We start from the raw sequence: 71,648 nt of genomic DNA on the forward strand, positions 1-71,648 counted from the left end.
ATTTACTTATTTTTCCAACGTTTTACCCTGACAATTCAAAATGAGTGTCAGGCTTGTGTGTGTACGTGTGTATATATTTATGTGTGTGTGTGTGTGTGTGTATATATATATTTTTTTCCTTTCTCAGTTTTAGCCAGCTGCAGTTTTTATTTCTGCTCTTAACTACGTACTGAGGTTGCTTTTAGAAGTGATTGCATCGAGACAACCTGATCTGCGACACACATCTTGGGTAACTCCTTGATGAGAAAAGACTGAATCTCATGCTCTACCACAGCCAGTTATGTATTTCTGTTGGTTTCTGATCAAGCAAATGTGTGAAATTCAAAACAGGAGTGCTGACAGCTATTGTGCCGATTGGGGAATAGTGAGATACACAGGCTCTGAAAATAACAATATCACGTCTTTCTGCACTTGTTGAGGTGGAGGCTGCCAATTGATGGCCTGCAGCTCAGACGCAGCCTGTTCCTGAATGCTTCTGTTCTGTTACATCATAGAAAAACGTTTCTTGTCCACTGCAGCAGTCAATAAGTTGGGTGTCCTGCCTGAGCTGGATGAAGGTAAAGTCCATTTTCTATGCTATCACTGTGTGGTACGTTGTAAATGAAACAGGGATGTGGAGGGATTGGAGGAGTATAAAGGAAAGACCTGGCACAACTCCAGCTCTGGCTCTGTTGTTGATCCTGGGAGGATCCAGGAGATTCACCTTACCCAAAGGCCAAGTGCACTCTAATGAGGAGAACACATTTTTTTTTTTTTTTCTGTGTAAATTCACCAAGATTTTTCTGATTGGCTAAAATGAGGTGAAATCCTTTCTCCTTTTAAGGCATTGAACATACGAAAGCTCGTAAGGAATTTGAAGGGACTGGCTGCATCAGCTTCCAGGCTGAGCTGCACCACTGGAACTGGAGCTCGCTGGTGAGCACTGGTGGTAGGGCTGGGAGGTCTGGGTAGAAGTACATGCCCAAGCACTGCAGTGGCAGCCACCAGTGCCACCACTGCCAGCCATCCTCATGCCCCAAAATGTGAGCAGCTGAAGCACGTACTACAGAGCTGTCAGGAGCAAACTTTGTAAACTGCATTGTCATGGAGACAGTATGGATCAGCTGAAGGAGCATATGGTTCTTTACTCCTTCGAGCTATCACTGGAAGGAGTAGACTGAGGAATATATTTAGTGTTTTCTTTTCAGCAGATGACTAAAGATAAGGAAATAAAATTAGTTTGAGAAAATCCTCCTCCTTCTCTATGGGAAGTTGGCTGCTGTTCACTCTGCGTTAGAAAAATATTACAGAGATCTCTTGTTTTACAGCTGATCACTGATAGGCATTTTGGAAAGGTCAGATCTGAGAGCCGCTCTTCACAGACGCATGAAGGAAAACACGAGTGCTTTTTTTCTTTGAAATTATATGGATTTGCTGCTCTTAAAAGCAGGGTCGGTGTGTGATCTTTAAAGCCAATTCTTCCTTAAGACTCTGGGGATCTCAGCTGTACCCTCTTGGCTAGGATCACACAGCAGCTCTGGGGCATGCTGGGGGCTCTCCTCGTGGGGTTTGCAATGCCTTTGGTAGGCTGTGGTGGAAATAAGGAAGCCCTTTGTCTCACAATTGGAAAGAGATGCACTCAGATAAAAAAAGACCGTGAAATTGTCGATGATATCACTATTTTTCAAGAAAGGTTTGTTTTAGGAAGGGGAAAAGACATTTTTGTTTAAGAAACAAACAAAAGCATCATGTAAAAATAATCGACCAGCTTTATGAACTCATTCATAAGCAACTGGACCACTGTAGTTCGTATAAGTTAGACAACAGATATAACTATCTAATTACACTCCTTCAGCAGTCAGTCTTCAAATGGGAACAGAACGAATATAATTCACTCACTAATTAACATTTTGAGTGAACAATGGATTATTCTCTGCCTTTATTTCTGCTCAGAAGGGATGGCCTGACTGCAGCATCCCAACTGGAATTACTTGAGGCAAGATGTTTCCATTGCCAGGCTGAACCCTGTGGCTCATATGGAAGAAGGTGATAGGAAATTCCTTCCAGCTGGTTGTGGTCTACTTGGGAGCAGTTATATTCTTTCCCCATTGTGTAAAAATTAGCATAGTATCTGAAGAATTTCAGGGCTTACCCAGCGATATCTCTCTAGGTAGGAGAAACAAGGCATAAATGGAGAGATGCTGGCTGGTGCAGCTCTCACTGCAGCCCCTAGCTCTTTGGTGGCAGAACTGCCTTGTTTTGTTTTTTTTTTTAAACCAGCAGATGGAAGGGAAAGGGGGGCGTACAGATAGCTGAAAAGCTGCAAACAGCCCCTTCCTGACAGGAAACTCTTTCTATTGTTTCTGCTCTCTCATGGGCAGGTATGGGACCTGGGATCGGGGGAGAGGATATCATGCAGACCTGCTTCTTGCTCTCCTCCCCAGATCTGGGGTGCTGGGCAAGAACTTGTCTGCCTGAGCAGAAGGAGAAGGGGGGTTAGAAACATCAAAATCAGAATGACGCAAGAATAACTTTGGCTGTGATTCAGCACATGCAAATTTGACTTTACTGGGACTAGGTGTTTTGGTGGACTGTGACCTTCTTACATGTTCTTCCACAAAAATGTATCCATTTTGCACTTGGTCTTTTTTGATCACAAAACTATCTATTTTGGTGTAAATGGTGCTACAGACCAGAGTGCTAAATAGGATGCGGATAAGACTGTGAAGCTGAGCAACCAAAAGAGGGGAGGTGCTTGAATTGACGCTGCCAAATGCTTGAAGTTCGGCCAAGTTTTCTGTATCTCAAAACCAGTACTCGTAATGGTTCTTACTGCTCCACAATGGGTGATGTTATATACCAAACAGAAGGCGTGTATTATACAATGGAACTTGATGGTTTTAACCACGTGTATAATTAGCGATAGCAACTTGGTAATGGTAACACTGAGAAATACTTTTGCCATCTCTTCTTTACATTAAATTGAATCTTTCCCAAGGAGGAAAATCTAGGAGGCACTAGTCAGTCACTGACTCACTCTCAGCTGCCTCTTTGCTAAACCCTGAATGTATGCCATAGTAAGTTATTTGTCACAGTGACTCAGCATTGTAGGCTCCTTTTTAATTTCTCTCTCTCACCACAGAGCCAAGAAAATCTCCCACCTCCCCATGCCGTATGCTACTGAGATTGCAGTTTGTATCATCGGCCAAAGGATAAAAAATTTAAATTTGTGCTAGGAGCCTTATAAGGGCATTAACACTTGCGTTTGGGTTGGACGTCACTATGGCAAGCAAAGGAGAGGTGCCAATAATAGATCCCCGGTGTTTGTACATCGCACAGTGACTATTTGTGCCATCCGTGGGAAACGGAGTGATATGCCAGACGGAGAAGTGTTTCATTTAGCCCCAGTCATGGGGGCCGGTCCCGCACACAGCTTCGCTCAGTCGTGTGTCCCCGCTCCTGCAGAGCTCAGCCAGCGTCTGCCATGAGGAAGAGGAGGAGGAAGGTGGTGAGACCGGCACTCGCAGGTCTGCCCCATACCTGGCCCTGCCGTCAGACAACTCCCTTCAGCCCCAAAAACTCAAACAGCAGTGACCCTGAGCCATGGCAATGTGAGCCTATGTTTCTGCCCTGGCCGCGTTAGGCTGTTGCAGTGTCTTGCCCATGGGGCTGGAGTGTGAAGGCAGTGCCCCTGCTGCTAGGGTCACAGGAAAGCAGGAGAGTGTGGCTGTGTCTCTGCCAAGTGCTTCCTCACGGCATCATTTTGTGTTTGCTCAGTTAATGACCTGCTTTCCTACAGCTCCTTCCCTCAGGCCACAGGTGTGACCAGTGGAAAATTTATACCTCAGGCAAGGAAGCCACGCACTGCCATGGTTACTAAGACACGGGGCTCAACTCAATGCAGCTTGCTCTGTATCTATCCACTGTGAGCGGCATGGGGATCAGAGCAACTAGTGAGGATTGAATGGGGGGGAGGGGAGATTCTCTATGCAAAGGTGCGCAAATACTCTGAGTGGGGAGCACATTTGACAAATTGTTTTGTATTTTAGTCCCAGCCAATACAAACTACTCAAAGCTCAGTCAGAGGATGCTTGAATGAAGTTAGAATCAAATCTATCCATCTCCTTGGTTGTCATGGTAAGAGTATAGCTCTCAATTAAAAATTAACGTAGCTAATGAAGGAAGGCCAAAACCATTTCTGCTTTGTGCCCTAGATGATGGGTGATGATTGAAAGGGGAAAAAAGATTAATCAAATTACAGTAATATTTGCATGCCTGCAAATGGAACCCCAAGTCGTACTGACTTCCTTCCCAGCTGTTTTATGATTAAGTTGTTCAGGTAAGAACACACCATGCTTCCTCAACCCTCAGTCCCTCTCTGTGCTGTGAGGGTTGCTGCCTGATGGGGAGAGCTGTGCAGGGCATTTGGGAGCCCCACATACAGGTGTGCTTGCCAGCACACAGCCAAGCACTTCGCTGTATGCCAGGCACCAGCTGCTGCTTCCTAGCCAGAGTTTTGCACAAATGACATTGCTGTGAGCTACGCTTGGCTTTGAGGCTCCATGCTGGCCAGACAGGTAGCAGGATGGCTGTGCTCCTCTCCCTGGCGGGTGGCATGGCTTTAGCTTCTGGAATCTTCAGGACTGCTTTCTGTGCTGGTGAGCACAGAGCGAGCTCTCACAGTTGACATGCAATCCATCAAGAAGCTTCCCAGATCACCCCCATGCCAGGGCGTAGCGACCAGGCAGCTCAACAGAGCTGTGCACGGACTGTTTTCTCCCTGAATCCTCCCTGCTCTTCCCTTCCTTGTTATTTGAGCGTTTATCTAGGAAATGCGAAGGTCAACTATATTGGCCTGTAGATGAAGGTGGTGTTTGCTTTGTGTCAGCTGGGAAACCGGGTGAGCTGCAGGCTGTCGGAGTTGCTTCACAGTCGGTGAATTCCCTGCTCCAGGCTCATCTGAAACACCGATTTTGAATTCCAGGGAAAGTGTTCTGAGGCCAGGAGAAGAGTAAATAACATGTCAGCCTTGAAAACCCCAGCTGCGCATGCCCACCTGAATGTCAATATGTGTGCGTGTATATATAGATGTGTATTTGTCACCACTGCATTTTTTCCATTGTATATGCAGTGCTCTACTGGTGTCTGTCCGTGATGCTGCATATTGCAAGTGTCTGGCTATGCTGTGTGCTGGCTCTGGAGTTAAGAGGCGAAGCAAAACATCTGAAGTATGTTACTGAAATAGTGACCAAAGCTGAAAAAAATGTCTGACTCCCAGGTTATTGAAATGTTAGAAATGCTCTTTTGTCAGGTCTTGGAACATGTTGTTTCCTGAAGCTGCTTATTCACAGCCCTCCAGTGTTGAAACACTGGCAGGGGGGTCTCCATCAACAGAGCTGCTGGATTCTTTGTGTCCTGGCAGAGCTTCCCTCCGGCCCACCATGTCACCAGCAGTGTGCCCCAACAGCATCAAGCGCTCCTTCCTCTCTTTGCAGTGCTCAGTCATCCTTTCGTCTTCTGTGACCTTTCAGCTGGAGACATGTAGAGTGCAGGAACTAGCTGAGTACGCAGTCATCTTGTGCATACAGAAGTAACGCTACAGGAATTTGTTCTCCAAAGAAAATGATAAACTTCTCTAGAAAAAGATGATGATAGTCTTCACACTCCTGTTGAAACTTTAAGCGTTTTTTGGTAGACATCTCTGTTCTGTAAGTGGCAAAATATTTTTTTGCTTTTCTTCTCTGATCTCTGACTTATAGCCACATTGATGTTTTGGATGACAGGGCTCATCTGTTCTATCAGTGAGTGATCATCCTTCTGGTGATGCCCTAAGAACTGAGGCTCTGTGGTGCTCACGTGGTGGGTGGAAGTGACCTCCTGCAGAAGTGAAAGCAGAAGTGGGAGGCTTGCTGGAAATCCTTCTCCTGAGCACCCCTTGGATAAGAGGGTGGTGGAGGCCTAGTGGGCCACTGCTGCCTGGCATCGTGTCTCCTCCTCTGCAGACACAGTGTCTGGGATTTGCTTTGGTGGCATGAAGTGTCTCTTGCTCTGTACAATGCTCAGCTCAACAGATGATCTTGAAGTTAAATGTGTTTGTTTTTCATTACATTTTGTGATGATAAAACAAGCAACGGCTTGTGAACACAACCTAAAGTTTGGCTTTGCTCTCTGCAATAACTGCAGGCTGTCCAGTCAAGAAGCAAGGCTCTGAGCTCCTTCTTTTCTCCCATTAGATTATTTGGGCTGTTCTTGCATCTTTTACAACAGCTACAGATATGGATGCATTGACCAGCCTTAACCTTTGCTGGTGGGGCACTGTGGTGGCCACTTCAGCCTCTGTGTGGGCTTGTCCTTGGAGCAGGCCTGGCTGGCATGTTGTGGGCTGGAAAGGCCCATGGGGACATCCTTCCTGCTATTTCTAGGCAGAGCCAGGCCAGAGATGCTGCCAGCACTAATGCTTCACACCCAGCTTAAGCCTTGCGTTGATTGTGTGAACAAATTTTCAGCCTTTCCACTTTGAGGATTTAGAGACTGAGGCATGCAGACAAGGAAGCTCTTTCCCTGTGTGCACGATTGCAGAGCCTTTAATTTCTAGATGTGCTTTCTGGCTGCACATTCTCAAGGAATGCTCCTTTTGGTATGTTGGCTGCTCCCAGACAGGGCCCAGCTGCTGTGCGGCCGCTGGGGCAGCGCTGGGCTGTTCCACGCAGCATAATGTGAACGCAAGCAGAGGGTGGGACAAAGGGATGTAGCCAGGGCTGGAAAGTAGAGCAGTGAAGTGCTGTGGGCACCCCAGGATGCTGGCAGGCCAGGGGATGCTCCCTGGAGTACTGCTGTTTACAGCCTGCAGGCAGCACGGGCTGCACTTCTTAATGCCTGTGATAAAATGGGCATCAAGCCCTGCAAGAGGTGAGATTACCTTTGCTAGAGATGACCTTGTGGATGTCACCCTCCGTCATTGGAAAGCTTTCATGTCAGATTGATTTTTCTGTGCGTGAAGCAGGCTTGCTTTCTCATGCGGCAGTTTGTTCAGAGGGCCGTGGGCTGCCTGAACCTTCGCCACTAATGCTGTCTCCCTCTAATAAAGGCATTGATTTGTAGCATGGAGCTGGGATACCTGGGACAGCTGTCACTCTGCCCCAAAGTCATAAATCGTCGTGGCCTCCCTCATCTGCCAGTCCTCTGTGATTAAAGCGAGAGCTCCTCTGAGCAATGAATCACAGCAGCTCATAGGCATTCGCTTGCCACCTTACCGCTGCAGCCCACTCTGCGTGTTGTCCAGGCACTGTTTGCCTGACATAAACAATAGATAAGATGTCAAACATGCAGAATTGCTCTGGAAGGAAACAGCAATGATCTCCGCAGCTCCAGGTTTCTTTTTTCCTTTTAAGCTTGGAAATTAAATGTGGGGGTTCTCCAAAACCAACACAAACGCTTGGGTGGTTGGCACTTTCCTTTGTTTGTGCATATAGAACACGTTTCGGTGCAGCAGGGAGAGAGATGCTGTTAATATCTAGTACTAAGCATGCAAATTACTACTAGGTTTTGTGTAAGCAATTTAGAACCCCTTGGTTTTTTTCCACAGTGCTCCCTTCTATTCATCAGTTTCTTCCCTGTACCTCTCTGCTCACCTGCGTCTTCATTCATCATTCATTTACACAGCCATTCTGAGTATCAGAAACCAATTTCCTCCCTGAACCTGGTCCTGTACCAAAGCAATGCTACCCCGCGTGAAAGCGATGTTATGAAGGTATATGCTGTTCTGAGCAGAGGAGTGTGTCGCAGGAGGTGGATTAAGACTAAAAAGAAGACAGAACTCTGTGTTTCATGGAATAAGTCTTGTTTTGAGCTCAGCATCCCTCCACAACAGAAAAATAGATGCTTTCCATTTAGTTCTCCCACGCAGGTTTGCAAACTGTCGTCAAGCCACACGTCAAGGTAAAGGACACTGAAGTTTGACTCGTGCTTTTGTTCTCCTCTAGCTCCTGTGTCCCCAATGTCTGTCTCCGCTCAGACAAGCTAACAGGCCCCAGCCCACCCAACAAGCAGCTGGCGAGTAGCTCCCAGTGCCGCATGTGGCTCTGCCGCTGATTCACTGCCTTGACAGAGATCCAAGGGCCCCACTTCGCACTCCCTCCAGGGCGTGCGTGCGTCTGCATGCAAGCACGCCACAGGCAGCCCGTGCTCCAGCCCTATCTGCAGATAGCGAATGTAAATCACCCGCAGTGTTGCACAACCACTGCGTTATATCCGTGCAGATCGGTCAGTCTGCTCACCTGCACGAGTGCTTGCTCCCATGTCTCTGCCTGGTGCATCCTGTGCTGGTGTTAATGACTTCAGCCACCTGGCTCCTCCACAAGGTAAGGAGCTCCTGCAGCTCTTGATATCTTCTTGGAGGTAGGGTTGGGGGAACTGATGGATGTTGGGTTTGGAGTTGTCCTGGAACATCCAGGTTTGCATTGCATGCCCCCACACCTCGCTGGCTCCTGCATCCATGCGTAGGCTGTGTCTATGTAGGATGTGGAGGCAAGGTTTGCTATGGTGGCTCTTACACCACAGACTGCTCTGGGTTTACAGAAATAAGCATCCTTACTGCTTAGTACTTAACTGCTTCCAGGGGCAATGTGCAGTTCAATGGCCTGAGAAGTGAGAAGACCTTTGTAAATCTAGCCACAAATTACTTGTGAGAAATAACAATCATGCCTTGAAATTGTTGCTGTCAGCTTTAGTGTTCTGATGTTGGTTTGGTTCTGCTAGGGTTGAGGAAATATACTTCCCAGGAGCTTCATGTCCTGCTCTTGCAGCCTTGCTTACTCCCACAACACAGCAGGAGCCATACACAGGAAGGGATCTCACCCATAGAAGAGCGTGAGAGACTTGAAGTAGTTCTGGTGTCTTCCGCTCCATCTCACACTAGATAACTGCTCCATCCATGCTCTCCCTGTAGCAACCCTGCCATCACAGCGTGCAGGTTTCAGATAGCCCTTTGCAACTTACAGAGCTCTTGGAGCTGAGCAATAACATATCTGCAGTGTTGCTATCAGAAGCAGCTGAGGGAACTGGGATTGCTCAGTCTGGAGAAGAGAAGACTAAGGAGAACTATTGCTTTCTACAACTACCTGAAAGTAGGTAATAGTGAGATGAGGGTCAGTTTCTTCTCCGAGGTAACAGTGATAGAATGAGAGATAATGGCCTCAAGTTGCACCAGGGAAGGTTCAGGTTGGATATTCTCAGAAGGAGTGGTGAGGCATTGATACAGGCTGCCCAGGGTGGTGTGGAGTCCCTGGAGGTGTTCAGGAACCATGTAGATATGACACTGAGGGACATGATTAGTGGCCATGGTGGGGATGGGTTGGAGTTAGATTTGGGGATCTTAGTGGTCTTCTCCAATCTCAATGACTATGATTCTGTCAGCTGTTCTGTAACCTCTGATTCTTATCCTTTATATCATTGCTTTTCCATTCTGTTTTGTAGTCAGACTTAACATGTACATAAAAGTGTATGTGTGTACATAAATGAGTTATTCATGTACATGTCTGGAAAGGTTGGGAAGCAGCAGGACAGGATGCTGCCCAGCCTTCTGCTCTAGCACACAGTATTCCTGTTTTGTGCAGCCACAACCCCCAGAGTGGGAGCTCTCATGCCATTCCTGCAGGTGCTAACCCTGCCTCTCCTCTGCAGGGCAGCCTGGCATCCCTGGCACCAGCAAGGACACGCAGCAGTGACAGAAGCCATACCCTGCCTGCCTCCCCTCCTCTAAGCATGGCTGTGTCTCTGTAAGGTAAGTCTGGAAAGACTCGTGTCACCACTGCCTCAAGTGCTCTGGGAGGAGGAGTGGATTGCAAGGGCTGCCATCCAAGCACAAGGCTCTGATTTCAACCTCTTCCCACGAATTTTGCTCTGCGCTGTAGGCAGCACCTGGAGATGACTTCTCTCACCTGCAGTCTCCACACATCTGAGGTGTTCTGGTGGCCCCCATCTCTTTCCAGCTGCTGATATCCCCAATAGCATGGTATTTCCCACTGTCCCCAATGGGCCCCTTGCCACCCACCCTCCTCCCTTCTAGAGGAGCCTGGCCAGCAGCAATTAAGCAGCAAGCCAGGCCACAAAATGGTACAAAATGGTACCTGTTGGGATGGGGAGGGCTGGTGATATGGCTTAGCACATCAGGTTCATCTGCTGCACATGGGTGTCAGCACAGACCCCTCTGTGCTGCTGGGCTTGAGAGCAGCAGGCTACCTGCTGGCACTTCTGGGCCGTATGTATTTATAAATATAAGTGGAGGGAATAAATTCTACTAGTGACTTTGCACAGTAAAAACCTTTTATAAAGGATCAAGCAGAAAAGGTAGTATTTAATTAGCTCCATTGAATTATCAGTACAGAAAAGCGATGGCTGGAGTGGCTTGAGCTGTTGTAGGCTGGCTTCCTTCATTGTGTCTGCTCTGCCTCAGTCCTCCTGCTGACACGTCCCAGCCCTGTGCAGCATGGCCCCACAGAACCATTGATCTAGAGCAGCTCAGGGTTCAGCCTGTGCTATTCAGACCCCATTAAAGACTTTTTGGATAGCTATACATCGTTAATTAACCATGCAACTGTTGACTGAACCATTTCGTCTTACTGTCGCTGTCATTTGCATTGCTCTACTCTTTGAGAATGTTCCTTAGGCCAGTACCCAAAATACGTTTTTGAAAGAGGCTGGGTGGTGAAGGAGGTGTCAAAACAGGGCCAGGTGATTTATATGCTGCTGATTAAGTTTAAATAATTGAAAAGTGCTGGTATTCTATGACTTTCTTCTTACCTACATACTTGCGATTAATCATTTGTTTTTCAGCCTAAGGTTTTCCTTCTAGATTTCACTCCCAGATTTTTCCTCCTGAGTTCTGCCACGTACTTTAGATTTACTGAGGATTACTCCTAAGCATGGCATGTCGAAAGATTTGTGAGAAAGCCGAGAATAAGATAAATGTGAGATTATGAGAGACAGCATCTTCACAGCAATTGTATCTTTCAGAGAGCAATCAGACCCACTGAAAGGCAGGGAAACCTCAGGCCAAGTTTCATTTCAATCTCACGTAACCAAGCATGCCTCAGAGACTGAAATTACTAACAATGATGATAGTCATCTGGAGTTTTCCTACCAAATAATTTGGAGTGACTTTTATTGTAGTTATCTGAATCTTCACACCTTCTTTCCCTGCTAGTATCTGGGTTAATTTCTCCTCACATTAGAAAACAGGCTGAGTTAAAAAAAAAAAAAAAAAAAAAAAAAGAAAAAGAAAAATAAATAAATAAATAAAAAATGAGTCACCAATAAAAGATGGGAAAACATTGGCATAGATCATCAGCTCTTCAGGCCCACTTGTTGTCCCAAGTGCTGATGGATGAAAAGCCGAGGGCGGGAGCGGGCACAGGGCACAGGAATCACGCTGTGACCCATGGGTAGATAAAAGCCTGAGGGAAAGCACCCTGAGCCCAAGAAGACTTAAAACAGGCTGGAAAATCTGATTGCTGCTCTCTGCCAATGTTCTACTTTATCTTCTGATTTACCTTAACAACGAAAATTGTTTTACCCCTAAGTTAATCATTGCTCCTTGTCAGTATTTTGCAGCTATGCAGTAGGAGTGGGCACATGTGCTTGAGATTATGACATAAATGCTTTTGCATGCATGTTTTGCCAATGTCAAAATAACATATCTAGTGGGTATGGGGAAAGAGTCATTACATATTTCTTTTTAAAAAAAAAAAAAAAAAAAGGTGTTGGGACTGCCAAATCTTGACCTTATTGTGGGTAAACTGCTCAGAGTTGCAACAATCAGTCATTTGCATTCAGCTTAAGTGCTCCCTGCCCCAGTTATTCTTTTTGTAAGACTGTCATGAAAAGTTCCTTCGAAGCCATAAAGATTAGTTCACATTTATGAAGGATCTGAGATCCTTGCATTGAATACCATAGTTGGATGTGATGCTCTTACTGATGAGGACTGTATGACATCCAGACTCACGCAAAAATTATTTGCATCGTTCTGTGGAATTAGATTTAGCAATGTGATCATCAACCAATAATCAGATTGGTAAACTAAAACAGGACATGATCCAGCCCATACAAGAGAAACAGGTTCATTAAATCAAGTAGATTTGCATTTTTCTCATATCTCTCAATTTAAACAGATTCGACTGAAAATCTCAATTTGCAGTCATGCTTCAAAGCATTTATTCTTCACTATTGATGCTGTGTTGCCCTCTGTTTCATCTTTGTTTCTCCAAGAAAAGCTAGTATATAGTACTTTGTGACATTTCCATTAAGAAAGATCCTTAACATTAAGCAGTTATTTAGAACCAAAAGCCCTTGCCCTAAGATACATATGGTTGCACTTAAGCAGAAATCACCACTTTATGTTAGAAAATATTGTTTTCATCATAAAAGGTAAGTGTTCCCAGAAGCATATTAAAATGCTCAGAGATACAAAAGAAAAGTATTGGAATTCAATCTCGGGGTACCAATGTAAAAGTATTTAAATATGCTATAAATTGAGCAGATCCAGCGCTGTTCACTGAAGAGTCTTTCAGATTATTAAAATACTTTCTGTTCAATGAGAGACACTAAAAGTAATCATGCAGTTTTTGTGCTGTTCAGCGTTAGGAACACTTCTGAATATACTTCTTCAATAAAGTTCCCTGGGTCACAAACAAAACCTTCAGCTCCTATGAGGAGCAATGAGACTAGAAGAACACATCATAAAAGAAAGTGGAAGGGAATAGGTGTAGATTGTATTTAATTCAGCTCTAGTAGAGGTGATGAAAGGGCTTGAGTGGCTGAAGTGGACTGATTCCTAGTGACATCTGCACACCCAAAGGCTTGGCATGTGCAGTGTGTGTGGCAGGCACCAACCCATGGAACGTATGGAGAAAAGCAAGGTGGTAATCGGCCTCTTTTCCCAGGAAACGAGTGATAGGATGAGAGATAATATCTTTAAGTTGTTCCAGTGGAAGTTCAGGTTGCATATTAGGAAAAACTTCCCAGAAGGAGTGATAAGGCATTGGAACAGGCTGCCCAGGGAGGTGGTGGACTCACAGTCCCTGAAGGTGTTTAAGAAACGTGGAGACGCCACACTGTGGGAATGGTTACTGGGCATGGTGAGGATGGGCTGGAGTTGGACTTGGCTCAGTCTTAATGACTCCATGATTCGTTAAGGTGAGCAGGCAGAGAAAATAATGGTGCTTTTATACCAGTCTGGCTCTTAGTCTTGGAAATGGAAGCTGGTTTGCCCCTATCTTCGAGCGGTTTGATTTTGGAAAGAGTTCAGACTCCAACTCTGCCGCGTCACAATGGTTAAGAACAAGAGATAAAATTCACCTCAATAAACAATGCATCGAAAGAGATGCATCACGTTGAGTGTGGAATTGCTCTCGGTAACAGCAGTGAACGACCCTATCAAAAAGCTAAGCAGGTGTAACAGACACCATGATGCACAGAGCATCATGCAAATCCCTGACAGACAACAAATGTACGCGAGGCTTCATGTGTGCCAACAGCCCCGAGCTCAAACCTGCACATAACTCTGCAAAACAACATTTCCTCTGTGAAAACATGTCTCTGCTGTGACTGTCAGGTCTACCAGCAGGAGGGGGGACCCTCTGGCTTGGCCTCTACATTCTCACCCCAAAACCTGTTTCTGAAGCTCCCAACCTCACCAAACAGAGATGGTAAGGCTGTGGTGTCTGGTAGGTGATTTGCCCCCAGGGGTTTGCATGCACTTTGCAGCCAGCGTTTTGAAAGGACCTTGTGTTAAAGGATCCTTGCAGGAATTCCTATGCAGGGAAAGCTTTATTTATTTAGGTCAACTTTAACACTATTTCCTGACTGTTGTGAATATCATCTCATGGGAGAATTTGTTTGTCGTTTTAGTCACAGAATGATAGGATAAAAATATCCCGGTCAATTACAAGTCTAGTTGGTATGGGAACTGTTTTTTTGTTGGTTTTTTTTTTTTTCTTTCTTTCTTTCTTTACTTTTTTTTCTCAGTGCTAGAGCCTGGATGGAGGTTATTACTTTACTAATTACCCTTGGTCCAGCGGTGGCCTCCTAACAGTCCATTTCTATTTTCTATCATCTTTTAGAGTGCTTTTCTCCTACATTGCTGTTTCCTTGTTCCCATCATCCTCCATTGTCATCCTGCTTCTTCCTTTTTCACACGGAGGAGTTAAAGGTAACGCAGCTACATTTGAAAAAGTTCATCATATAAATGCAGACACAAAGTCAAGGGTTGCTCTTACACAGAATTCTCCAGCACTCTTCAGTAATTCTTGCACGATACGCACCTAATTCCTGGTGCTGGCAGCTAACTCCATGTATAGTTCCTTCGACAGCTATTTTGTTCTTAACAATAACACATCTCCATCACACTGAGTGAGGTTCAGATACACAGCTGCTACAGAGAACTCCCATTCAAGCTGATAGGGTATTTGACTGCAAAGAAGTAGATTAATATAGTTTTGGAGATAGTTTCCTTTTAAACATTAGCTTATAAAGGAACTGAAGTGTGTGTTTACTTTTTACTTATAAGTACAATTAAGACAAATCCCCCTTTGTTCTGGAAGTGCTGAAGTTCTCCCCTAACTCAGGGCTATACCAAACAGCATTTTAAAATGTGGTGAGGGGTAACTTTTTTTTCCCCCCCAAGTTCACAGTGCTCTTTTTGAGCAAAAAGAACGTAAACAACGTGAAGAGAGTCAGTTTAAAAGGTTGATCTGTCGGCAAATACTTCCCCTGGGGTTACATGAAGTGAAATGCATTCTTCATTGGAGAAGGAAAGTGTCCCCCAGTATGTCAAAGCACCCAGTAATCAGGTTGCAATAGTAACAGATTACGGCTGTCATGTTTCTTTTTTCTCCAGGTTCTGATTTCTCTCCCTATCTCTGGTTTTATTCTAGTAAGAGATACCCAGTGGCTCATTTTGCTCAGGTCATCCAGGAGAACTTACGTGGGCCAATAGTTTCCATTACATTTATCTCATCTTCTGTCTTTTGCAGCTAACCTAAGTGAGTGCCACACAAGCAGACGAGATATAGCCTGAACTGCATTTGCATCAGTGGTAGTCTGAGAAAAACAGAGCAGGGATGTTTAATTCTAGAAGTTGTCCTGAATCACACCTTCTTCATAAATAACAAAAGTAGCCGAAGGAAAACTATTCCAGCTTTCCTGCTGTCTCATAGCATGATTGCAATGTCCAAGGCACCCAGCACTGGGATGGTGGGAACCTAGCTGACTTACAGCTTTCCAAGGGGCGCTGAGCTCAAGCCACACTTGGTTCTCTCCCTTGGTTTCACCAAGCATAAAGGTGAGCTTGCCACAATTTGAGATCTTTCTGAGAAGTTCCCGAGTTACTGCTGTGCTGGGGAGAAGCAGTCGCCCCATGGCTCTTGGAGGGTGCATGTTGCTCCCTGTCCACCTTAAGGTGCAACCGTGAGACACACTCGATGCAGACTGTCCTACTCCATAGGATTTCCTGGTATTTTGAGGAGACGGAAAGCAAAATGTAACGATCTAGTGCTTTAAAGGAGGACTGAGCATTGGTGGGAGGCTTGTTCAGTATCTGAGTGGGATCATGACTACGATGTTCATCTGCATGTTACCGGCGTGAAAATACGCAATTGGGAGCGGTTTGAAGACGAGTGGGCTTGGAAGAAAGGAAAACTATTCCAGGGAGGGAGGAGGAAGGGACTGCTAACATTTGCAGCACGAAGATCATGGAGAAGATGGAGATATCAGAACACGATAATTTGCAGGAGGAGGAAATCAGGCATAGATCATTAGCGCTTTATGGGAGGCAACCCTAAAAGCATGCTGGGAGGATGGTATTTCCCCTCTGGGCAGCAGCAGGCGATGCCAAACCCGCCTGCTGCAGAGGCAGGAGGTTACCAGCCAACCCAGCACACATCGACCCCGTGGGACCTTTCTTTCAAGCACGCCATGAGCGTGCTGGCACGTAGAGATGCTGGCAGCCACGTTTCACAGCAGTGATGATGCAATATGGCTCTTGTTTCAGAAGCATCTCCTTCAAGTTGACAGATACTGTTAGCATCTGATTCTGCTCGGATTGCCAGCGCCGGGGTTTGAGATGCTTTCCCGATGATCTCTGAAGGTGCAGAAAGTGCACGGTGGCTGTAAAAAGCCTTCCAGCTTGTGCTTAGCAGGACGGCCAGCTGCACGCTTCAAGTATGTGAAAAAGCCAACAAATAACAGCTCTCTGCTTTTGCCCGGTGCTTTAAGCCAGGGAATGAATGTTTGCAGCTCACTTGGGATTTGGTTGTGTTTGGTGGGTTGGTTCACGGCACCAGGACCTTCCAGCAATGCTCCTCCAGTATTCTTCACATTCTTTTGTCTGAGAGAGGGGAAAATGTATGACTGATTCTTGCTTAATTAGGCCTCATCTGCTAAACAGTTTTGTCACTATTTACATACGAGTAGTCCCGCTGAAGTCAAGTCCTACAGCTGTATACTTCATCTGGTAACAATGTAAATCCAAGATAAACATACTTGGAACAAGAGAAGTACATTACCTTATATGTACGAACCACCTGAACATAGCAAGCCCTGCGCAGCGCAGCTCTGGCAGAGGCCAACAGCAATGCTGTCTCAGCACCCTGGAAGCAGAACACCTGATTGTCACTCTTAAATTTTGGACTGGACTTGATGAGCTAGGGCTGACTTTTACTGAAGCGTATGGCTTGCCACATGAATGACTTTGAAATAACTGTGCCCCTCTGTGATAAGGTGAGAAGCACTTCTCTCCAGCTACTCCAACAAGCGGTGTCTCATGGCTGGATCTCCCATGGCCTGGGATCTCTGTTCTTCCAGAGATAACAGAGTCAGGGATGAGAGGTAGGAGGAGTAAATGGCTGGAAAACCCAGTGAATATCTGGGTTTAATCTGCTCCGTTCCCTCCTCAATGCTTCTTCTGCAGGAATCTCTCTGAAGGACCTGGCAGTGACTTTTACCTGCTGTATCTATGTGACCACTGACATCCTGTCTCTGTCCCTGGTCCCCCAGAACAGTGTGGACTGTTTGGTCACCAGTGAGCATCCCTATGGGATTTTGATTGCTTTATCCAACAGACTCCTCTTCTGCTAGGTAACTCCCATGCATTTGGGCATCCTGTATTACTCTACCCATGACCTTTTGTTTTTCCATACCCTTTATTTTTGTTACCCTGATTACTACACTTTTTTTTTTTTTTTTCCTCACCCATGAATTACTTCAGACTGATATGATGGAAGTGATGAAGAGTTGAACACCCCTTAAGCTTAATTTGGTCTGATGCCCTGAGACCATCAGCAGTTGTCTATCATAGTGAGGTGGAGGGCTTGGGTTGAGTTATCCTAATCAGTTTCCCAGGAGCATTTCAGGACATCATTCTAGCATTGGCAAACCCCATCAGCTGTGTGTCCTGTTCCAGCCTAGATTTCCTGGACAACTTTTGTGCAAGTTTTTAGTAAGTTCAATACTATTACATCATCAGAATGGTGTGACCTGGCCAAATTTTCCTCTGGACATTCCTAGCAACGGAGAGCTGTGATAAAAAATGGAACTATCTGAAAGTTAATGGGATGAGAAGCAGGGAGAAGTGCTTTGAATTGACAACTTCTTTACAAATGATGGAGCTGGAATGGCTTTTGAGATGAAAGTTCCTTGAGTTATAAAAGAAGTATGTAGAGGTGATTTTTAAAATTTATATAGTATTTTTGTAGAGTTGTCTCCACCCAAATCTGCTGAGAAGAACTCTGCAGAGTCAGAAACTTTCAGGACTGGAATACTTACCTGTGCGAATGACACGTGGGACTTTCTGTCCCACCAGATATTACTGCAGTGATTTTGCTCTGCTGAGGAACAGGTGGAAGCTGTTGGCTTGGAAGGCTGAAAGAACACAGCTCACAGCCATCCCACCTGCTGAAATGCTTGCAGGGTGGTTTTAAGAGAGTTTAAAAAGTGGTACTAACATGACTTCATAACTGCTGCTAACATGAACTACTAGAACTTGCCGCAGCTGGAAGTTCAGCTGCCTGGTGGATGATCATTGCCTCAGGATGGGTCTCGGGTGACAAGTGACAGGGCAATTTATTGGGTGCAGCCTTACACCAGCCTCGTGAGCTGCTCGTCCCACCGTGTGTCACACAGCAGCGTGTGATGTTGGTGAAGGGGGCCTGCAGTCCTCCTCCAGGCAGGTGCGCTGGAGCCCACCTGGCTTCCCTTTGGCCACTTTGCCCCCAGGACAGCCAAGGCAGGGACATACCAGCTGTACCAGTCTTAGGGCAGCATCTGCTGGTTATTGCATGGATCAACAGAAGTGGTTGTCATGGAAGAGGCTGCTCGCTTTGGCTCCCAGGCGGAGGTACCCAAGGCTGGGGCTGGGGGGGAGCACCCCATAAACGCACCTGTAGCAGTCGCTCAGGAGGGAATGGCAAAGGGCGAGGAACTCAGGCTCTGGCTCTTGCTGTGCTCCCGGGGGCACTCCACGAAGTTTGGCAAGTCCGGAGCCGGATGGCTGCGGTTCTCTCCCGAGGGCTGGGGTGGGCGCAGCGGCGGTCCCCGGGCTGCGGTCCCTGGAGAGGAGACACGGAGAGAAAGTGGGAGCAGTGGGGGCAGGGAAGGAGACCCTCATTCCGGGGGGGAGGGGAGAGAGGGTGGGGGTTCGGATAGGATCGGGGGACGTCTGCGGCAGGGAGGGCCGGGGGAGCGGGTCGGGAAGGTGCGGCTGGGTTCGGCCCGGCTCGCCCAGGCCAGGGTGCCGCGCTCCCCGCGGGTGCGCAACAAGTCCCGGAGCGCTCCCGCGGGAGGACCGCAGGTGAACTTACCTGTGCCCCGCGGGCAGGGACGGGCACGGCGCCCTGCGGGCCGGGAGGCGGAAGGAGCGCTGCCGGGGCTGCGTCGGGCCGGGGCTTTCCTCGGGAACTTTCCGTCCCGCTTCCCGGGGGCGGCCGCGGGCGCGTTTTATAGCGAGCGAGCCGGTAACCCCTCTCATTCATTAGGATCACGTAAGAACTCGGAGGGAAACGTGACTCTGAGCTAAGGCGTTTGCGTACATCTATAGGTTTTTAAAACTCCCTGCCAGTCGCTTTCTGTCTTCTGTAGGCACCAAGGTGGCGGAGAGTTGAAGCTCACGGATATTGCAAAGGGTTATTAGATTCATAAGTCACACCAAGTGGTGGGCGATCCACTGAGCAAAGCAGAAGTTCTCACATGATGACTTCAAACAAGACACATTACCTTCCAGCATCTGTTGGAGAGACCAGGTTTTAAGACACTTCTGTCTCCAGGACAGCAAAGAAACAATGGTGAGTACCTATAAAAAATCATAATAATTTTTTAAAAAAGCGTATTTTTATAACTGGAAAAAAAAAAAAAAAAAAAAAAAAAAAAAAAAAAAAGCTGGAGATGTTGCTTAACGACAGGGTGTGATATCACGGGCTCGGCTTTCGAGTACTTAAGCGCCCGGGGCTCCGACCCAGCGCGGTGGCGGTGCGGTCGGCGCAACTTTCACCCCAGCGTTCTGGGCTGGAAGGAAAGCCCGAGGAACTCGGAGCGGAGGAGCGGGCGGGGGGCGCGGGGCGCGGGCAGGGCCGGGCGGAGGGCGCGCAGAGCCGCGCTTTTCACGTGACGCCAACGGGGGCCGCGCAGGAAGCGCGCAGCGGGCGCGCAGCGGCGGCGGCTGCGGCGGGGCAGCACCCTGGACAGAGGCGGCGGCGGGGGCGGCTCCGCGTCCCGCCCCGCTGCGCGCCTCTTGCGCGGCCCGGCGGGGGTAGAGGAGCCGCTGGCAGCCGGCGCCGACCCCCCCGCCCCTCGCTCCCTCCTTCCCTTCCCCTCCCCTCCCTGCCCGCCGGAGCTGGGCGAAGTTGAATTCCTAGCGGCGCGGGCTGCGATAGGAAAAGGAGGAAAGGGAGGGAAAAAAAAGAGAGAGAGAAAAAAAAAAAAAGAGTCTTGCAAGCTCCGGGGGTTGGTTTGACGGTGTCAACTTTGGGAAATGCGAGTGTTTATCTCCGCGATCTAGCCACTGCCGGTGGTGTTGGCTGTGAGCAAGGTAAGCAGAGGGGTGACTCCCCCCCTCTAGCTCTGCCTCCCGCTCGGTGCTGTGGGGATGGGTTCCTGCTCTGTGCCGAGTTTTGTTCCCTTTGTGGCGGGGCTGTGCGTGGAGCGTAGCAAAGGTAGGAGACGCGTTATGAGATTGCACTGCGAGTTGAGTTAAGTTGTGCCTGATATTATCTGGGAATCTCGTATCTCGATCTGCGTGTGCATGCTTCGGGCAGAGATGCAACCGATCGTTACCGAAATGAGCAGATGCGCCGGGTTTTTTTTCCTAGCTGAGGATGGAAGTTGATTTTGCATAGCTGAAGAGCTGCAGCTCAGCTCTGGCTGGCACTGTGCACAGCTGATCTCACGCAGATAAAGAGACGCAGCTGAGCTGCACCTCCATGGAGCCGCCCGGTGCCCAGCGCGGGGGTCACCGATGGCTCCGCGCTGTGTGTATGTGTGTGTGCGTGCAGCCCCTGACGGAGCGGAGCACCGGACGCACTGCGCTGCCGATCCCTTGTCCGCAGCCGCTTCCCTAGAAATGAAAGGGGGGAGGTGTTTGACGAGCTTGAAACCCAAACGCAGTCCCCCGCCTGGAGATGGCTCGGATAAGCTTTCTGCTCGCCTCCCTCTCTCTAGTGCCCCCCTCCCCTCCCTCTTCCGATCCTTCCTACGTAGAAATGTAGCTAATAATATTTAGTCTCCGGGCTAAAAATAAGCTCTGGAAAGTCAGCAGTTTGGCGGAGCAGCGGCGGTGTAGCAGGTAGAGAAGCTCCGGGGCTCTGCGCGGAGCCTGTGCATCGCTCTCCCTCCCCCCCCAGACCCGGGCTGCTGGGGGGCGAGGGGGCTCCCGAGGAGGAAGGGGACGTGCTGCCTCCGCCGGGGGATCCCGGCCGCCCCCCTCTCCTCCCCGCCCCGAGGGAGAGGCTCCGACTCCCCCCACCCCGGCACCGCTCCCTGCGGCAGAGCCGGCGGCGCCCCGCTGCGGCGCCGGCCCCGCCGGGGAGGCAGGGAGGGAAGGAGGGAGGGAGGGAGGCAGGGAGGATCCCGGCGCCCCCGCCTCCCCGGGCTCCCGCGGCGGCTCGCACGTAGCGCCGAGCAGGGAACCCCGGCTGGCACGGCCGGGCGTCCCCCCTTCTCTCCTCCCCCCGCCCCAGCCCGGCCGCCCCCGCCGCGCGGTTACCGCGGCGACCGCCTCCCGCCGGGGTCCCGGGTGCGGGGGCCGGGGATGCCATCGCCCCGGAGCCAACATGGAGCTGCCGCAGGAGCGCCGTGCGCTGTGCGGGGGGCTCCTGTCCGCCCCGCTCCGGGAGCGGCCCCCTCCCGATCGAACAGCCCGGGGAGGGGCGGGGAGCAGCCGGGTGTTTTTCCACTGGCAGTTGGAAAGTTGCGCTGCCGGGACGTTTCTCGGCAGCGCCCAGGCGAGGAGAAACTCGTAGAGAAAGAAGAGGCTGCTCCGGGAGCGGCTGTCGTCGGCAGGATGGAAGGAGCCCGAACGCGGCTCCTTAGAAGCGCCGGGTTGTGCGACTCCTAAGGAAGCATCCTCTGACCTCTCCTCGCTCGGGAAGGAGTCAGGTGGCTGAGAGCTGAATACGTGTGCTGCGAACTAGAAGCGGTGAGCCCTGCCGGAGTCCAGCCAGTTCCCCAAACGCACCGTGCTGCTCTCACGGAGCTTCTGTTTACGTGAATTTCCCACCCCGGAGACCACTCATACACTATAATTTTACACTCAGTACTCTGTCAGCAGCCCTTCCAAACTCCCAGTTCTACTGTTGCCCTTTTCTGCCACCGCCACCCTGTTTGTGCAGAACTCTCTGCGAGATGGATGGGACGTGTGGCTGCTAACAAATGACATTGGGCCATATTTGGTCACATTTGCTCGAGTGACTCATGCCTTCATCTGCAAGTGGCTTTATTGATTTTAGTACATAGTATTTCTCCAGGAGCTGTCACCCATTTGGTGGTGGTTCATCACTGCCTTCCGTCTCTTACGTTTATGATACTGTAAAATGTCCAATCTCCTCTGAATCTCACTTCATCCTCCAAAGCTTTGACGTGACAGCCTGTTTTTGTCTTCTTTAATGGTTTTCCATTTATTTTGCCCACTCCCTCAAGTGTTGTCTTCAATGGTTTAGAAACACGGAATCATAAAGGTTGGAAAAGACCTTTAGGATCTCCAAGTCCAAGCCCAACCTACCTTCACCATGCCCACTGACCATGTCCCTCAATGCCACATCTACTCTTGAACACCTCCAGATGACTCCACCCCCTCCCTGGGCAGCCTGTGCCAATGCCTCACTGCTCGTTCTGAGAAGAGATTCTTCTTAACATCCAACCAGAACCTCCCCTGGTGCAACTTAATTGCTTTTGGTGTCTCTCGGGTATCTGTATCCAGTATGAGATGTTTCTCTGTGTGGTATTTGATGTAGGCATGATCTGTCTCAAAATTTATCATTCTCCATTTGGATAACCACTTGATTTTCAACATCCTTCAATAATTCTCCTATTTTGAATGACCTGATAGCCACCGCTGATAGGCACGGAGGCTTGCGTAGCATTTCGTTAAGCTGAGGGGCTGGATGTGCACTTGACTTTGTGCAGCAAGATATTTCTTTCATTTCTTTACCACGCCAATATTCTCGAGCTCCCCAAAATGCCCAATGTCATCTGGCTGCCATTTAGTAACTGGACTTTGCTTCCTAGAAGCAGTGGCACACTTTTGCCCAGCCATGAGAGATTCTGGAAAGGTGGATGAATCCCCGAGGAGAAATTTTGCTCAGAGCTGGAAGTCTTATCATGAATGAATCACTGTAGTAAATCTCCACTGAGCACTCCAGGATGTAGCTGCCAGAGTTGTTTTTTTTTTTAATCAGGTACACAAACAAAGAGAACATCCATAAGGTTTCAGGAGATCTAGTTCATTCCTCCAGCAAAAAATAGTAATGTCAACATGATGCCGTAAACAGCATCTTGTGAAAGCAACAGTCCTCTGAAAATCAGCAGGTTCCCAAGCAGGACTTAGGAAACAGACAGGTAGCACAGACTGAAAGGCGTATGGGCAGATGTATGGGTAGACTTATGGGTAAGTGCTTTCACAGCTCCCTACCCTTTGAGCTAACATTAGATTAAGAGCACGACGTTTCTTTTGTTGGTGGAAAAACCCTTGGAAGGAAGCTTGGAGAATGGGGCTAGCAAGACAAGGTTCATCGAAGAAATGGAGACAGTGGTTTTGGGGGCACGAATACTTAGGAAGAGTGAAGTGAGGAATGCAAGGCTAACTCATTGCAATTCATGGTTGGCAAGGGACCACAGAATATGGGCAGATGATACGTAAGCACGTAATACTCATATGGCTACAACTAAGCTTTGGAAACAAATCTGAGCATCCTGTGTTTCCCTTGCATTTGGGTTTCCAAATATTTTTACACCTCCTTTCCATGTCCTTCCCACCACACACAGGAAATACTAAGATGGCCTGGCAAGGAAATGTCCCAGGCCATCCCAGGGCTTGTGATGAGCTGCTCTGTGCACAAATCACTCGGCAGCTCCCCAAGTCTTTGCTCCCACACACCAGCAAGGTGTGGCACAGCGCAGGGCACCAACTCCTCTGGGTCACTGAAAATATCTCTGAGACATACTCTTGCAAAGTTATAGCCAGGAAAGCATAACGACTGACATGGAGTTCATATAACAACTGCCCACCCATTTCATTATTTCACAAATGTGTGATTCGTGCTTGTGAGCTGTCACCGTTAACATTTCCATCTGTCTCAATATTGCTTCTATTCTTAGTTGCTATGTGATAGATGTAGGTGTATGAAAAGGATTTTTCCCCCCTCCCTGTGTCATGAAACAAAATAAATGAAAGCCACATATGTGTATTTGTGCGTTTCATGCGGGCTGTAAGGAATACTGGCACGCTGGAGGCATTGCCTTTGATGGAGCGAGCAACGCACAGCTGTGGCCTCTGGGTGCTGCTAGAACATGTACACAATGGGGCAAAGTGTAAATAAGTCAAAATCTAACCACAAAAGAACAGTGCTGCTTTGATATTCTTTTGAATATGTTGTTTTAGAGATCTGTTTTCCTAATCACATAAGTATGGGAGTCATCTTTCTTATCGCATAGTCCTAATTGGCCTTTTCCTGAGGCACCCTCAGAGGGAAGATCCAAGGATCAAGCCATTGGCTCTGCAGATATTCCAGACCTGGAGCTTCCCAGGTACTCATTGCTCGGACAAACAGAAAGTTCTTTGCTTAGGACTGGCAAATCTCGTGTTTCTCAGTGCCTACATGCCAACACTGGATGTGATGGGACCCCCCAAAAGGCTTACAGGTGTCTCACAGTGGCCTCAAGCATAGGCAGAGCCTGGCTTCGTTCCTTGTATTCCGCAGTGCCTGGTGCTGCTGGAAGTTGATGGCAGGGTACAGTCTTGGGTCTGTTGGCAGGCTGTGCGAGCGGCTGGGCTGGCATGGACCAAGCTCTTTCCATCAGCGCCCAAATATATGCTTTCTCCTCCCCTACTTTTTAGTGTTCTGGTCTTTCTTTTTTTTTCTTCCAAAAATAGCAAACAAAACCCAAACTTAACAAGCATAAACCATACACACTGGCCTCCAATTTATTTTGACATTTGGTAAGAATGATTACGCAACGTGTTCATTAAGTCATAACATTTTCACTACTTTGCCATTTCAGATCCTTATTGACTGTAGCATATGTGAAGATAATGAATTTATTTATTTTCAAAATGGGAAGTAGGCCACAAATCTCTGACGAAAACACGTTATTTCTGTTTGCAATGTATACAGAGCCTTTTAGAGGCGTAGGCTCACCTGGCAGTAAACAAGCAAGGGTTCATTTCTGAAAAGGGGTAAGGAGGGGTGTATCGACCACCACAATGTTTATACGGCGGTGCAGCTGAGGTGGTCTGGTCAGACAAGTTGTTTCCTTTTTTCTTAAACAGAACCCCTTCCTCCTGACAGTCCTTTGTGGGGCTTATGAATAATACATTAAACAGTTAAGGTAATAGATAATTAGATGGGCCAGCTAAAAGCAATGCGAAAGGGGGCTGGTAGCACAAGGATTACAGAAGGTGTGTGGGCATTTTGACATCCAGAAAATGTTATAGATCTGGTCTCAGCTACCTCAGTCTCATGATGATAATTAAAAAATGTGGGTGTAGAAAAGCTATTTGCATGGTTTGGTTGGATTATTGCTGCAGTTCGAAACACAATTGGCAGAGACACCCACATTGGACATAACTGCCCTTTGATGAGGCAGATACTGACTTTCTAAAGTTGACATAGTTAAAATTATGTCTAAAGTTTATGGGGCCACAAGCTTCTGACTAGATTCCATTATTAAAACAAGTGGTAACAGACAATCTGAAGCACTTAGAAGTTGGAGGCATGTTGATGAGGAAGGGACACTGGCAGGGAGAATATTTTAGGATTAACTCTGCTCTCATCTGCTCAGCAAGAGTAGAAGAACATGGGCAGTGTCCAGAGAGTTTTCTTCATATGCATTTCCATACATCCTCTTCAAGACAGTCTGTAGAGAAGGCCAGCAAAGCTTGGTTGCTCCATCAATAACGAGAGCATACACTCCAGTTCCCATATGGCTTGTGTGTTGTATGAGAAATCTTTGCAGTTCTTTTGCTACTGTATGTTCATCAACAGTACAGATGTGTTACCAAACTCCCCTCTGAGCAACAAGTAGAGTGAAAAATACCACAGATAAATACAAATATATACATGCATGCACGCTCCAGCTTCTTTAGAAGTAGATTTTTTTAAATAAACAAATGTGAATGGTAACTATGGGAGGCACTGAATTTGTACAGCTATGGAAACTTCAAAATGTTGACTTCAGGCCTCATCCTGAATTAAGGTGCATTTTTTTTTTTTTAACATGTTTGTATCCCTAAAATAGGAGCAATTGAAGAAGCTTGCATAGCAACCCAATGGTCATTCCATATTTACTGTAACTCCTATTCAGGTTTTCCTTGAGGGGCGGGGAAGTTCTGTATCGTTTTACACCGTGTTCAAAGAGGCCTTCAATATTTTCCCATAAAACTATCATCAAAAACCTGACGATGACATTTGATGTAATATTCAGGTGCAAAACTGAATTTATCATGAGAGGACAATGGGTTTCAGGGAAGCAGGTGGTTACTAAAAGGAAAAAAAAAAAAAAAAGGTTACCTCTGACAGCAAATACTTTTGAAATCCGACCAACTCTACTGAGAAGGGGATTCATGAGCAAGGGTCAGGAGGGTGGAACTGCTGAGGTAGTTAGTTGTCTCTGTCAAATAAATGCTCATTCACATCTGCTGAAAGTTTGTAAAACCATCTGAGAGGATATTTGGCTGAGTTTTGTAAGCAGATACCTGATAAAATAGAATTGGCCAAGAGAAAAAGCTCTAATGGTTTTTAAGTGGGGGCCAAATCCCAGTTTTGGAATATTCTGATAGGTGATAATACATGTCAAGCATCCTTTGTTTTTGTACATGCCACTTGCTGCAGCCTGAAGTGTGACGGCACTTACACTATGGTTGAAATGTAATTGCATCAGAAAGGAAAAATGAATAGTGCATCTATTGGCTGCAGAAAGTCATCCACACCAAGAGTGAACCTCACAATATTTCCCATACGACTCTTTTTGCGCCTCAAGTTTGGTTTACTGACTAAGTTATTCCAAGCCCTTATACTGCACTCATCATTCACTGTGGTATTTGAACACCTTGCTAAGTGACATGACTAATATCTGCCACAAGTTTCACCCTCATCCTCTCCCAAAGCAACGAATGTTTGAAGTCTGGGTGGTTGTTTTTTTTTTTTTTCCTCTGCTTTTCTTGCTGTGCATTCGTTCTTCACAAAGGCCTGGTGGTGTGAGAGGTCAGAGCTTCATCAGGGATTCGTCCCATTCTTCTCTCCCCCCAGTGCCACATCACCTCCAGTCACTCTATCCACCGCCTATTCCCCAGGCAGATCTGATTCTCGCATGTTTCCCGCCTGCCACCTGTTGTTTTCCTGCTTCCAAATCCTTCACCTAGACTCCGCCATCAGCTGCACAGCCTTGCTCATAGCCCAGGATACTCACTGCTGTTCTAGGCTCTGTCTTTTTTTATTTTTTCTTTTTAACTCTTTCAGAGAACCCAACTTTGCTGACTTCAGAGAGGCTTTTGTTCCCCAGTCTATCGCCGTTGGCACCAAATAGTTATTTTTATCATCCCATCAAACATCTCCCACACCACTCGCTAAGGAGAATTCTGCCAGCTTACAATTTTTAGGGAGCCCAAAGCAATCAAAACATCTGACAAGAAGGCTGTGCCTTTTTTTTTTTTTTTTTTTAAGGCAAAGCGAGAAAGTTAATTTTAAATGGTGAGAATTTCATATTCGTTTATCTGGAGGGATTTTCCAGACGGAACTTCAGACTGCTGTTTCAGGGCAGAGGGAAGCTGTGGGAGATGGACTTTCCCAGTTTGCTCACTGCTGGGCTCACCCTGTGCCCTGGCACGCCGGACTGCTCAAGAGCAGCAGGGAGGGCCGAGGCGAGGTACCGTTGCCTCCTCCACCTCCAGAGGCCATTTCACCAGCTGCTGCTTCTGTGTGACAGCTGCCTGCGGCCCTGATTAGCAGCACAGCTCAGCTCGCCTCTGCCAGGCTGCCAGCACAAGTGCATGTGCCACGCCAGTTCCTATCAGGAGCAGTCGGGCCTACTAAGATCATCCTGTCCAACCACAAATCCATCCCTGCTAGCCACATCCCTAAGTACCAGATCTACTCTTTCCTTTGAACACCTCTGGGACAATGACTCTGCCACCTGCCTGGGATGCACTGGGCATGATGCAAGCCTGGTTTGGATCTGTTTGTCTCTTTATCTCTCATTTTGGGTTTCTCTCACACTTTTCGAGCCTGGAAGAAGCGAGGGGCTATATGAAGTGGGGAAGGAGCCCCATTAAAGGGTCTTTGCAGAGGAGAGTGGAATGGTGCACATGCTGCAGGTGGGCCCCACAGAGGAAGCAGATGAGCAAGGAGCACAGGCGTATCTTGCCCAGTGCTTGGGGACATAAGATGAAGAGTTACTGATCCTGTGGTCACCCGCTGGTGCATCACGCCTGGCTGCATTCGAAACCACAGTGTGGGAAGTCATTGCTTCTGTGAGCTTGTGCTGACTGTGGGATGTTGGTCAAGACCAATGGCTCTAAATAGCAGCTGAATTCAGACAGAAGTCTAGGTCAAACTTGTTGGAGCGTGTGTTTCACGCACTTGCTCTCTGCATGTGTTTTTGGGCAGGTTTAGCTTACCCCAGTCCCAGCCTGCCTGTGTCCCCGACATGGGAGTAACAAAGCATCAACTCACTGCAAGTGTGAGGTTCCAACACAAAAGCAGCAAACACCGCTGCAAAATAGACCGTGTTATCAGCTGTGCTTCCTGGACGCTGGTAACTGCTGCAGATTTCTGGCAGTTAATGGGGCAGAAATTAAGAAACTAATCAGAAATGAGCCTTTAAATTGTACCAATTCCTATTCATTTGCTTTTATCTCAATACAACTTCCTAAAAGAATATTTTTAACAGATTTTTTTTCAACATTTCTAGTAAGAGGCAATAGACAAAATGTCATAATTTACATATGAAGGAGTTTCTGTCAGTGCAATTTCTTTCTAAAAAGCCATTTTACCCTAATATGGTCCTGGAGTTGAAGTAACGTATTCTGTTGCAGCAACTTTTGCATCAAAACAATTTTCTGTGTTTCATATCCAAGAAAAAAATGTTGAATATTTAAATTCCATATCCTTTTTGATCTTAATTCCCACTACAGAAGAGCTCTTTAGGCCTCGTCAATGTGCTCTAGGTACAATATCGGAGTATATTTTTCATATGATAGGATCTAACCCAAATTAGGAAACCAAAGGGGAACATGCTATGCATGCCTGGAAGGGAAATGGATTCTGCTCCAAGCACGGAAAAGAGTAAAGCATCAAATAGAAATATAACGAAAATACAGAATAATGGTTTGAATTCCTCGCTGCAGGATCCTTGCTTAAAACCTACTGCTCGGCTCTGTGCTGATTTACATGCTTTGCATTCCTGCTGCCTTCAGTGGTGTTTATATTCAAGTTATTGAAGGCACAATGAGGCCACGGAATATATCGTCAGGTTGCAATTAGTTATAGCAGATTAATCAGGGTAACTAATGACAAACAAAGCGCTGTTTGAAGCCACTACTCCTTTGTAAGCATTTACACGTCAGCTGTGTAAACTACACGAAAAACAAGCAGTGTCCAGGAAACAAGCACTAATAACGTTGTTTATGAGTTCATACTCTGGCAGTGTGGGTACTGGATCTCTGCAGAAGGCGTCATGGCCGTCCCACTGGAATTTGGTTCTGGTGGGTGCTGGGGCACACCAGCCCCATGCTTGGGTTACTGGGGTCCTCCCAGTGGCCATGTCCCCACTGTGCAGCCTCACATTTGAGGATCCTGTCCCACTCAGGTCACTGCCCCAGCAGCTGGTGCTCCTGCTGCCATGTGCCTCGATGCCCATTCATCTCCTCAGTAGAACGTTTATATAAGCACATGGTTCCAGTTGTTAAATTAGCAGAAGATTAACAATCCCAAGAGTTCAATAAACATATAAGACGGCAAACAAATGAAATGTGTTAGTTAAAGGAAATTTTGGCTTTAATGCAATGAATCCACTGTTTGCATCATGAACCACAAGTCACAGGCCTGGGGGAGGAGGACTTGATGTGATCTGGGTTTTGTTGCTGAGACTTTTTTGTGGCCACAGTGACGATTTTATATCACAGTTAGCAAAAATGTCTACCGTTTCTCAGCTACTTCTCTCTTAAATGCTTTGATCTGTTAACATGGAGGATGCTTTGACCAGAGGGTGGTGGGCACAGCCCTGAGCTGCTAGAGCTCAAGGAGTGTTTTGACACTGCTCTCAGACATTGGGTTTGGGCAGTCCTGTGCGAGGCTAAGGGTATTGAACTTGATGGTCGCTTCCAACTGTGGATAGTCTGTGTTTGTGTGATTCTCTGGCTGTTCTGGGGAGGCCATGCCCTGCCCTTGCTGGGCGGGAGGTGTGCTCACAGTGTGTGCAAATGGCGCGTTTGATCTCTGTGCCGATGGCTGCACAGGGATGGCAAGGCCCAAGCGCAGGCCGAGTGTGCTCCCACAGCAAGTACAGTCATGAGAGGCTTAACGTGTCTCTATACAACTCACTCGTGCACTTCCTCATCTGCAGGCAGCTGATCTGCACCTACCACAGAGCTCTGCTGTGGCAGCAGTTTCACGCACTGAAATCCCTGCCTAGAACACATGGGACAAGATCCAGAGCACAGATCTCCCGTGTGCTGGGAAACTGGCATACCTTTAGGAGACATGAGAAGAGACCAATTACTTTAATTGTTGGTTCAAGTTCTTAAATTCTCCTTTGCTGTAGCTGGAGGGTGATGATGCTGAGCTATTAGGTGGTATTTTCCTCAGCAAAAATGCTGTGGTTTCAGTGATTGAAAGGTGCTTTATCCTGCGCACACACACACGCGCACAGCCTGCAAATCACATCTAATGAAAGATCCTTGGTTTTGCAGCCCCTCTGGTGTGAGTGGGACTAACATCAACAGAGTGGTGTCACAGCCCAGTCATCGCCTTCCAAATACGATATGCCTGCGACTTCCAATCGTGTTTATAACTCACTGCAATTCTTCGCATTGCTTGAGTTGGAAAAGTTTATTTCAATGAACTTTCCAGCCCTTTAATGTGAAAAAATAGCAAAGATAGGTAACTAGGAAACATGAATAAACATAATGAAACATAAAATACTTGTAGTGATATAAGAACCGACCTCAGGCAATTAAAATTATTAATAGAAAAAATACTTCAGTGTCAAAACCTGAGTGTATCAACATCATTCACATTTGTGTAATCGGGATTATCTCGCGTTTCACGACAGCCAAGCAAGAGGGAGTCCACGTTGCAGCTTCTTGACCTTTTTCTCTTTGAAAAACAGGCTGAGATACTACGTTCCTACAGCAGGGAGCGTGAAGGTGCAGCTGTGGGGGGAGGCTGAGCCTCCTTATTCTTTTCAAATATCGACTTTTTTTTTTTATTGTTTCTCTTACAATCTCAACGGGGGAATTTAAGTGCCCCACAACCTACTTCATCATATAATTAGATTATCAGTAAATTTGGACCTCGTACATCAATCACTATAATGCATAGCCTTCACTGAGACAGAAACCAGATGTGTGTGCTGCTGCTTTGTTCTTTATGGTATCTACAGTATCATTAGTGCCTATGCTATTGTTTAAATTGAATTCAGCAAAAAGCAATGGTCTTACCCCATACAAGCAACCTGATATTGCTGTAGGGATAAATCAGCATTGTAGAGATGGACAACTCTTAGTTGTACTCCTTTGCTGTCGCCATTTGGAAAAGGTTTAAGTGTAACTGGTGCACGTGAAACATAATTTTATCTAGTCAGCAGTAGGAAGAAGACGCTGGATGTCAATGTGAGCACCGTACAGCAGGCATGCCACAGCACTGATGCAATGGGTTCGAAGCACTACAGTCACCTGTAATAACTAGAGCAGGTCCTACTTTGCGATGCTGACCTCCAGTACCTGCAAAGTGCAAAGCTCAACTCCAGCAGAGAGAGGGGCAACGGGGGCTGTCTTCACTGGGCACCCAGGAAGAACCCATGGGAAGCAGCAGCACTGTGGATCCTTGCATATGGATGTGGAAGCGAGGCTCTCTGGGTACTTCTAAGCTTTAAGTACTTCTTGTAGAAAAAGAAGAGAGTCTGACCAGGGAAGTGTCTCCCCATAAGGATTTCTGTTTGCTTCACAAACTAGGACTTCTCAGGCCCAGTCTTTTGGGGCTCCTTCATACAGCATTCCCCTGGAAGTCAACGTCTGCTAAAAAATAAGGAGCCCAGACTGTATTTGCATTGAAAAGCAAGCAGATCATTATTTACACCACTTTTTCATTTTCCTGGCCATCAAGCACTGGCTGGTAATAATCCCCCAAGGGCTGATTATCCTGGCAAGATGCAGCAGCTCTCTGACCACACCTCTTCCCTAGGAAGATCTCGGTACTGAGGCAAAAGACAGAGTGCTGGTGGCAGAGCAAAGTGGGAATTTCAGTGCATGGTTGCCTGTAACCGATGGTCTTCACGTCCACAGCAGAGCAAAGCTGAATGCATCCACGACCAAGAAAAGATTTGTCATGCAGTCCAGAACATGCTTCCTTTCCAAAATTAAAAGCTTGCTTTGATTGCAAGCAGGCTTTCTGAACATGAGCTCTCCCCCTCGCTCCTGAGAGCAAGCCAGCAGATGCTTCAGTGTCTCTACAGCACGACATTCGCTGCTGCTCATCTGCATGTCTAGTGTAAGAGAAGAGTCCCTCCTCCAGGAATAACACGTGTGTAATGTATTACGTTACAGCTAATTAAAGCAGCCCCTGCTGCTGTTCAACTTGACTGGTGGATCACTCAAATATTTGCAGGCATTGTCCTACCAACGCTGAATATTAAAGCTCTGCCACCAGCTCAGCCTCCTCAGGATGCAAAAAGCAGCTTAGAACGTGGCACCTCGAGTGCCATCAGGCACTGCTGTCGTACGGCTGTACCTGGAAAGCTGAACTGTGTAGCAGGTAGAAGCCCAACGTGCAAATGAAATGCAGACAGCACCGTGGCGTGTTCCAGCTGCACTCCCCTTATTGGAGGCTGTCCACAAAGGTCCACTTTGCAGTGCCAGCAAGCAGTATGAGGTTATGCAGGTACATAACGAGGGAAAGCAATGGCTGACCCATTCCTAATGGCAGAATTGGAGTTTCATAGAAGGAGGACTCGAGGTGCGATTTTTAGAGAAGTTCTTAAAGCTGCAAAGGATATTAACCACCAGGATTGTTTCCCTTAATATATATTAAAAGCAGTTTTATAGAGGAGGCCTTCGGTGCTCTCAGGTTTCAAACGCCGGGGCTGTTTTACGACGTCGCTGATCCAATAAATGCAGGTGTTTCATCGCAGCACGCAGGACTGCCCGGGGGCGGCAATGAGACGGCCGCATTTCTCCCAGCACAAAGGAGAGCGTGCGACCCTCGGTCCCGAGGTGTCGATCGCAGCGGGGAGAAGTGCTTGGGACGTCGGTTGTGTGGAAGGGCGAAAGCCCGATCTGTGAGGGAACGCGGGACAGGTCTTTACCGAGATCGGATGGAGCCACTCAATCAGGGGCTGCCATTGCTGCGCACTTTCCACTATCAATAATGCACCGTGCTGGGGGTCGGGGGGGGGGGAGGGTGCGGGTGCTGCGGGAGCGAGGCCGGACTGCGGGGCTGCGGCTGCGGCCCGGACCGCGCCGTCGGGTGCGGGCGGAGCCGGCTCGGGCCGTGCCCCCGTGCGGGCAGCGAGCCGCCGGTGTAGCGTTACCTGGGCCACTCATCAATAAGCAATGTCCGCTATTATCTTGATTGCATTCTTAATAGGAGAGGTCAGCGCGGGAGTGATATTTAAATGGATCGCTCCGGCCCCGCCAGAGTAAACCAACACCCGGCGGCCCCCCCTCCACCTCCCGGTCCGGCCCCTCCGTGCCCTGCCCGCCGCTCGGGGGGCGCGGGGAGCGGGGGCCGGGCGGGGCGGGGCGGGGGCGGCGGCGGCGCGGAGCCTTTAAGCGGGGCAGCGCGAGGCGGGCGGCTGCCGCTCCGCTGGCCCAGGCGCCGGGCGGGGGGCGAAGCTCGGCGCGGCTCCGCTCGGTTAGGAGGGAGGCGGCCGGGCTGGGTGCTGGGCGGCTACCGCTCGGTTGCCCTCCCGCCCCTCATCAAGCTTTGATGAGACACTTGAGCCGCCGCCGCCTGCGTTGCCGGGGCGGCGGAAGGCGGCTGGAGGCACCGGGCGCCCGCGAGAGGATGTGACTGCCCGGAGGGGAGCGGCCAGCCTTTGTGTGGACGACGGAGGTACGCGGCGCCCCGCCGAGAAAGTTGCGGGGCCGGGCAGGCGGGCCGTGCCGTGCCGGGGAGGGGGCCGCCGCGTCGGGCACCTGCCGGCCCCGAGCCGCCTCCCGCCGCTGCCCCGACGGCGGCGGAGCGCGGCGCGTGGCGGAGCGCGCGGACCCCGCGCGGGCGCGGCCGTGGGGCGTTGCGTGGCGCCCCCTGGCGGCGGGCGCGCGACGGAGGTGGCGGCCCTTCGGGGAGCGCCGCGGGGCCGGGAGGGAGACACTTGTTGGACGCCGGCGCCGCCGGAATGCCCGGCACGCCGCCCGCCGCTAGCGGCATTCCTGCGCCGGCAGCGCGGCGTCCTCGCCGCCCGCCCGACGGGAGCGCGGGACGCCCGCCCGGCCCCACCTCGCGGCCCGAGCGCTGCGGTGCGGCTGCGGGGGCGGCGTCGGAACCGCGCCGTGCGCTGAGCTGAGCGTTCCGCTCCGCTTAGTTCCGAGGTTACCGCTATCGCGGGATCGATAGCCATTACTTATTTATATTTCTAGTAACGCGGTTCTAATGAATGCGAGGAACCTATCCCGGCGATACATTTTTCCTCGGCGTTTGAGTCATCTTTAATTCATGGCGCGATGAGCGCAGGGCGGTGTGCCCAGCCTGGGCCCCTCGCCTCGACGGGGATGGGCTGCCGAGAGCTCGTCGTGTCAGCCCAGCCCCTCTCCCTCGTCGGCCCCGGCTGCTGCCCCGCTGCCCTGCCCCCTAGCTCGCTGGCTGCACCTGAAAGGAGCCGGTGGCAGCTTCGGCCGCTTGCTGGCTGAGAATCGCCCAGAGAGGCTGTGGATGCCCCGTCCATCCCTGGAGGTGTTCAAGGCCAGGTTGGATGGGGCCCTGGGCAGCCTGGGCTGGTATGAAATGAGGAGGTTGGTGGCCCTGCGTGTGGTAGGGGGGTTGGAGATTCATGGTCCTTGAGGTCCCTTCCAACCCTGGCCATTCTGTGATTCTGTAATTGCTGAGTTCAGAGGCTTTCTGCAGGATGCTATACCAGGCAGCAATTTTCCGCTGTAGTACTACTGCTTAATGTTCAGCTCCATTGAACCTCGGCTGGGGAAATCCATTTGTAAGCAGCGTGCTGCCTGCTCAGCCCACTGGCGTGCTGGGCTGCTGCCTGGCAGCACTCTGGGGCGGTGAAATTAGGGTAAGCGGGTCAGGAGGAGTGTGGACACCGCATTGGAATAATCCAGGTGTGATAAGGGAGATAGCAGAGGAGAAAGGGAAATGGCTTTTATCTCGGAAGCTAATCTGGAAAAGTTCGATTTCAAGCAGAGTGCTTCTAAAAGCAAAGGCATGGTGCTGTAGTACTACAGAACACTGGAATACTATGAGGTGTAGCGTTCCAGAGATGCATTAAAATGTGGAAGGATGTAGTGGCAAAGAAGGATCTGTTCTTTTTCTTTAAAGCTTTGCGCGCAGTGACGATGCTGAAGTGAAAGCAGCTGCAGTTAAAAGCCTGTGCACTGCCCTTAGTACTTCCTGCAACTGTTGCTCCACTGCTGGAGGGAGGGAAGCAGAGCACATTGCATCTCCAGCTCAGTAATAGCTGTGTGCCAGGGAGCAGGCATAAAGGCAGCTCCTGAGGGTGAGACCATGGCATTGCTTCCGTGCGTGAGCCTGCTTCGAGATTAGCCATTCACTCGTGTTTCCTGGGTCTGCCTTCCTGGCTCATGTGAAAGGCTGAAATGTTGTTCTAAGAACGTGGTGTGTGCCTGTGCCAGAAATCCTGCGTTAGGCATTGTGTGAGCTGGTGGAGGCTCCACTAGAAGGGGATATGTGCTTTTAATAGGTTAATTACAAACTTGTCTTGACCTGCACTCGAGCGTATGTTGTGAGCACTCGGTTCCTCCTGAATAGCTAAATTGCTGCTTAATTAGGAAACTCTCAATCATTTCTTAGATCAGTCCATATACTGGCATTCCTGCTAGTACTTAGCTGTGAACACCCTTTGAAAAGCACTGATGCGAAGCTATTTCTGTGTGTTACTGAAATGTGGTAACGCCACAACCCACTGCTTTTGTTTCCAATCAGGAAGGTGCCGTGTGTAATAACGCCCTTGTTCCCCACCACACACCATTAGGAGGTGGCACAGATGCCAGCTGAGCAGGCTGCCCCATGGACGGGCTGGGATGGGGCTGCCTGCTGTTGATCAGCTCATGGATCCTATTGATTCCTGTGCACACTGATGTTGGCTGTGTGAGTTGTGTGGGGCAGGGATCGCCGTTCATGCAGCCCTGGTCCCTGGCAAGAGCTCCTCAGTACAAAAACTAAACAGATCTTGCTAGGCAGCACTGGAAACTCTGCAATGGTGCTTTAGGCTTACATGTTATTACAGTAAACGCTCATGCTACTTGGTTTGGAAACACTAGCGAAGGATGTAGTGTTTGAATTTGGGAGGTACAAGTGTGTGTAAATTGGGTAGCCATTGTGTTGTGGTCAGTGTGCTTACGCTGGCCATGTTGCTTACAGGTATGGGCTCTGAGCTGTCGCATGCTGTTTTCATTCTGTTCCATGCAGAACAGGTCAAATAGTCCTGTACCTAAAGTGTAGGCAGGATCAGTGTCATATTTTCTCCTCTTCAGCTTTCAGGGCCTATTATCACTTGACAATAGGTCAGTAGAATTCAGCTGCTGTGCTCAACTGCAACCATCACCAGCTAGTCAGAGCAGCCTGGAGTACTGAAGACACTACAGATATACCCCATAATAGTCAGCTGTCTTGCAGAAAGAAAAACCAACTTCACCTCACCAAATTTTTACCACTTACAACTTGGGAGCTGGCTGGGATGATGCTGATTTGACGTGACTGTAATCCTGCAGTAACCCTGGTAGTAATGGTAGCAGAAGGTCCCATTACAGTGTAATTTAGGCATCACAACTGGATACAGCTGTCTGAAGATGAGTGCCGTGGACAACTCGAGAAAGCAAAAGGAAGCTTCATTTAGTGAATTTCCATGCCCCAGTGACAGCTGCCATAAGGCTGTAGCAGTGGTATGCTTTTCTCAGTAAGAATCTCCTATCTTTCAGAGAAGTCAGTTTGAAACCAGTTAATTAGGGCAGTTATTTCTGGCCGTGGCATTTGTATAGAACAGAAGGCATGATTGTTCTTATGTTTGTTTCCCTGAGTCCTTTGATCGACTAGAAGCTCTCGATGCTTTACGCTATAAATTACCTCAATACTTTGGCACTTCATTTCTTTTCTTGTGCACTTGGTTAGGAAAACGCAGAAATCCTTGTGACTCAGCTTCAGACTACTATAAATTATGAAGAAATGGGGGAGGGGGAAGGGGGGTCACATTGCAAATTAGGAAAGGCAGTTCTAGGAGGATGGGAGGAATACTGGTTGCTAAATTTGAGATAAGCATCTCTTGGTATCTTAAAATCTGAGCAGCTACCGCCACCTAGAGATCTGTGTTACAACACGCTGCTATGGCTGGCCCTTCCTCTGTGCCTGGGCAGTTGCAATGAGCCAGGTTGCTAATAACCCCTATTTGTATGTTTTGTAGGTGATTATTTTTTTTTTTGCAACAGCAGACTGCATTTGGGAGAGCAAAATAAGCATTGTTCCTTAACCAGTTTCCCAGGAACTGGTTATAAGGACAGTCAGTGTGCCTTTTTTTAGTCAGTAAACTCATAATCTCATGTGCAATTATTTATGGGCTCTTAAAATAACTGGATTTACAGCAGTCAAAATGCCCAGCAGACTTAGAAAGCCAACACAGGCAAACATCAGTAGGAGCTAAGGACTTCCAACTTGTGTAACTTAGTAAATACAAACCCTTTATTGCTTATGCATACTGCCTATCTTTCCAGGTGGTACTTTTGGTAATTTCTTAAAATGCTTTAAATCTGTTGGTGTAAAGTAGATCAGAATAAGTGTTCTGTATGTAGGAACTGAGTTGTCCCTTGAGAAATCAGGTGCTGTGGCACAGGAGTGTTTGCCTTTCAAGTAAGGAAGCAACTGCGGACTCATATGCTACAGGGAGAGAGTTTTTGTACCAAACTAATGTATTCCCTCACGTGTATAACACTACCCTCTGTTCACCTGGAGTTTGGCATCCAAACTGCCTCCCCTCCTCAGTCAGTGGGCTGTAAGTAGGCTTGTAGGCACTTAGATACATGTAGTATGGCAAGAAGGTTCTGGGAAATGATTGAGAAACTCGGCAAAGTGCAGTTGTATGCTCCTGATTAACTCAGCATGTGAAAGACTCCAAGCATGTTGCTGCAGTTAAGGCTGTAATAATAAGAACAGGACTAGAGTCCCTTTTACTTTACTGCATTTTGCTGCATCCTGTATCTTATAAAAGAGTTGAACATAATCTTCTCTCAACTCTAGCATATGTTATGCCTTATCTAACGTGATCAAAACACTGCTTTCTTTAAACATAACAGCTCCTGGAGAAATGCAGGCTTTTTTTTTTTTTTTCCTAGATCGAGGAATTAAAGGTTATGATCTCTGAATTCCTTAGTCTGTTATGCCATTTACTTTCTAAGCTTGGTGCAACATTTAATATCCATATGGTTTAGTTTACCTTTCCTTACGCTGGACGTGGTTCCCTCAGTGAGTTCAGTATTTGATAGAATGAAACAAAAAGAAATGGAATCTGAACTTGATTCAAGGGCTGGATTAGTAAGGAAACCAACCTACTTTTCATCATTGCTGCCACCACAGTGAAGAACTGCATGGGCATTGCTGGGATGAGTGATGGAACTGAGTTTTGTGGTGTTTCTAGATAATTGTGCCTGCTGGCTGCCTGCATTAAGACTTGGATGTTCACTTGGTATTTACATTCCTTTTGAGTTGATAATCCAATTTGAGCTTTAAATGCCAGGAGAGAAATGCTGTTTGATAGAATTTGTACTGAAAACCAGCACAAGTCCAAGGGGGAGGCAAAGCTGGTAACGAGGTTAAGCTGGCAAGGGTGACTTAACCAGAACCTGTGCCAGGACTGTGGTGGGGTAGGTCTGCTGCTGAACATCACAATTGCCTTTTATTTTTTTTAATGGATTGAACCAAAATGAGATATAAACACTACCAAGGTTCTCTATGTCTGGTTTTGAAGGTATAAGCGTAATGGTTTATGTCAGTGTCATGATTTTTTTTTTTTGGTATCTAATGTCCTGCAGATTGGTGAAGAAAGGCTGTTTTTATTGGGAGGCAAAGAAGGCTGTTCAACTTCTCATTACAACAACAGGGTACTGGTATGGTGCATGCAAGCTGTTGCCCATGAAGTGATGCAAAGATAAAGATAAGCAGGTGCTTCTTTGCATCTACTTGCAGCAATAGAAATTTGATGTAATGATTAGCATAAAGTCTGAAAATGAGCTTTCTCCTCACAAGCTCATGATTGGCATCTGGATTTAAAAGCTGGTTTCTTTGGAAGACTCATTTCAAGTCCTGTTCTCTTTTTTTTATTTGCGATTAATGATTAATTTCTGCTGCCCTCAGTGCAACCCTTCTCTGCAGTTTTAACTGCAAAAGTAGCAGTAATGATGAGCAAGGTTGTTTGAAAAGGATATGTCAGTCAATTTCACATACCTCCATTAGGAGTTAGGAAGAAAATACTTACAGGTCAGCACCTACAAAGAGGTCTATCTCCAAGTCTGACGAGCCTGAGTGAGATGTCCTGAGTTCTGTAATCCTCCAGCATGAGCTCACGTCAGCTGGTTCTTAATCAGAATTGTTCAACACAGGTGTTCCCTTAGTTTGCTGTGACTCCTGTAACTGTTGGGAAAATTTGGAAGTCCTGTGTCTGGGTGTAACACAAATCATTTCCCCAGCCTTTGGCTAATGAAAGGCCAGCTATGCAATGGCAGCTAGGAAATACAGTAAATAACGTTGATTTCTACTGTAAGATAAACACTCTGGAGCAATTCTTCCGTTGTAAACCATCACCAGAGCTGTTGTTATTCAAGTTGTGCTCGCTGGAAAATGAGTGAGGGTGAATCGTCGATGCCCTGCGTATCTTGTCTTGTTCAGACATACTTTGAAACATGACCTGCATGTTTGACCAGGACCATCCCGAGCCTTTCGTGTTTTCTACCCAAAAAGATGCATGTGTGGAGGTGTCACTGCTAGTGTCCAGAAGTAGATTTTTCTTTTAACATTTTTATTATTTATCATCATGGTGAGTCTGCTCTAATGGCTTCCCCCCCTGTACAAGGAGTCTCTGTATGTTTTATGCGTAGGATGGCTTTGCTCATTGCTATTTTATCCAAGTTAAGGCTGACCTTTGGTTCCTGGCAAGCTGCCTGTTTTGCATTTCTAGGGCTGGTCAATACCTACTTCATGAGAATAGCTATTTCCTGAATTTCATAGCAAACTTCTGGGTAAAAGCAGCTTCTGGATGATGCATTTCAAATCAAACCTCTTAGAGGTTTTGGTGGTGAATAATATTTCTGCATTAACAGAAACAGTTCTACCTTTTCTTGTTGTTTGTTACACAATGGTTGAGCCCACAAATTAGAAGCATGAGGCTCAAAGCTGAAGAATGAAAGAAGAAACAAAAAGCCATATGGCAATGGCAGGAGGTCCTGCCACCCCACCTTAGGCTCGTGACAACATGCCCTACATTTAACCTACAGTCAGGAACTAATTAACAACACAGATGGAAGTGAGCTAGCATATGTATCCTAAATAATATCCCTAAGGTTTTAATCAGCTGCCCTACCTCTTCCTGGGTTAGATATGGAATTTACTGTAGAGAGACTTGCAAAATATGTGAATGATGCATACGATTAAGGTAGCTCTGTAGGGGCAGAAGCAAGGGATTGGGAGCAGGAGCTCTCATGTTCTCTGGTCTGCCAGTGACTTGCTGTGCAACCTGAGGAAAGTTAAGTTTTGTCATGTGCTTCAGCCTACCCAGTAGGAAAATAGGCTTTTGAATGTGGTTTCTCCTCACCTAAGTGTGCTGAGATTCTGTGTTTGCAAAGCACTTGTGAAGCTCTGACAGTCTGTTTTGTAAGAAGTGTTGTATGACCGGAGACTCAGCAGTGTAAGTACCAGGTCTCTCTTCTCTTTCAACTTCTCCAAGCTTGTCACTCCCCATGTAAATCTATTGTTCGTATCTGATAAGGCATTTCATTTTGGATAGGATAGTAATTTGGAGGATCTTCAGTGCTATGCAGAGGCTTGGGAGAGGGAGAACAGCTAGCTGCTTTCTACAGACGGAGTAATTTTGTTTCTCTGACTTTCTGCTTCCTCCCCCTACTCCCAGCTATTTGAAGAGAGGCTCTCCTTCCCTGCAGGGCAGCAGGATCTGCTTATGTGAAGGGACAGGTATTGAAGTTTTCATAGAGGAATGTCTAATTACTGAAATCCCATCTATGAGCCCACCCTTTGGAGCTTAAGGGCTCTTACAGTGAGGACTGTATGCTGGCAGCATTAAGACTTTGTTCTGTTGGGGGTGTGAGTATCTGAAACAAAACACCCTAGCGTGGAGTGGAGGGAAGTTGGATTGTGTTGGCCTGGGTTTTGCATACTTTTGTTTATAGGCATGTCTGGGCTATTTGTGTGCTTATGTTGGTGGGGGAAGGGGGGAGCTAGGCTGCACACCTAGGAAACTTTCTTTCTTCCTCTTTAAAGTGTAATTAATCCTAAATATGTGCATATCCTTGGGGAGTCGGGAGCGTGTGGAAGCTGTTCTGCTGAAACCTGTTGCACGTTGTTCTGATAGAGATATTAGCTATAGTCTAGGTGATGGCCCCATCTGATTTTATGACTGCATAAATGTTGGGCCGACTTCACAGCTGGTACAAATCTATGAATAGAGCGCTGTGGATTTATACCAGGCAGTGACTGCGTGTGCCAGAATTAGGTCTGCTGGAATATGTACTGCTTGAGTGAGCCTCAGCAGCTCTCATCAAAATAACTTCCCATGATGCCACCAATCTAATGCCTGGTAAGAGAAGTCATCAGTCAGGTAAACTTCACTTTAATCTGGGGGGGTGGAACAACCTAATGCCCGTGTTCACACAAGTCACAGTATAATATTCCTCTGGGCAAGAGATTACACCATTATACAACTGTGAAAAGGCAGGAGGTTGATAATTCTTCCTGCAAGGCTGCAGGTTTTACTTCTCTTTTTCCTTGTGTTCTAATAAGATGTCCGGATCTGGAGCAGTGCAACTACTGAACTTTGTTTTCTGACGTTTGCATCTTTGTCAGATACACTTCCTCACCCCTTCTAACAACTCCAGGCTCTTTTCCTATACAAAATTCGAAGTGGAAGCAACAAAGCAGTGTTGTAAATATGTAGGTCGGAAAACCCATGTGCTGCTCTCTTCTTGCTTGGCAACTGTGCCATTAAGGCTTGCCCAACTAGGGATGGAGGAGAAAGCTTATTTGAGTGGTCTCAGCCACTGGCTTGCCAGCTAGAGGACTGTGGAAGTAGTGTTGCCTATGAAACTTGTGTCCCTCTACATCCAGTTGAAACTGGCCCCCCGAATTTTTAAAGTTGCTTACGAACAGAGAATCCGACAGTGATAGCAGAAGTCTTGTTTCAACATGAAATCTCACAGAGGGGGAAAACAGGCTGAAAATTACAATGCTTTGAAAGCTGTGATTCTGCATTGTCAAAATAAAGCATCAGTGGTGAAGACAGCAGTTCTTGCCACAGGGTTTTCAGTAGTTAAGCTGATACATTAACTTCACGACACAGTGCTATCTCCAAAGTAGTCCTTACAGCAGGACAGGTGCAGGGCTGGCTGCCTAGTGAGATGGGTTGGGTTGCTGACCCATCCGATGGTGTTTAAATAAAATAATGGCAGTTAAATAGAAGCTGTCCATTATTCCATTAACATATATTGGGGTGGCTTTGTGAACTTAGAGATTTCTCCTCCTGGTCTGCTAGTTCTTGTGTAACTTTGGATTCTAGTACTCCTAGGTGTTCTGGTACCTTGTATCCCTTGTTCATGTAGGGAAAATATTTCCACAGAGATGCTGTGCTAACAACTGGATTGAGCGTGTGTTGAGAAAAGTCTGCACATGAGGGCAGGCAGCCAAAAGATGACTGATAACACTACTGGCGAAGCAGGCATATTGTTAATACCTGTCAGGAGTCTGACAACAGGCATTTCCAGTTTCTGGTTCATACACATCACAGTGCTGATCAGCTTTGTTTCAAGGACTGACTATGGCTAAAAGCAAGGTATTCCCTTACAGCAATGCCACACACAGACAGGGATTCAGCAAAGGTACGTATCTTGCAAAATAAGTGGGTATAGCCCTTGCTGTAGGGGAGGCACTGTCTACCCCAACCATGGGCAACTGTCTGATGCTTTAACTTCTTAACCATTGCTTTTCCTTGGCTGAGCTTCTCCTATGTTCACGTTGAGTGCATGATTTTCTATAGGTCCTGCGAAACTTGCCACTTGCAGCAGAGCTGATGGGTGCGTGGGATCCTTTACATGCTGTTCAGTAGTTTATAGGCGCTTGTAAGATGCGAGCTTAACTGGTACAGCAGCTTCTGGGTTGTTGGAGGACTGCTGGACACATGTCACAGTACAAAGGATCCAGCTCATGCTAGTTTGCCTGCAACGTGCTCCATTCTGTTCCTGCTTTCAAATGCCAGTTATCCTCGACTACAGTGGGAGCTTCATGCATGTACTTGGCAGAATAGCATTATCCTGTGATGATTCAGCACAGCGTTGCATACCAAAGAGCCATAGTAAAATGGAAGGCAAACCACAAATGTTGCACCAAGGTCTGAGACTCTGCCCTAATATTCTTTCATGCACAGGTTGGGTTAGCATTGTGTAAAGCTCTAGTGGAAATTGGAGTGAATGATTTTGGAGAACTGTAATTATTTGCTTTTGTGGAGGATCTAGATAGTATCTTGGCAGGGAGTAATAATTTCATTGAATGGTTTTGTAGTTGGCTTTTTGTTTAGTTGTTTTATGTGGGTTTAGATTTTTTTATATGATAATGTCTAGGTGAACTTGAAGTTCACATAAGTCATGTAATGTTACTTCTGAATGAACGTAGAAGTGGCATGAACGTATCACAGCAAATTCTCTAGAACAGCTTGATTTCAGGCTTGGAAAGCGGTGTGAATTCTCAACCTGGAATTTGCTAATGCTAAGGTCTCAGACTTGGAATCCTTCTCCCTGCTGTCTGGTGTTTCTGGTATGGCAATAGGACTATGGATGGCATGTTACCCTCCCCAAGCTACTCCTGGTGAGCATAAACCTGCTGGTAGCTGCTATTTGAAGAGGGCTTTCCCTGTATAGCTTGATGTGGCAAACACACGGTCCCCTTTTAGAGCTGAGTTTGTTTGCAGTGAAGACCACAAACCCCATGCAGTTGGGGTGCCCCTCCTGTGGGATGCTGTACAAACAGCTGGAAAAGCAGTGTGTGTTTGCCACGGGCTCTCCCAGCAATTCCCATTGTAAATGTCTAAAAATAGTGCACATCTGTTCTCTTCTATGGGTGTTGTCTCTCTGAAAGCTCTGATACCATCTGTGAGCCTGGCCTGCTGTTCCTTCGCCTGTGCAGACTGCCAGAATTTACTGTGCCTTTTTCCTGGTGTGGGCAGCTTGGGTCCAAGATCTGGCTGACAGAAATCCTGCTGGGAACTGCTTCAGGCCTGTACTTTGCCAAGTGAACTGCAGGCACACTTGTAACGAAGAACCTGGCTAGTCTGCTCATGTGAAGAGCAGCTGAGTTCCTTCTGAGAGTTTTGCAGCAAGTGTGCCCTTTGTGTTGTTGTTTGTGCACCCAGAAAGGTATGAGGAACGTTTGTAGGAAACTGATGTGGAACTCTATGGAAGTTCAAGGGTGTTATGCTGTGGCATTAATATCCTGTATTTGAGTTCTTTCCCACCTCTGGTCCATGGGATGAATTGTGTTGGGTTGGTTTTGGTTTGTGAGGAGGGGAGAAAAAAAGTGTCTACGTTCTTTTTTTCTGATATGAACTTTTTTCCTCGTGAACTTAAAGAATACAAATTGGGCAAGGGTGTGCCTGTGTATGTATGTATACATGAGAGGTGTGCGTGTGGGGGGTGCTTTATTTTCAGTAATAAAAATTAATTATATAGTTGGCATGAATAGCTGTGAGGATAACCGTAGTGCGTCAGACAGCCAGTTATGCATGTATTAAAGGTTAATGCTGTTTGTTCTCAGTACATTAAATCTTTGTAAAGCATGTGCTGACATGCATCCCATTCTGGTATCTGTTCACACACTCCAGTAATGATGCATAGAGCAGGAACTCGTGCCTTTGCCATTCAGTACTATTTAGTAAACTGAACTTCTGTATAAAGGTCTTAGAAAATGGCAAGGCAGAAAATGATTATCTTGCTGCTAATTTGACTTTCCACTGCATGCTCCTTTTCTGGAGATGAAATAACTTTCAGTAGTGAATAGATTCAGAATCCTTTCAACTTTCGTGGCACATATCAGGATGCAGAAAGGCAAGTTCATGTTCACGGTTGTTCTTCAGGTCTCTCTGCTGGAAATAGAACCTGTTAAGCCATTAGATTTCTGCTTGAAATAACTAAAAATAATGAAATGAAACAATTAGCTGGCGAGTTCTCATTAAATGCTAAATACCTAAGTAAATAGTGCAGCTAAGTAATTGACTGCATATGTAAACTAGCTGTAATTGACATGACCTTCATTTAACAAGCCTCCTTCCCATTAGTGGAGACTGCTGCCACAGTTATGTGCCTTTATTCTAGCTGTAATTGTATGGACTTTATTGAAGTACAAACTAGGTCATGTCTTTCTGAGATCTGGTCCGTGGTGGGTGATCTGTTTTCATTGCTTCAGCTTCATTGCTGTATTAGAGGAGGAAGGATGCTCTGGCAGCCATGAGAATGGATAGCATTTAAGGAACTGGTCTTAAGCATCATTTCTGACAGGCATCTTGTGTGACCCGAGGAAGCTGTTCAATGCTGAGTCTCAAGGCAGCTAGCATACATTTGTTTAAATAGATGTTCAGCAGGAGCATGCTTGGAAAATGGGAAAACACAGATTTGTCCTGTGTTCCAACCCCTTTCCACTTCCACGCAGGTGATGTGGTCCCTGCCTTGTGATTGGAGGGGTGTATATAATCTGTCAGTGTTTGGAGTTTGTAAGGCACCTATTGCAACAAGACAGCCAGCACCTTCAATCTTCGCAGTATAATAAAGATTTGATAGTTGGCAAGTAGAAGAAAAAGGACTGGAAGATGCTGTCCAGTTTGTTTCCAGTGCTGCACTGGGATATTAGTTCTGCTCACTAAGTGAGAGCTGAAATCATGCACACCCACAAGTCTGTTCATGAGTAGCTCAAAGGCTGCTTCTATCCACATGAGATTTGTCTTAATCTGCCATAGTATCTTAAATGAGTAGATTCTGAGCAACTTCTCGTAGAAATCATGGCCTTTAGAATGAAGATGCTTCTGAGATGTTTAATTATTTTACTCAATATAATTTTGTTGGAAAACCTGGGGACCATGTATATGGCTCTAGTAGTTGTAAAGGAGAATATTCTCATGTCCTGCTTGTGCTGTTCAGCTTAGTCTGCAACTTCTATACAAAGATGTATCCCTGTTTGCTTGCTAATGATATTCCATGTGTCTGCATTGTTAAACCATATTTTGACATACTTTTCTATTGATATAAGTGGGAGGGAAAGGGGTGGCTTTTAAGATGGTCACATCTTCTTGTGAATGATATCTGTTATAAAGTTGTTGGCTTTCAGGACTAGTTGTGCTTTTTTATAGTACCTAACAAAGTAACAGTCAGATATCATCAGATGTGATGTAAATTGATCAAGCTTGACAGCAGTTTCCCTCCTAAATGGAGGGCAAAACCAATTAAGGAAGGATTAATTTAATGTCTGAGATAAAATGCTGCTAGATCTGGTGACCAGCCAGCAAGCTGGAGGATGCTGGGCCTCCTGATGGAGCTCCTCTGCACCTCTCTGCTTTTCATATATTGTCTTCCTTTTAAGTTTTCCTCTCAAATGAAGTTCTGCTATTTTAGTCACTCTGGATCCTATCAAGTTCATTACTCTCGTAAATAAACAGTTCAGTGATAATAGGGAAGGATGTGTCCTGTTCCAGGAATCACTGTATCCTTGGCTTAACTTAGCAAATACTCAGCCTCCAACAGGCAAACTTAAGTGATGGATGCAAGCTCCTGTTTGTTCTGTGCTAGCCTCGGTCCCGCCTGTGTTGTGTCCTGCTGCTGTCATGTTGGACGGCCCTCTGGGTCCCGTGTGCTCAGACAGAATCCATCCTCTGGAGTCCAGATATTGGCTGGGACCTTTGGGCACTACTCTAATAAAAATGATGACGACTTGATTAGGAGCCGCCTGATCTGTGTTATGTTCAGCGCTTTGGTGGTCAGAGGTTGCAATACGGCTTTTGATTTTCCTTTTATACGAAAGAATTCTGAGAATTCTCAGAAGAGGGAATGTATGATTCTTGTTCCCACTGGCTCTGTCCTTTTATGCTCGCTAAACCACTCTGTCTCCCTCCTGTCATGCCTCTCCACGTTTGACCAAGGAAGACTGATAGCCTTTTTCCTTGTGTGGTAAATCATCTCTAGTGTCTGTTTCTTCCCTTTGAGGAAGAAATCTGATACTGCTCCCTGTAAAATGTGTTTTTAAAATCCCAGGATGAAAAATATGCAAAATATTAATGTTCTGCATGGTTAGAGCAAACACTGTGTTCCTATGAGTCACAGATGTCAGGTTTGTTTAATCTTAATAAATCTATGCCACAGTAACACTTCTAAACAGGAAAAGAGATGGAGGCAAGAAAGTGAAGTTGTGCTGGGAAGGAGGTGATTCTTAGCCAGAATTTGGCTTAGTAGCTGAGGGGAGGGCATGGGCATAAAAAATGTTGGTTTTCATTCCCTGCACCCCCCCAGCACTTCAGTAAGTAGACTTTGAGACCCACGTGTCAGGCACTGCCTTTCTAGTACATATTTCATTTTCTTTGTGTGTTTTGTGATTGATTGTCTTTCCATGTTGGAGTCTTATGAGTACTAGTTTCCCATAACATATTTGCAGGAGATGAAGTAAGGCTTTTTACATAGCACCCTGTTGGCAAACAGAAATAGCATTTACTCCAGTGAGTGCTGCCAAGTATGAGGTACTTCCGAGTGAACTTCAAAAGCTACGAAACAAGCATTAGCTGCTGCTTCAAAAATGTGAACAATGCCATTGCTTTCTAGCAAGCAGAACTGGTGAGAGAGCAGATAGAAGGAGGGAAATATAACAACTGGACATGATAGATGTTGTAGTAGCACTTGGGATCAGACTAAGTATTGCTCTGTGTCACAGCAGGATTTGGGGGGCTCTCGTTGTGATCATATCCCAAGTACGTCCTCTGTTCTTCAGGAAGAAACAATTTCTACCCTGAGAAACATATGGAGGCTTAGCAGAACACGTGAGTAGCTGCAGTTGTGCAAGCCCAAACTGTTTGGAGTGCTGGTAGGAATGAGTTTTGCTAATCCCAAAGCTGGTGAGGAGTTTTCTTACTGATGCTGTCCCTCTGTGCTCAACAAGGAAAAGCCCAGCCAACTGATAAGCCTCAAGGCATGGCCCCTAACATGATCCAGAACTGGAGGCAGAACGTGTGAGAAACAAGGCAAGCTGTTCTTTGTTCAAATATGGCGGTGTGGCGTGGCCTGGCCATGCTGTCAGTTTTCATGGGGAGCCCTAGGCTTAAAATACGTGCTTTGCCCATTGAGAATAGCTGATGTGGGGCTCTGGGGAAACGCAGCACGCTGGTCCTGGTGCTGTCATTTCAGTATAGCAAGCACTTTATCAGTGCTGTAATCCAGTACGTCCTTCCCCTGGCATTCACATGATGCAGGCAATCTTTCCAGCTCCAATTTAGTAGGGTTACAAGCACACAGTCCTGCATCATTTTCTTGTTCTATATTTGTGTACATACCTTCTACTTTTAGTTGAGGGATTGACCCGGTGAGACCTCAGAGGTGTATGGCCTCTTCCTGTGCTTTGAGGATTGCTTTTAAAATACAGATGCAATTTATCCTGGTGCTGTTCTGTTTCTTGTGGATTTAACTATTCTTGGCATAGAGAGATCTTTAAAAAAAAAAAAAAAAATTAAATTTGCCTTTCCACTTGAAAGAGGAATCTTGCCTTCCACACTTACGAAGCTGCCTTTGAATGCTGAAACGCTGTGTTGCTAAACAGCAGTTCTGCTCTTGTTATTACTTGAAATAGGTGTAATCATTCAGTAAATAAGGAGTTCGTGTAGTATCTGATCTAATACTTATCACAGCAAGATGTTGGCACATATGAACTGACTCACTATTATCAATGTTGCCCAAGTTTTCGCTTATGATTTATCTGGAAATCTAAGTTGAAGAAACACCTTTGTACCAGAGTATGCTTCTCCACTGATAATGAGTTGCAGCTGCATGCATGCATGCAGTATGTCTCTGCAGAAAAAGCATAATGTCTCGTGACAGTTTAGGTGAATTTTGATAACTTTGTTCCTCTGAAGTTAATTTTCTTCTTGTTTTTGTCCTTAACAGTTCCACCAAGTTAGAAGAGTGATGACCATCCTTTTCCTTACTATGGTTATCTCATACTTCAGTTGCATGAAAGCTGCCCCGATGAAAGAAGCTGGTGTAAGAGGACAAGGCAGCTTGGCTTACCCAGGTCTTCGGACCCACGGGACACTTGAAAGCCTAAATGGGCCCAACGCTGGTTCAAGAGGACTGACGTCGCTGGCGGACACTTTTGAACACGTGATAGAGGAGCTTCTAGATGAGGACCAGGACATCCAGCCCAGTGAGGAAAACAAGGATGCGGACTTGTACACATCCCGAGTCATGCTGAGCAGTCAAGTGCCTTTGGAACCCCCGCTGCTTTTTCTGCTTGAGGAGTACAAAAACTACCTGGATGCTGCAAACATGTCCATGAGAGTCCGGCGTCACTCTGACCCAGCTCGCCGTGGGGAACTGAGCGTCTGCGACAGCACGAGCGAGTGGGTGACGGCGGCGGAGAAAAAGACTGCAGTGGACATGTCTGGCGCGACCGTCACGGTCCTTGAAAAAGTCCCAGTACCTAAAGGCCAACTGAAGCAATACTTCTATGAGACCAAATGCAACCCCAAGGGGTACACAAAGGAAGGCTGCAGGGGCATAGACAAGAGGCACTGGAACTCGCAGTGCCGAACTACCCAGTCTTACGTGAGAGCTCTCACCATGGATAACAAAAAGAGAGTTGGCTGGCGGTTTATAAGAATAGACACTTCCTGTGTATGTACATTAACCATTAAAAGGGGAAGATAGTGGGCTCGTGTTGTATAGATTATATTGAGACAAAATTATCTATTTGTATATATACATAACAGGGTAAATTATTCAGTAAAAAAAAAATAATTTTATGGACTGCATGTATAACTGAAGTTTATACAGTACAGTGATTCCACAATCTATTTATTGAACATATCCATGACCTGAAAGGGAACAAAAGTCAAAGTCATTTGCGCACAAATTAAAAACAAAAAAAAAAAGGAAAAAAAGAGGAAAAAAAAAAAGAAAAAAAGCAAACAAACTAAAAAGTCTGCATTACATTCCTCGATAACGTTGTGGTTTGTCGCCGTTGCCAAGAATTGAAAACAGAAAAAGATTTAAAAAAAAAAAAGATTAAAATTGCATGCTGCTTCAATTGTGAATTGATGATAAACTGTCCTCTTTCAGAAAAATAAATTGAACCAAAACATTCCGTTTACATTTTAGACAGTAAGTATCTTTATTCCTGTTAGTATTATATCTGTTTACTGCTTTTACCTTCTGATAGCGTTGGAATTAAAACAATGTCAAGGTGCTGTTGTCATAGTTTTACTGTTTCTCTTATTTTTGAACTCCCATCAGATTTGGGAAAAAGAACAAAAAAAAAAAAACCACATTACCTTATTCTGGATTAAAGACAAATTTGTTTCTTGTATGTTGTGAAGGTGTTTGCAATAGCAATCCAACTACTACTGATAAAAATAAATAAAAAGAGGCAACTGAAAAAGAATGGTGATGTTCCACTTCACATTGCTGAACTTCAGGCTTAAAGGCAGCACTTAGTTAACTGTCTGTCAACATGCTTTGCCGGGTTATTTTTTATTAAGTCGTTGTCTTTTGAGACTTGCCTTTCTTTATACCATATTTGTTTGTGTTTGGGGTCCCCTCCCCTTTCCTCTCTTAAAGAAAGTTGACTGTGAGCTTCAGAATATTTCACTCAGCACACATCTGGAGCTTTTCACGTAGGAAATACTCTATGGAGTGTTGAGAGCAGCGATAACAATGTAATATGACTGTGCTTGGACCTAAACCATAGTGAAGCCTGGCAGTGGTGTCAATTGCATAGGGTCTCAAACCCTCCCCAGTGAATCAGAGGGAGGTCAACAGCACTGGAGAGCTTGGTCAGTTCAGTAGTGAGGAAGTGTTTTGGTTTGACTCAGGCTGTCCAGATTGTAGTTGGCACTGAACTTGGTCCTGTGCATCTCCTCATGGGGGGAAAGCTGTGCCCTGCACACGTGGTGCACGCAGCCTTTGTGTTCCAGAATATGTCTGCTAGTCCCAGAGTCCTGTGTGACAGCCAGAGATGGAGGCAGTCAACGCTTAACCTGCATGTCTGCTTCTACTGTCAGCCTTCGTGAAACAAGAATTGGCATTAAAAGTAAGTGGAGAGCGAGGGCTGGAGTAGTTGGCTTCACATCTGCTTCGGTTGGTTCTGACATGCTTACTAGGCCCTGTGCTACTGCTCTAATGAGCTAGACAGAAGTAGTTCCAAAAAGGCAGGTTGTAAGCTTCAGAGCTGGGCACAGCACTTTATCTGGATGCAGTGGGTGGAGAGGCAGAAATAGCTCATTAGTGAGCTCACTAAAGATAGATGCCGTATTTGTAAATCCTCTAGACAAAGTAGCTTGAGCAAAGAGGGGAATGCTAGAAGACATAACTATTGAGAAATCTGCCTTGGTCGGTCTGTCTGTGGAAATTAATTAAAAGCTGGACTGGGCAAAGCTAACTTGAAATATCATCCCCCGTAATGATCTCCTGTGAAGAATATATTTAACACAGAATTCATGTCGCTCCTAGTAGAAACCCTATCTGCTAGCTTCTGTGAGCTGGCATCGCTACCTTCAAAGCAAGTGGTTTCTTCTTAGGGTAAAGGGGCTTCCCTTTGCTAGGAACGTCAAAGTAGAGTCATCCTCACTGTAAAAAGAATTTTAGATGTTGTATTGGCTGCGTGTTTGCTGGGCTGTGACCAAGAAGAGAACATTATGTGACCTACTTGAGGCATTCCCACCTAAAAATCAGGAATTAAGAAAATCTTACTGAAATGTCTCCAAGCTTCAGCTGTTCCTTATGCAAACTGGACGCTTGTGGTGAGAGAAAAAATTAATTTTTCTGTAGCCAGTATGTTTATGCATATTATAATCCACCTATAATCCTTTAATAACCTGAACGTCGCTTGGGTGCTGTTGTTCTCAGCAGTGTTTCTAAACTGCTGCGGAGAGATGGGGCAGTGGTAGCCCAACTCACAGGTGTGTTTTGGTGGCAGTAATGAATGAGTAACAGATCATACAGACTACAAAAAAAATGGTAGCTAGGACATAATGGTAATCTAAGTCAGATATTGAGACAAAGTAATTCCCTGGTCAAATAAACTGAATTTCCAAAAGATGTGTTAGCATATCAACTACGCTAGAAATAAAGTTCCTCATTTCTCAAAGTTAATTATGGGTACACCTTCAGTTCAGTCATTCTTACCTGGAAGTGGTCACAGCGGCACTTGCCACAGAGTGGAAATGGTTGGATGCTGGGTCTGAGTGGTGCTGTTAGCTCTCTGGGTGAGTAATTGAAATGAATAGGACTTCTCATGGAGTGGCTTTTAAAGTAACTCAAAAATGTAACCCCTGTGTTAATATAAAATGGAGAAAACCCACTTTATATTATCTTTAGGAGCAGAAAACTGTTGGTACGTTAAAGCACAAGCAGGTGGCTTTTGCCCTGCAGTGGCTTTTCCAACAGAGCCACCTGATGGGGTTTTCCTCCCATCCCTTCTGCTCGTGTGCTGCTCCCTGCTAAGTACACCCAAAGGAGCAGCCCTGAGAACGTAGGGAGGAACCATGCCCTGTAACTGCTCCCAGAGTGGATTCCCATCGTATGCATATTCGACATAGGTATAACATGAGACTGGTAGTTAAACTGTGCTCCTGTGGCTCTCACTTGCTTGACCCAATGCAGACACGATCGCAGGCTCGGTTCAGTTAACAGAGTTGGTGGCGGGGGCTTGGTTTTCTTTCATGTCACTTAATTGAAATCTTGCTGTGGTCTGTTTGTGACAAAGGTATATCATGCATGTCAGCAGGCCTAGTGCTGTGTTAAGTAAAGACTCTTGCAAATGTAAGTTCATGTCTGTGGCCTTGTTCTCTACTATTCACCTTGTGTAACATAAATATTTATTGTATATTTATATAATTTTATGTTTTTTGGAAAAAAAACACTGAAATTGGCATTAAAATTTAAAAGCAACTGCGTCATATTGTAAATATAATTAAGCTATATTTAAGTGTACTGATTAATATATGTTTAACTATAGAGTTTTTTATGTTTTTAAATATATTTTCAATATATATATATATATATATAAAAACTTGGGGTTTTTTGGGGGACCATGTGACTCTTTTCTCTAACTGTAAAACAAACTTGAGTTTTACTATAAAGATGTGTGTTCTTTGTTTTAAAACAATTTTTACTTTATTTTAGCAATAAAATCTCCCTTGGAGGGCAGATAGCCACCTGTTTCATAGCTGGACAGTTAGCACTGGGAGGGGAGTGCTGGCAAGGATTTGCTTTCCATAAAACATGAGGATGCTCACAACTGATCTATTTCCATCTATTTCTAGCCCATAGGTCCTCATGAGACTAAAAACCCACGAATGACAAACAGAAATGATTTTATTCAGCTGTAAAATAATGACTATAATGGAAGTGTGTTGGGGAGTCACTAACATTAATAAGGAATGGGTATGTGAGGCCCAGGTCCCACAGCTATAGGCCAGTCGTATGCTTGATTTTTAAGTGGTGTCATGTATATTTATATCCACTGCACTGAACTTATTTATGACCCCCACACAGAACTAAGAGTGGAATTCCTCAGATTTAACATAGTGTTTCTAAAAGAATATGTTGTGCTGTAGCTGCCAAGCCCTTGTATATTTAATTATCCCGTAAACCTAGAAAAATCAATAAATCTTTGTGATGAATAGAAAACCTCAATATAACTTAAAGAAGAAAAGAAAACCAAAACAACTTCTCTTCAGAAATTTCCCAAGAGATTGGTGCCAGTACCATCTCCACAAAAACCTAGCAAACAATGCTTCTGCAAATTATCATTTATATTAAACACACATGCCCGTGTGTTCCCTGCCTTATTGTTATCCTAGCATAAGCCAACAGAAGCTGTAATAAAGAGGCAAACTGCTGCTGACTGGAATGATGGGGCCATGTCCCTGGAGTCACCATCCCTGGAGGTGTTCCAGAACCATGGGGATGTGACACTGAGGGCAGGGTGGGGTGGGTCAGGGTTGGGCCAGGGGATCTGAGTGGTCTTTTCCAACCTTCATGATTCTGTGATTCTATGCCATTGATGTGTCATGCTCGTGCCTCACTGCGGGCCTTCCATGGTGCCAGCCTCTGCCCGAGACAGCAGCGGAGATGGGGGAATACACTGAGTTGTCTTCTTTTACATATATGGCACAGGTAACTGAAGAACAGATGGGTACCCCAATACCTTTATTTGTATCCAGGAACGGTCTGGTGGGAAGGAAAGAGAGAATTCCATAGCTGTTATCACTTTCAGCAAAACTCAAGGCTACCCAGCCAGAGAAGAGTGGCAAACAGTGAAAGATTTTTTAACAGAATATCAAGGCAATATTCAAGTGCAGAGAGAAGGTGAGGATGTGTATTTCAGCTCATCCCAGGTGGATCCAATACACTGCTTCCACAGGCCTCCTCCCGTAATTAAGAGAAGATACCTTCTGGCAGGGCAATTAAAACAAGAAAGGGAAGGAATGTGCTCATTTGAATTAAGTAGAAGCAGCACTGAGGACTCAGTTCTGATGCGGGTTGGGGAAGAGTAAGAGACTTATCTATTTAATTTTAAGCACTTGTTACAATTAAGGGTAGCTAAAGACTGTGGAATTGATATAAACCAATGGGGTTGAATTGAAAAGTTTTTGCGTTGATTGGTGGGGCTTTTTTTTTTCTTTTATTGGTGATAGGTGGACGGTTGGACTGGATGATCTTAGAGGTCTTTTCCAACCTTGGTGATTCTATGATAGTCTTTTGAACTAACCAGGCTCTAAGAGCTGAGGGTACTTGCTGCACTAAATATTCCTTTAACTGGCATCTACACTGAATATTTTAAATTATAATAATAAGGTTTCCAATTAGATATTTTTTTTTCTGACCTTTATCTAAAGGCCACTCTGCTGGGAAACTCATTTTTGCTCTAACCCCAGCATGTTCCCTAATAGAAGCCTCACTATATTTGGACTCCAGTCTTGGGAATCTGTTATTTTAAAACAATGAGAAGTCAATATGGCCATGTTTGTGTAACAAAAATAGTGCTGCCACCTTAGCCTTTCTGATTTAGGAAACAGCCCTGCGATGCTAGGCTGCTTTCAGTTCTACATTCTGTTTTCAGTGGATACACATGTTTCATGTACAAAGCCCTGATAAAACTACCTCCTACTTTCTTTCCCAGGGCAGCTAAGCAAACACCCAAAAAGGACTATGGGAAGAAAAGCATTTCTTCTAAATGCTTATCACTAGCAGCTGCCCAAGGAGCTGGCAGCCTTACTCTGTGTCAAGGCCCCGGTGGAAGCCAGCTGGTGCAGCAGAGAGCATAGGCAGATGGGCACAGGAAACAAGTCCATAAACCACCAGGCTGGTGCTCATGGCTAGAGTTGGCAGCACGGCTGTGGTGTACACCTCCTCCAAATTAAAGCAGATTCCAGGCATAGCTCTGCATGTCCTTACGGCTTATAACCATTGCCTGCATGGTAAGTCTAGGAAATAATGAGGGGAGAGTAGTGCAAGCAACTGCTATACAAGCTACTCAGCCTTGCCTGCCACTGGAAAATAATACAGTGCATGGGCTGACAACCTAAAGCCTTGCTTGAACTTCCAAGGCAGGAAGTCGGTACGAGGAGATGCTAAAATAATCAGTTTATGGGGCAAGAAACTCTTCAGGGGTCTGCAAGCTGTTGCCACATCACAAATTCCCTTTGAGGACCACAGCCTTCCCAGTTGCGTGCTTCCTAACGCAGCCAATATCTGCGGTTTCTAAGAACTGGTGCAACACCCCAAACAAAGGACGTGTCAGGCATTACACACGGCTATAACTGCAGAACATTACGCTAAAGTATAATTTACAGTTGGGTGCCACCTACGCACCAATGTGTTGGAGCACTTTGGAACAAAGCTGCAAGCCCGGATATCTCTGAATCTTTCCCGGAGTTTACACTTTGCTCTCTTTTAGAGTCATAGAATTATTAAGGTTGGAAAAGGCCTCTAGGATCAACTAGTCCAACTGTCAGCCCACCACCACCATGCCCACTAACTGAGTCACTTGATGTCACATTAATTCAATAATTTAATTACAACAGTTTCTTTGTCAGCTGCAGAGTCTATCTTTACCCCTGCAAAGGGCCAGGTCTGCAGAACTGAGGGGCTTGAGGACTAGATAAAGCAGTAGGGACTGGACCTAGCAGCTGCTGTTCCACACTGTGTTGGTTTGGGCTTGGTAGGCCCTGAGATTAGGACAGAGAAGTTCTGGCTGTTGGCTGCTGCTGGAGTGCAGGGCAGAGAAGTGGTGTCCCTTGCTCTGGGCTCCTTAGAAAGGTGCTGACAGCACTGCCACCAGGGCACGGGCTGCTCCACTGCCTGTGTGGCTGCAGTGGAGACATGGAGCCTGGCCTGGCCCAGGGGCTGCTGCCACCCCAGGGCACCAGCGAGGCCCTTCGCCAGCTCCTCGCAGGGCCGCATGTGGCCCTTATGCCTCCCGGGTCGGCCTTTGCACTCCCACACGGAGCGAGTTTGGCTTTCTGGTAAATTAAAGCCAGCCCAGCGGTCTGGTTTGGATTTACATGAATGTACTTGAAATGCAGTTTGCCTCATGGATCCCGCAGGGATAAGAAACCCACAGTGCCTTGGTTTTGCCGCAGACTTGACGCGCGGCCTGGGGCGCATTTGAGCTCTGCTTTCCCGTTCATTTTGTCTGGTTTTTGTTCTGCTCGCTGGGCGCTCCTATGGCGGCTGAGGTGGGCGGCATACGATGCCATAAAACGTTTTGAAGCTCTGCAGATCTCAGCACGTCACCCAACGCAGAGCTCTGTTCCTTCCGCAAGCGCGTATTAACAAATATTTGTTCCTTGATATTAAAACATCTATGTTATAAATACGTTGCGGTATAAATGGAACCATACGTTAAGGAACTGAACAAAAAACGACAAGCTGGGTGAGTCACTGGCGCAGGCACATGCTGTATTGGTTGTCAGTGCAAATGTTGGCTTTGTAGGCTGATTTTATTTACCCAAATACACGCACCGTGCCCAAACTGGAAATACTCCCACCCACAGGGTATTTAAAGGATGTTCAGAATAACTCCCCTCCTGCAAAACTTGAACTCCCTCTAAGACCGGAGGATCGAGTGCACTCGAGGATTGAAATGAAGGAAAATGTGGGTGCCAGACGTCAGTTTTGGCCGCACAAATCAACACTGCATCGTTTCCCCGTGAGGCCCCTCCACCTCGTCTTTCCTTGCACAGGGCTGGGCACATGATGTGGATACGATCTTGCACGCTGTTGCGTAGGAGTCCTGCTCAGCCAGGGACCAGCACCTTCTGCCTGTTTTTGCTGGGGCCAGATGTAGGAATGCACGCATGAGGTAGTTTAGAGTGGGTCAATGGGAGTCCAGCACAGGCCTGACTGGAGGCCCCAGGGCGGTCAGACGCTTGGCTGTGTGTTTGACATGGGGATTTAGACAGGAGCAGCCTTCACTCAGGCTTGTTCGTGCTTGTGCAGTGCCTGGAATGGAGGCACTGTGGCAAGGAGCAGATGTCTCCCTGCGCTGCTGTTACGACATCCCCTGGGTGCTGTGTGCAAGCTGCCCATCCCCACCCTCAGCCCCACGCTGGGTGCCATCCCCAGTCCATGGTTGTGCAACGGTGTTTGCATCGCACCAGTTCTGAAACTCTGAGATATCTATAGAAACTGGAGTGAGGAAAGAAAGAAAAGAAAAGAGAAAAAGCTGGCTGCTGATATAAGAGAATTGACATTTCTTGTACTTTGGGTGCTTGGCAACACGCATCACTCGAAAACCCAAAGGTGGAATTCCCAATGTGCTCATCGCCTGCTGGCTGCTTTCTTCTAACCTGGCTGTGGGTCTGCCTTGTGGCCATGCTGAGCACTGCACCACAAGGAACGCGCCTGCATCCCCTCCCATTTTCCCCTACCTTCAGACCCCACCTTCTCAGCAGCCAAAGACATGAGGGTAGCAGTGACACCAGGAACATTGTTCTCATAAGCCACGAGCACGTGTTGCTTTCATGAGTGCTGTGACCAGATATGGAAACCTTTTTGGAGAACCTTGACACATGCACACACGGGATCAATATGACAATAAATTAAAATCAATGGTGAAGGCATTGTACAGAAGGTATTATTTATGCTACATCCAGCCATAAAGTGAAAAACCAAGCCTATGGGGTTTAAGTGGTGTGTGCTGTAATTGATGGCTCAAATACAACGTACCTGAGGCATGACACTGATCTGTTCCATTTTTCTGGTAAGGTGTGTCTCAGTTTCTCATTGATCACCTAAGAATTAATGTCCTGCACAAGCACTGTGGAAGGGCATTGCATTGCATTGCATTGCATTGCATTGCATTGCATTGCATTGGTAGGGCATCGCTTCAGCACTAACAACGTTTTAAAGAAAATTGGGAAAAGAAGTGCCTGTTTGTTTTTCCTAATGGATTAATTGGCCTTTTTAAGAGATGATTTCTCTCTGCTTCTCTCATTTAACTGTGTGGTCGTGTGAGATTCACTGCAGTTTCTCATTTTTTTCGCTTCCAGCATTTGAGTGTGGTTACTGGTCCTTCCTAATTGCTGCCGTAAGATGTTGAGCAAGGAAGGAGGAAAGCCCTGCTCCCATTTTGGCAACTGTTTGCATATTGCCTAGGTTACTGCTGACTGGGAAAGGAAGAGCTCACAGCTGCGGTATCCTTGGTCTTCCCCAGCCGAGTAATGGGCTGTGAAATGCACAAAATGCAGAGGAAAGCATCAATAAATAACAATACTCCTCTCTGTTTGAGCAGTTGACCCTCCACACTCCTGAATTAGTTGTTCCCAGGACAATGTGGGATACTTGGGCACTGTATGGTTGCTTGGGTGAGGTCGCATGGAGCAATAAGAGATTTTTTGAAGTCTCACTGTGAAGCAATGACAGAATTGGCCACGTCTCGTTTCTTTTCCAGACTGGCCTATCATCTTTAATTTTAAATGAGAAAATTCTCGCATCTCTCTTTCCCTGTGTTGCAACAAGGAAATATGGTGCCTGCAAGGAAAGTGCTGAAGGCAATCAGCACCATCCATGGTCTGGAGGCAGTGAAAGCGATGCGGGGTGCTTTGCTGAGTAGGTCAAAGCAACGTTAACCTCCCTGTGCTCATCACAGGCATGCAGGATCCTCTCCCACCAGGTTCAGCCCTGCTGGAAGTCCCCATTGCCAATGGGATGGGAGCCAGCAGCTTGGCAGAGAGGGTTGGAGAACTGGTGGGTCTGATGCCATAGAACTTCTGCACCATGTAACTCAGGCTGCATGTGGTGCCCTATGTGTACCTGCTCCACTTCCTGGGATGCTCTTGCAGTCATCTTTCTCCTGATGCTGAATTAGGGGACCTAAAATGTTCAATGGAGTCACAGCAGTGTTCTCTTCCATGGTTTCTCACTCGTGGTTATAGGTGTCTGACTCATGGAGATGAATCTCCCCTTTTTCTTTTTGGTGATCAAGTACCTCTCATTTACTTCAGGAGCCTCTGGAATTGGCATTTTCTCTGTAGCCATCAGAGCTGGAAACCTTTATTTCCCTAATAAAAGCTGAGATTTTCACATAATAACACAATTCTGGTAACTAGAGCTTTAAGAGAAAGGTCAGATAATGTGACACTTGCAATAAAAGCTCAGGATTCAACAAAGCTGTATTTAGCACAGTTCCCAGCTGAACGTGGATTTGCCGTTATGTGTTCAGTATAAAGTACATTTACTTTTATTCCAGGAAAGCTCTAATGCAACCTGCTCCTATTAGTTAAATAAAAAATTAAGTTAATGCTGCCATTTACTTTTAAATTTACTGATTGTATCAGGAGAGAAAGAAGGCAGAGAAGATTTCTGTAGATGAGTCGCTATAGAAATATGCAGTGTTGGCAAAAGTACTGCTCAGTGTTGTTCATTAATATTCACAGTAGACTTCACTAATTATAGTCTGAAGTCACGCTTCCTTGTTTGTTTGTTTGTTGTGGGTTTTTTTGTTTTGTTTTTTTTGCTTTTGGTAGTTTCACGGAATTTCTCTTGCTTTATCAGTCAGCATGCATCTCTCTTCCTGAGAGCTGCTCAACTGATGCACAGCATGAGCTTTGGGATCTGGAGGGGAACATGAACCCAAGGGCCAGCAGGAACTTGCCCGGAATTTTGGGAGGCATCCTCTCTCCCTGAGTCCCTCGGCGTGTGCTGGGTGCCTTCTACAGGTGGGATGTCCCACATCCCTGTTGGTCTTTGTCCTGCTGGGTGTTTGGTGTCAGTGCAGGGCTCTTGTTGGAACTCGTCATGCTCCCATTTTCCCAGCTTGGTTCTGGCTGGATGTGAGATGCCCACCACCAGCTTCCATGGCCTGAGTGCCACCAGCAAAGCACGTGATGGCAAAGAAAATGAATGCAAGTTCTGGTAAGGGGCTGCCCTTAGCCCAGCTTGGATTAGGAGACTTTCTCTGCTTTATGATGAATGCTGGGCTTTGGTGTCCAGGGCACAGAGCATGGGTGGACATGTGGATTAAAATGGCTCAGGAATAATCCTTTTTTTTTTAGCTAAACTGTAACTTTCACCTCAAAAGACTTTACAAGAGCACTGATCAATCTTTATCTAATGAAGAGAATTCTGCTACACGTTCCTTTTGAGATAAGCAGAGAAATATGTCAAAAATAAGCTGTGCAAATCATATGAAATGTCATAAATGGGAGTGTGAAGCCATTTGTGACCAGATTTGTGTGTACTATATTCACAGAGTCTCTTCTGGAAGGATGCTGTGTTCCATTTTCCTTTATTTCACTACTGAATGGGATCTCATTACTTCTTAAACACACATCCTTGCTTTTTATCAGCACTGCTGAAACACAATATGTGATTTCACATATTGTCTCTATTGTTTACCAAAATGTCTTTAAATGACTGAATCCAGTCTTGTGTTAGCCTTTCAGCGTGGGCTTCATTAGGCAGGAATATCACAGGATCTGGCTCGAGCCTCTGCTCCTTCCTTTTTGATTGCTAATTAAGAAGTTTCATGCCATTGATCAAATTTTGACGGTGAAAGGCTGTTTTCCTATATTCTGAGAATGCATGAGGAAACATTGCTGGTCTGGTGTTCAGAGAAGGAGTGATTAGTGGCTATGGCTAGCATCTAGAGTAGAGTAGCATCTACTGGAAATTAAATGAAATGACAGCTCAGAAATGAGAAGCACAACCCAGTCTTGGAAGTACAGAAGTGTCTCTACCTCCTCCTCAGATGTGAGCTTTGAGCTTTCTGCAGCCTGCAGGGCAGAGTGATGAGCTGAAAAGCAATCTGAATCTGCTCACATAGCAAGTCTCTTTGGAATATTCCTCGGTTGTTTCATTGAGGCTCTCAAATGGTGGGACAAGTCTGTGCCTGGTCTCATAGCTAGGGGTACTCTCTTCTGCAGCTTTCACCAAGATCCTCCATGAGCAAGGAGGAGAGGGCTCTGCAGGGAGCTGATCCGCAGCCTGTTTCTGCTGGCATTGTTTCATATTGTTTCATACAGGTAGCCTGAACCATGCAAAGGGGGGAAGGTACTTTCACTAAGTGGGCTGCCATTGATTTTCATATTTTCATAGGTATTAGAGAGGAAAAAGAGCCATTCAATCATCTAGTCAGTATAATCAGGGCAGAACTACTCCCTGCTGGACATTTACTGGTGGTTTGTCAACTCTGGTTCAGGAAATTGAGTTGTAGTGTTCAATATAATGGATTCTAAATTTCCATTTAATATCAGTTCTCTTTGGTTTCTGCTTTTACATTAATGCATTGATGCGCTTTATATTGATTGACTTTTCTCAGTGTAATGAGAACGAAATGCCACTTATCATTTAAGTCATTTAACTCAAACTAGCAAGCTATCAAGCTAGCTCCTCCCAGGAGAAAACCATAATGGCTATAGCAAAGCCACCTCGATACAGAAGTGTTGGTAAGATGGATAATTCTACAAATGTTTTAATTTATTTCAAAACAAGGGTAGAGAGTTATACAGCTGCATACAACATCAAAAACAACTCCGACAGTGAGTTAAATCATCGTGCACTAATCTTGTCAGTCCTACTTGTCATCTGCTTCCTGATGATTCCATGTATCCGATGTGCTTAACTGCTTTTTCACAGGTAGAGAAACTCTTCAAAATCAAGTGTAACAATGCCAGCATAGAGTTAACCTGAGTCTAGGCACTGCTGGGTTATATTTGCTGTACCACGAGGCTCTGCTGGAGATGGACTGAAGGAGGAAGAGGAGCCCCATTGCCCTCCCTCCCCTCAGCCATTAAAGCAGATGCTGCTCATAGAGGGTTACTCCGAGATTTCAGTGTCGCAGCAGACATAGCAAGAGAACAAATGACAGAAGTAGGTTTTGGCCCTCGTAAATGGGTTGCTGAAAAGATGCTGTGATTACTGCCATGCTACATTAACAAAAATGTATATTGTTACTTAATATGAAAAATATTACACCCCTGTAGAACCAGGCTGTTACAACCGCGTTCTGGATTTTAAACCCCCACCAATCTGTTCCGCAAATGCTGCCAAACTATTACTGCTGGAAGAAAGGTCTGCACTTCAACATCTGTACAGCACAGATGTGGAGCAGTGTGAAGTGTAATCCAAAACTGCCAGAAGGCAATTAAAGTGTTCCTGTTCTTAGTAACACATCACTGGACTTACTTAGAGCATTAATTCTCTATGTCGGGTAACAGCTTTCCCTGTGTGTTGTGGAAAAGCTGTATTCCTGTGATGCCTTCCTTGCACTAGATTTTTATAAGTTTGGGGTAAAGAACTAAAGCAGATGATGGAGTACTTTCACAGAATTATGCAGTCTTTTTTAATTATGAATCTGTGGGGGAGATATGAGGAGGATGAAGCGTCCAGATCCTCTCTTCCTCTCTTTCGTGTTCTGTCTGCCATCACTTACTGTACGACATCTCACCCAGGGTGTGCAAATATTGGCAGAAGCTCAGCTCTTAGGCGATGTTTCTCAGAGGTGTTCTAATCCAGCCTGAAAACAGAAAAGCCTCAAGACCACTTCTGAATGTTAACAAATCTGTTCTCATTCTTTGCCCCCACCCCCCTCAAACAAACAAACAAACAAACAACAACAACAACAACAAAATAACAAGGAAAAGTTAATTACAGATAGACTGCTTGGAGAATCTAAAGTGCACTTGGAGAAAAAATGCTGCTGTCAGTGATACTCTGCAGAAGATGGAGAATCGGAGAATTTCCCATGGCTTGAGGCTATTTCCCTGGAAAGGTGTCAAAGACTGAACACGAAGAAGGTGGTTGGGAGCACAGCTAAATCACTCTTCATTTCCAGAACTAATTATTCTAGTTACACATGGCTGCTCTCCAAGGAAAACAAATCTATCCATGCTTTCTCCATCTATCTTATGTCATTCAAGAAGTTGCTTTTGAATCATCCCCCGCAGTCTTATTATTGAACGAAATTGGAAGGGAACATCAGAGCAGTCAGGCAGAAGGGCCTGACTCCAGCAACGGCATGAGCAGGCTACAAGAAAAAAGAACAGAGCAAGGAAATGTTGTATTTCCACAGCAGCTTCCCTGCAATGACTTTTTCAAACTAGGGAGCTTCTGGATCTGGTTCTGGCTGAGCCTCCCATTGGCCATGGATGGTGGTTTCGGTAGCATCCTTGGGCAGGCAGGGCCAGGATGTTCTGTGGGCTGCCTTTTATCTGTAGTTTGCTCACTTCTGCATCCTTCTTGGTTTCCCAGTGGAAAGATCAGCAAACACTTGGCTCTGCTCTGCTCCTTGCTTCCAAGACTTGGGGCTCCTCCTTAACCATCCTGTCTCCAAGTGGAAGAGTCTTAGCCTACTGTATTGTCTCTTTCCCATATGCGATCATGCTTGTTGCCACATTTTGACTTGTTTTCCCCAGAAGTGCATACGTAATGAGAACATCTCATCCATGCTAACAGAGTCAGATGATCAGGGTAGCAGAGCAGCAGTGCTGAGAAGAAATCTCAGTGTGTAGTCCTGCCCATCCACCACTGGGCTCCTTCTTAAATAACAAGGACTTTCTCCTCCCATTTTTTCATTCCCAACACCGTTAAGAATCTTTTCCATAACCTTATTTTTGGTTTAGAAACTTATTTTCTTCATTTTTGGTCTAACTTCATTTATACTCATCTTAATCTCATGTTGCTTTTGATTAGAATACTATATTGAACCAAGCCTTGAATTTTGTTTTGCTTGCTGGTCAAATCCTGAAAAAGAGTGTCTGCTGTCATGAAAGGACTTCTAAATATGTGTTAAGTTTGCAAACTGCTATATCTTTTCTGTTTGATAAGCCAAGTGCCACTTTTCCAATGGCAGGAACACCACTTTCAGCATTGGTGATCTCGTTAAAAGATGACACAAAACTTTTTACATCCATGAGCAAAACTCGAAGCTGGCTTCTCTGAATCTGGTCTAGCACTAGATATGGAGGTTGGCAGCCTTGCCTGTGGTAGGGGAGTTGGAACTTGATGATCCTTGAGGTCCCTTCCAACCCAAGCCATGCTATGATTCTACAGATACACTTGCAGTTAGTATTGGTTTTGTATACAAAATCTACAGCCTCATGGCTTAGCTGATGCCATTGTTACTCCAAGGGAAGCCCTGGGGGATAAAAAGCATATTGTGAGAAATTCATTATCGAGTGTTACGTGTGCAAACTGTCACTGTTACATGGGGAAAAACACCAGGAACAGTGCTGAAAATAAGTTAGTCAGCTGTCCTGTTGACGTGTTCCCTGCTTCTGGATTGCTGCTTGGGTTTTGGACCTTACTATTTGGCTTGTCCACTCAAACACACAGACTTTATTTTTCCTTTAAAAGAGAAATAGTTCAGAGAACACTTTTGTAGGCATGATTTTTGGGGCTAAACACAAATGGTGGATGAATCTTTCCATGTAAATGAAAAATAAATTAATGCTTTATTGACCGTATTCGGAGTAGACATCATAGAAAAGTCTTTACCACTAAGTTGCTGGGCTCAAGTGACAATTTCCAGTCAAAACGAGGTACGAGAAAGTGGGAAAATGATCAAGCCATTCGAGACCAAGCAATATCCTGCTGCTTACGTTATTCACCTGGAAATAGGTCGCTTAGGATCCTAATTTGGAACTGGAACTGGTTGGGGGCTATAGATATTCATATGATTTATGTAACTGATGGTACATTTACTTCTTTCTTTGAATGGAACTGTTTAATTTTGCATGGATGCATCAATATTAATTGAGCCAGAGAATGCAAGTTACTCTATCCCAGTTAGTTATTTTCTCTCTCTCTCTCTCTCTCACACACACACACACACAACAAAGAAACAAAAAAAAATCTTGAAATTCTCATAGTTGGCCTCAATCTGCACTGAAACTGAAGCAAGCATTTAAAGGGGAAAAACTACAGAAAGACAAAAAAAAAGTGTCTTTGGGAGTCTAAAATTAAATCCCAGTTTTTCTGACAGAGCCTTCTCCTGTGCATTCACTTCTAAGTGCACCAGGCTCTTGCTGGAGTGACAGGCAGGTTCTGGTTTTACTGCTTTTTCCCTTTCACCCAGAAAATCCTTCACACTTAAGCACCACACAACCTTTTAATCCCTCTCCTTGGCATTTGAAAAATCTTACGTAACCTTGAATAAAAGGTGGCTATGGAACTCCACATAGCACTGCTGGTCTTGTGGGTGATAGCATGGACTGAGACTCCGTGGTTCTGCTCTGCATCAGTTCTAAGGCAAGTATAAAGCAAGCTTTTTGTGAGATTCCTACCAGGAAAATGAAGGAAAATTCTGCAAACAATTGCTGCTAATTTGGCAAGACAGTTCATTGGCCAGGTCAACCTCAGTGACCTGGTTGTATTATAAAACAAGGGAAAGTGAATGAGTTTACATAGATGGCGTGTCAGGCTGAACACTGCCACATAAAATAGACTTGTACTCTAAAATTGATGCTGTCCTTTAATAGCATGCATTAGCTTTAACAAGGCAGTCCTCTCAGCTGTGGGGGAAAGCAGGGGCAACTGGACAAACTTAACTGCCCCCCCCCTTTCAAATTCAGTGTTCTTATTTTAGTTTTCTTGTGCACCAGAGTGCAAAATCCCATTTTATTTCTGGCTGAGCCAAAGCAGCAGGGTGTGGAGGAGAGGCAGTGCGTTTGCACTCCAGAGGACAGGAGCTGGCTGGACTCCTTCTGAACCACTGCAAATTACTGGGAGCACAACAATGAAGGTTACTCACAGCCCTCCCTGCATAGCTAATAGAGACGGTTTTGTTCTCTCTTCTAGATTTGTCATCATGATACTCATGGCACCTGAGTAAGAGGGATAAAGCCTGAATCTCATCAGGACTTTTATATGTACAAGTTCATTCAGTGCATTTGCAGGGTAATTCTAGGGATGGGATGTCTTTGAGCTCCAGATCCATTCAAAGTTCCAGGTCAGATCACCTCCCGATTTGATTGCATTTTTCTTTTCTGCTGTGTTTTAAATGAAAGTATTTTGCTATAATTTCTCTCCTGACTTTTAAGTGTGTTTACTTGGTGTACAGAGATTTTCTAGACTTTTCATATAGTTTAATTTCTGTCTTTTCAAGTCAAAAAAAGACAACGTGACAAGTTTGAAAGTCAACATGGGTCTTTCTGAAGAATAAAAAAAAAATTGTATTAATTTCAATATATTCCTATTTTCCAAGGTCACTGAAATTTATCGTGGCAGTGTGAAAAGCTCTGATGTCATAACAAGTAGAGTTAAAATGCAGCTCCAGTCTTAGGATCAATCTCTTTGATGCTCTGGAGCAGGTAATCCCACCACTTGCTATTTTAGAAGCAATGTCAGAACTTCCTTCAGAAATGAGCTAATCTTCCTTCTAAAGAAATGTTTCTGAGTTGTTTTGTGGTGGATTTTTTCCTTTGTTTCATATGCAAAGCTTCTTCAGAATCAGATTTTGTTAATAGCAGGGAGCTTGTTCCTAATCCCTACTTTTACTGCTGTCTAAATTATATCTAATCATTGTCATAGGAAGGTTGCTCTCCATCAACACCCAGCAAGTATTATTCAAAGAAGGTAAATATCTTCTGCCAACTCCTTGTAAGATAGGCTCTTCCCTCCCCTGATCATCCAGTCTTTCTTCCCATCTGTTACAAATCACCGGTTTTAATGTTTGACAGGTCAAGGGACAGCAGAGGTTGGGTTGGGTTGTTTTTTTTTCTCCTAAGGCAGGAGGAATCTAGTTTCCCTGCTGTTACGGAAACTCAAGTCTCAACTTCTGGCATTAGAATCTGATTTGGCAGCTTGTTAATGCAGAAACTCTTCACATAGGTGTACCCTAAAAGGTCAATGTCATACAGAAATATTTTCACTGAATTGCAAGGCTAAAACATATGGGACAAACATCACTGAAAACACAGAACAAACACAACTCAGGGAATGCAGTCCCAGCCTGTAAGCAGTTACCATTCTGGTAAAAGTATTTAAGTTCAAAGGTGCAGAAAAACATGAACATACTTCAGAAGTGCCTGAGTCACCAAATCTTACTGTGTTGCATCATGACTGTCATGGTTTTATGATGTTTGGTTATCAGTATTCCACATCATAACATCATGTAGTGCACTGGGAGTTAAAGAGTTAATTCTCCAGGTCTGGGTACCTGTCCCAGAAGAGGAGAACTACTACATCCTTCAGAGGACTGATTGCTGTTCTGTTATCATTTCTGCTCAGAGGGAAAAGATAAAAGGCCTTCGTAGGTCACCTGATGGCCTTTTTTGATCGGCTGACTTGTCTCTGCTGCAGGTGCCATCTTGTCACAGCATTAGAGTAAGACCTTCAGCTTTTGGACACTCTCTCTCTTTTAATTTGATTTATTCGTTTCAATTCCAATTATATTGTATTATATTGTATTATAGTGTGTTATCTTGCATTCCGAAATCTTATTCAGTAAATTAGTTTGTTTCTCCCCAGATTGTTGCTGCTGTTTTGTTAGGCCCATCTCTCTACTCTTTTCCCCTTTTCCCCTTTTTCCCTTTTTCCAGCACATGGATCCATGGGTCCCTCCTTCCCACTAGTCATGGAACTGGGCCAAACCAGCCTATAAACCATTGACACTGACTTAGCTTCCTCTGTCATTTATTTGCTTTTGGTTTTACCTGAAGCTCTACGTTTCATGAATTTACAAGCTGCCATAGAAATTCACTTTCTCATAGGCTGAAAATAAGTAGCAGTTGAATGTACTCATAAACCCCTTTTATTGGCTTCCTACACATATTTAATTTCTGTCTTTTGGTTGAAATGTAAAACACAAGGAAGTGCACTTGAAGAAAGCTAAAAACCCTTGTTAATAAAATACACTCACACAAGCAAATAAATGTTTCAGATTTCATTCTGTACTTCACGCTGAAATACAGCTTGACAAATCATGCAAATTGCTCTGCTTCTTCCGCTTTTCAGCCAGAATAATAATAATAATGAAATGTCAAATCAGTCATAATCTTTTATTTCTTGAGCATGGAGAGCACTCATTACCAAATTACAAAATATTTTCCCATGTGCATAATGCTCTCCCCATACGTGTAACTACAGAGCAGATCAGAAGGAAACAGGAAAAGATAGAATAAGACAAATAAGATGCTTCTCCCTTGAAAATGCGATACTAAATGAAGAATCTGGAATAATTAGCAGGCTTTTATACCAAGAAACAATTTCAATACAAGTTACATTGTAAGTTGGGGCCCAAGCCTGCAAACATTAAAGAATATGAGGTTATTTTATGCATGTGAGTAATTCCTCTTGAGAACGTTTGCAAGATTAGAAACCAGAGTAACATGATAAAAGTGTATGGGAGGAGATTGTATTACATCTGTACAGGCTGTACCAGTTTAATACTACAAACATAGTCTAGTTAATATTTGTCAAATTCACTTCCTTCTTAAAGATAACAAGTTATATGGATTTTGTTATGTTAAAATATCTACCCATAGCACTCTCAGGCTGGCACCGTTGATGGGGAGTAGAAAGACCAGCTAAAGACTCTGTTTTGGGACATGATCAATATATATCATAGAAGCATAGTCTTTAAGGTAGGAAAAGGCCTTCAAGATCACCAAGTCCAACCCCAACCCACCCCCACCATGCCCACTAACCCTGCCCCCAAGTGCCACCTCCATGTTTCCTGAACACCTCCAGTTACGGTGTCTCCACCTCCACCCAGATCCCTCCCTCTGTCTCCTTGTTGTAGCACAACATTTCCAACCATATATTCTTCAGTATAGAGAAAATAATCTCCCAAATTCCTTACTGACATGGAGAAAATACAGTAATGGTATAAACCACACTATGCATGTGAAGAGGCATCATGCTGTCCTGCTGTCTGGCCAGGGCGGTCCAGTCCTGCTACAATTGCAATTAACAACAAAACTCCTGGAATCAAAGGAACCAAACACTGCTTACACTGCTACTGCAGCAAAGGATAGCACTGAGCTAGAAGCTTGTAGAAAATAAGGTTGCACAGAGCTGCATCTGCAAGTCATCTGGTCCTATAAAAGTCTAAAGGAAGATAATTGTAATGCTTTAACGTTAAATATTTTAAAAGGAAGTTTTACGTATGTGCTTGAGATGTTTGCTTTTCTGAGCTTAAAAGTGGCGAGAACAGTTCTCAGAGATCATTACAATTCGGTGATGTTACTGGAAACGCAGTCAACATCTTTGGAACATACAGGACTTTCTGTACAAAAGGACTTGGAGCTAGAGAATCTGCTGGGGACCTCAAATGCTAGATGCATTTCAGTTGGACATGAACAGTTGGACAATAACTTCAGTTTAGCATCAAGTTAGTTGCTTGTTTTGTCACAATCAGACTTCTGAAAAACAGTAGTTACAAAACATGTTTGGTCAAAAGCAATGGGGGAAAGTCTCTTTAGGAAACCAGAAGGTTGTTACCCATTGCACAGCCAAATCCATCTGCTCTTTAGTTCAAAATATGCATCTTGTATTCAGATTTTCTCTTTTGCACAGGAGGAGAGCAAGAATCACCTTAGTGAATGTGAACACTCTTCTGGGATTTAGTCCAATTCCCATGCAGGTCAATGGGATGAATTTAATGACTTAAGCAGAAGCATACAAGTTTGTACTAGACTGGACGTAACAGAACAACTTCAGATCTTAGCAGTCAAACCAGTGTTTTCCAGGTCCCACTGAGATTTCCTCCAAGATGGCTGATCCAGCAGTGCACAGAAATCCTGCACAGGGACAGGACGAACCAGGGAACACTGGAGTCACTGAAAGACTCAGATAGCACAGAAGCACAATGCAGGGAAAAGAGACAAAAGGTGAAAATTCCAGTCCAAACATTTAGAAGGTCCTGACCTGCACAGATGCCAATTTTGTGCTGTGACCCTTGCTGATAGGTGGGTGATAGGTGGGAAATAGCAAACTTTGTATTGCCCGATGAAGACATACAATGCAAGAGTTCATACAACTCTTATGAGCTTTGGATCTTGCTTTTTTTTTTTTATTATTTTTTTTGTAAAAAAGAAAATCTTTCATACGCTCTGTAGGAAAAAAAAAAAAAAATACTGTAAGTCTGGCCAGCATAGAGTCTGTTCTGTTTTACAAAACATGAAATAATTACATATTACCAGCAATTGTCTAATACATAGTAAAAATATTTTGCCATGATTACTTTGCAAATATAATTTTATTATTTTTCATGGTAATTGGGATCTGGAAAGTTTTCCTTTAGTCTCTTTATTAAAGTCTTTGCAGACATTTTTATTACGTTTTTAGGGGGAAACAATGAACTACTCCTTTACATATATTCAATAAAAACTGATTCTTGGAATGCACTGTTAATTCCTGCCTGTATGCGTGCAGGACACACAGTGAATTTTCAGCTTTCACCCCTTTCCTACTCAGAATGCCCTGCCAAGTTACAGTGAGAAGAGGAACACACTGTAGAGGCAGAGTTTCTCCTTTTGCCCACCCTCCCACGGGCGGAAGCACACGTTGCTGACAGTGATGAAAGCAGAAGGAGCCTCAGCGTGTTTATTTTCTT

The 71,648-nt window shown here is 45.6% G+C and overlaps 1 protein-coding gene across 14 annotated transcripts; it reads left to right on the forward strand.

Annotated features, from left to right (window-relative positions):
• Window positions 1-245: 245 nt before the first annotated feature.
• Window positions 246-50,951, forward strand: BDNF (brain derived neurotrophic factor). 14 transcript variants are annotated; one of them, XR_016466583.1, is made up of 6 exons: window positions 246-557; window positions 824-915; window positions 7,962-8,339; window positions 9,661-9,760; window positions 14,097-14,185; window positions 15,009-15,281. XR_016466583.1 is itself a non-coding variant. In XM_090140158.1 (6 exons), the coding sequence occupies exons 5-6, from the start codon at window positions 19,308-19,310 to the stop codon at window positions 50,291-50,293; spliced, it is 765 nt and encodes a 254-aa protein (XP_089996284.1). In that variant the 5' UTR covers window positions 270-557; window positions 824-915; window positions 7,962-8,339; window positions 9,661-9,760; window positions 19,108-19,307; the 3' UTR covers window positions 50,294-50,951. The 14 variants fall into 14 exon arrangements, 9 of the variants coding, with proteins under 9 accessions (XP_089996284.1, XP_089996287.1, XP_089996286.1 ...); XR_016466581.1 differs by lacking the exons at window positions 14,097-14,185; window positions 15,009-15,281 and adding exons at window positions 19,108-19,310; window positions 30,644-33,301 and having other exon boundaries at window positions 252-557; XM_090140158.1 differs by lacking the exons at window positions 14,097-14,185; window positions 15,009-15,281 and adding exons at window positions 19,108-19,310; window positions 49,532-50,951 and having other exon boundaries at window positions 270-557.
• Window positions 50,952-71,648: the final 20,697 nt, after the last annotated feature.

Source organism: Phasianus colchicus, chromosome 5 (genome assembly GCF_987193195.1).
Source record: "Phasianus colchicus chromosome 5, bPhaCol1.hap1.1, whole genome shotgun sequence".
NCBI lineage: Eukaryota > Metazoa > Chordata > Aves > Galliformes > Phasianidae > Phasianus > Phasianus colchicus.